At 38.7% G+C, this 72,089-nt stretch overlaps 1 pseudogene; it reads left to right on the top strand.

Annotated features, from left to right (window-relative positions):
• The first annotated feature begins 38,561 nt into the window (after window positions 1–38,561).
• On the top strand, window positions 38,562–67,692 carry LOC117029772 (60S ribosomal protein L36-like; annotated as a pseudogene).
• The last annotated feature ends 4,397 nt before the right edge of the window (window positions 67,693–72,089 follow it).

Below are 72,089 nucleotides of genomic sequence, written 5' to 3'. Positions count from 1 at the left end.
AAAAACTGCCCAAGTATTTTCCAAAGTGGCTGTACCATTTTGCACCACGCCCCTGGCCCCAGCAACATGTAAGAGTGCTCGTGGTCCTGTGTCTTTGCCATCACTTGGTAGTGTCCCTATTTTAATTTTCTCAATCCTAATAAATATGCAGTGTATCTCACTCTGGTTTTAATTTGCATTTTTCTGACAGCAAATGATGTTTTAACACACAATTAGGTTTGAAAATCTGACTCTTAATCCCTGCTCTGCCACTTGCTAGTTGAGTCACCTTCAATAGGATATTCAATCACTCTAAGCTTCAGTTTCCTCAAATAGACAAAAATGCTCTCTATCTCACAAGACTGATATGTAGTTAAACGTGAGAGTGTATATAAAGGACTAGGTATAATGTCAGGCATATAACAGATATTCAATAAATGTGGGTACTCATGAGTCTTCTCAACTAATTCTGTTCTCAAAATTCCATGTTATTTTGTTGTTGTTGTTTGTTTTTTAAAATAACACTTTCAAATATTGTGAAATAACCTGGACCCAGGTAGACCAAACCAGCCATTTGGTCAGGTGCTGGTAAGTTTTCCAGGCTACTAGTCACACAGGTACATGCTGCCCAAAGGACTCCCAAAGTTTCAAGCCTAAGAGGAGGCAATATAAGCCAATATGAGTGAGTTTATGTTTTACCTGAAGTATTAAATGTTCTCTGTTCTGTCTTGCTGGATAATGAAAGATGCATTAATGGTACCAATTACAAAGTATGAATTTGATTTATAGCTCTTTGTTACTTTCTCTGGCAGTCACAATGCAATAAGAAAATCCACACACAGCAATCTAAAGACAATTTAGACTGAAATGGTTCTTTGTAATTTAGACATTTAATTAGGGGTTTTAAAGCTTAATTAAAAAGTTAAATCATTTGTCTTTATTTCTGAAACAATGCTATTGTAGATGGTTCAATTATGTAAAATAAAACATAATAAGATATGTATTTCCTTGTCTGAAGTTATAGCATCGTTCACACATAACAGCACAGGCCCATAAAACGTATTTGAGAAGATAGAACAAAATTGAAATATAGAGCCATTAAGTAGGTATTGAAAGTAACTTCTAGTTTGTGAAGTTGTTTTTCTCTTTGTTTCATGGTCCTTGAAACATATGAATTTTCCTCCAAAAATGCAAATGATGAGAAAAAACACTTTAAGTATATTACCTGCAATTCCATCCAAAAGGTACACAGACAAAAAAAAACTAGAATAAAGCTTCTCATCAATCTTCAGTTATTTAGCACAAGGAAAAAAACTGCACTGCTTGTTTCTGAGTAACTGGAAACATCCTTCAGGTGCAAAAATGTACTTTCTAATTTTTAAGGAACTACATCTAGTTTTCCCACTAACCTACGACCTGGATCTCTCTTTCTGATTCTTGGATCACCCTTCCTTTCCATATGTTCTAAGGATTCAGTTTGTTATTCTCCTCAAAGCTGCCTTGATTTTGTGGTGTCTTTTGCCTCAAGATAGGCTGGGAAGTACGTGAAAAATGAACATGGGATTAAATACCTGGGTTGTAAAAATCTTGCTATTGTATGAAATTGGGATATATTGGAAGATCTGTGGTATCTAAATGTTCCTGAATTTGGTGGGTCATAGGATAAACATGATTATATCCCATTATGTCTGAATAAGACCAAGTTAGCAGACAACAGCTGACAGTCTATACCAGAAAAGGCCTGGATGCAGCTGCAAATAAGGGTAGTGTTCTGAGATGATTTAGATTGTATATATGTAGCCAGCACCTGCGATCCCAAAATATTTACTGTTAACCTTGTCTGTGTATATTGTAGGCTAATGGAGCATGAATATAAAGCAAATGCTGTAGAAACATTTCTTATTGGAGGATGTTGCTATTAGGATTTAAGGAATAGTATGGAAAATCCCTGTGAACTGTGGAAGTTAGATTTTGATGGGAATAAACAGGGATACCAGAGCTGGATGAGACTAGCTTCAGTTCCTGGCCCTAGAAGAGGCTGACTCCTACAGTGGTGTGAACGGCCTCAGGTAAATAAAAGTGATCACAAGCTAAGACTGTTGTCTGGCCTTTAACAGAGATTGCCTGGACTTTGGTGTCTATCACAGAAGAGGAGTGCCAAGGGGAGGGCTAATGGTAAAATATACTTTCTTTACCTTCTCACTTCTAAGGAAATCTGCAAATAGGCCCTTAGTGTTTGCAGTGGATCCTGAGGTGAGCCAGGGAGAGTCCTCCTTCTGGACTGAGCCACTCATTGTCCCAGGTTTGGGATTGTTGGCAGCTGATGGCTCTCAGCTGACTAGTCTGTGGGTCTTGTGCTCAGTGGAACAGAGTTTCCTCACTCAAGGTCACAACTCTCCCTGGGGGCGTTCTGCATCCAAAGACTGGTCAATGTAGTAGTATAAAATCCTGTTCTCTGGTCTCCATTCAGGAAAATCATGAAGAATCATTTTAATTCCAGAGTGGCCTATAGGACTGGCTAAGGTTACAAAATCTGGGGTTTAATCTATCTGCACTAAAGGGTGGAGGCTTAAATAAGAATACCAAACCTACCGTGTTTCCCTGAAAATAAGACCTAACCGGAAAATAAGCCCTGGCATGATTTTTCAGGAGGACATCCCCTGAACATAAGCCCTAATGTGTCTTTTGAAGCAAAAATTAATATAAAACCTGGTCTTATTTTTGGGGAAACACAGTAGCTATGATAAGTCCTTGAGCTTGTGCCTATCTTTTGGATATGAAGAACTATTTCAGAAATAATAATACATAACTTTTTTTGAGTATTTAAAATTGCTTTTCACGTATTAACTCATTTAATCTCATAAGATCACTGTAAGATAGTACTTGTATTTGAGGGAGAGGTGATTTCAGCTCCATTGTGTTCATCTTCTTATTTTCAGTGGTACCTTTTATTTACTATATATATATTTTTTTAAAAATAAAATACTCAGAATGTGAGAGCTGCTTTTTCGATTAATAGAATAAATATTGATCTACATTGGTGGTTTTGTAATCATTCATGCTTATAAAGCTAGAAAGTAATCGAATCGCAATAAAATAATATCTGCGTTGTTTTAGGGAATATTTTCATGACCTGGTTATTCTCTTTTCAGACTCTGAAATGGATGCTGTTTTTCCAAGACTGACCTAACCAAATATCCTTGGTTTATTCTTGCTTACTCCAGTGCTATTATGACAGATGCTCCTGTAGCTTTTCTCTGTTTGGGGCAGACACTAAAAGAAATTTTTGAGATATTTCTTAAAAGGAAAAATTATTGAATTAACTTTTAAGTTTGTTGCTGTGGATGTTTGCTGAACAACCACTTTCTGTTTTGCTTTTATTATTTTGCTCTTGTCTACCCTCCGCTCCCTCTCTCACACATCATTCTCACTTCCTATTCTCATCTCCTTCTTTCCTGCCTTTTAATGATTCTGTCTGCATCTTGATCTCCTTCAGCTTATCTTTTCTGATTTTTCATGTTTTTCTACATATTTCCTTTTTACCCACTTTGATCCTTCAGTTATGCATTCGTTCCATATTTTAATTAACAGTAAGTATCACTGTTTTATCCAAGTCAACCTGGAAAGAAACTTCACACTGTGGCTGATATATTTCTTTCCTTTTTACTAAAAGGCACAGCTTTGGATCGGCTCTAGATTCAAATGCCGGTTCTGATTCTTCTTCTGATCCTTTCAAGTGCTTTATTAAGAGATCAAGTTGGAGAGAGAGATCCACTATCCATAGTCTCAAATGCCCAAAGACTGAAAACATTAGTTTGCAAGTAGGATTAATTTTATGATCATCACAGCACAAATTACTTTACTACTCTCAGCATTTTGAGGACACAGTCTGTGTCTTATTCATTTTGCATGTTTGCATCTCCAGCGCCCTGCACTCTGTCTAGCATAAGGCAGGACCTTAATAAATTCTTGCTGAATAAAAATAGCAAGGATCCATGCAAAAAAAAAAAAAAAAAGAAACTGGAACACCTTATTATGCCATATATAAGAATAAACTCAAAATGGGTTAAAGACTTAAATGTAAGACCTAAAACCATAAAACTCCTAGAAAAAAATATAGGAAATAAACTCTCAGATATCACTCTTAGTAATATTTTTACTGTTATATCCCCTCGGGCAAGGGAAACAAAAGGAAAAATAAACAAATGGGACAACATCAAACTAGAAAGATTTTTCACTGCAAAGGAAACTATCAACAAAACAAAAAGATATCCTACTGAATGGGAGAAGATATTTGCCAATGATACATCTAATAAGGGGTTACTATTCAAAATTTATAAAAAACTCATACAACTCAACACCAAAAAAACAAACACTCCAATTAAAAAATGGCAGAGGACATGAAGAGACTTTTTTCCAAAGGGGACATACAGAAAGTCAATAGACATATGGAAGGATGCTTATCATCACTAATCATCAGAAAAATGAACATAAAAACCACAATGAGATACCACCTCACTCTTGTCAAAATGGCCGTCATCGATAAAGCAACAAACAAGAGTTGATGAGGATGTGGAAAAAAGAACCCTCGGGCTCTATTGGTGGGATTGCAAATGGGTGCAGACACTGTGGAAAACGGTATTGAGGTTCCTCAAAAAATTAAAAATAGAACTACTTTATGACCCAGCAATTCTGCTCCTGGGTATTTATCTAAAGAAATCCAAAACACTAATTCAAAAAAATATATATGCACCCCTATGTTTACTGCAGTGCTATTCATAATAGCCAAGATATGGAAACAACTGAAATGCCCATCAATAGACGATTGGATAAAGATATTGTGGTACATTTATATAATGGAGTATTACTCAATCAAAAAAGAGAATAAAATCTTACCATTTGTAACAACGTGAATGGACATAGAGGATATTATGTTGAGTGAAATAAGTCAGACTGAGACTAAGAAAGACAAATACTATATGATCTCATTTATATGTGTAATCTAAAGAACAGAATAAATGAGCAAACAAAACAGAGACAGACTCGGAGAAACAGAGAAAAAAATGATAGTTGCTAGATGGGAGGGGCTTTGGGGGCTAGGGGAGAAGGTGAAGAGATTAGAAAATACAAATTGGTAGTCACAAAATAGTCATGGGGATGTGAAATACAGTGTGGGAATCATAATCAATAATGTTATAAAGATTATGTAGGGTGGCAGATGGGTCCTGGACTTATTGGGGGTATCGTTTCATAGATCATGTAGACGCCTGACCACTGCACTGTACACCTGAAGCTGATGTAGAAGAATATTAAATGCCAACTATAAGTATATATATATATATAATTAAATATATATATATAAAAAATATATATATATATAAAGTCACTGGATTTAAAGTACAGCATAGAGAGTACAGTCAATGGTATTGTAATAGTTATATACGATGTCAGAAGTAGTAGTACAATTGGGGGGGTATCACTTTGTGAGGGGTGTAAATGTCTAATAAAAATAATAAATAAAAATAAAAATAAATAAAAGTTAGCTGTGCTGAACACACACACACACACACATACACACACACACACACAAACACACAAACTATTAGGGATCCATTGGAAATTTTTAAACGAAGTGACGTGGTCTGATGTATGCTCAGAAAGTTGTATTTAAGTTGGAGTGTCAGTGGGAAGAGACAGGAATTGAGATTAGAGGAGAGACAGAGAGAGAGAGAGAACATGGGCATAAATTATTTTATTAGAGAAGATTGAATGGTAGAAGAAAGTGTAACATTGCTGTCATAGCTGTGTTGGTGGTAGCAGAACTTTTATAGAATAGAAGAGACTTATATATGTTTGAAATCAGTGGGGAAATTGATTAACCATACATAACAGTGAGATGGAAGATAAGAAAAACAATGGAAAGTATCAAGCAAGTTCCTAGAGGAAGTGGGATGGGTCAAGAACACAGGGGAGAGTCTTGAAAATGAATAGGCTTATGTCTTCTGTGAAAAGAAGAAAGGTTAAGATAGAAAAAAATGTTCAGGGGTGTGTGTGTGTGTGTGTGTGTGTGTGTGTGCGCGCGTGCGCGCGCCTAGAGGCTGGAGGGTGGAGTGTTTAAAGTTGAGATAATTAGTGTCAAATGGCCTAGATCAGTGGTTCTTACCACTGGCTGCACATTAGAACTACTTGGGGAGATTTAAAAAAATACTGACATGTAGATTCCATGCCAGGCCAATTAAATCACAGTCTCTAGGGGTGGAGCCCAGACCCCAGTATTTTTAAATACTCCCAATGTGAGTCTAATTTGCAGCCACAGTTGAAAGCTACTGGCCTATATCTTCTTAGTAACATGGCAACAATGTTTCCTGCTGTGAGCAAGGAAAGTGGTGTGAGAATAGCACAAAGTTTAGAAGAGGAATAATTTAAGTGACTGAGAAAACTCAATGGAAGGTAAATAAACTATACTAAAAATGTCCTGAGGAGTCCAGGAGGCCCAAATGATATTAAATATTTTGAAGTGCAGAGAATTCAACCAGTGTGGCATTGTGATGATCTGTAGCAGTGCTCGGCAGCTGAGGAGTGGGGGAAATGAACATTACGGACATTCAACATACAGAATTGGCACTGTTAATAGTTCCCGAATCATGCTGGGCATCAGAATAACCCAAGCATCTTTAGAAAGATACAAGACCCCGCTTTTAGTAGATCAGTGAATCTGGATTGGGGCTGACAATCTGTATTTTTAGGCAGCACCCCTGGTACATGTGGCAGCCAATTCAGACTGGAGTTTGGGGACAACTGGAATAGATGGTCACTGCTTTGTTTAAAAATTTCCAATGGATCCCTAGTAGTGTGTGTGTGTGAGTGTGTGTGTGTGTGTGTGTGTATGTGTGTGTGTGTATTCAGTACAGCTACTTTTTATTTTATTATTTTTATTTATTATTTTTATTAGACATTTACACCTCTTACAAAGTGATACCCCTCCCAAGTCTACTACTCCTGTGACATCGTGCATAGCTGTTACAATACCATTGCCTATACTCCCTATGCTCTACTTTATATCCAGACAGAAAGTCAAGGAAGGCGGGGAGGGGAATTCTGATTATAGCGCTTGCATGGCTGAAATATTAGCCCCTGAGACTTAGCTGGGTAGGGAGGCAGAGAGAGTCAGATGACCACAGAAGAATAAGAAGCTGAGGAAGAGGTAAAGAGGCAAGCTGCAATGGACTGAATGTTTGTGTACCTCCAAATGTGTATGTTGGAATCCTAACCCCAGTGTGATGGTGTTAGGAGGTGGAGCTTTGGGAGGCGATTAGGCCTTGAGGATGGAGCCCTCTTGAGTGGGATTAGTGCCCTTATAAAAGGGGTCCCAGAGAGCTCTCTCATCGTCGTTGTACCACATCAGGGTACAATGAGAAGTCAGCAGTCTGCAACCCGGAAGAGGGCTCGCACCAGAACCTGATAACGTTGGCACCTTGATCTGACTCTCAGCCTCCAGAAGTGTGAGAAATAAATTTCTGTTTTTTAATAAGCCACTCAGTCTAAAGTATTTTGTTATAGCAACCCAGACTTAGACAAGTACAGAACAGAATTGCTGGCAGAAGGGGAAGAAGATTTAGAGACAAGGAGGTATTCTGGCAAAAATACTATGTTGAGGCTGTGGTCAGAGAGGGGAAATTCAGTGTCTAATTTTGGATTTTATCTTCTATGTCCTTATTTCTGCTCAAGACAGAAAAAGGAACCTAGGAACATAGAGGAGGGTACTGTATTAGTTTTCTAGGGTTGTTGTAACAAATACCACAGGCTGGGTGGATTAAACAACAGAAATACATTTCCTCACAGTTTTGGAGGCTAGAAATCTGAGGTCAAGGTGTTGTCAGGCTTGGTTTCTTCTAAGCCCTCTCTCCTTGGCTTGTAGATGGTTTTCTCTCTATATTTTCACCTGATTTCTCTGTGTCCTAATTTCCTCTTCTTATAAGGACACTACTCATTTTGGATTAGGGTACACCATTATGACCTCATTTTCTTCAAAAGGCCATATTTCCAAATACAGTCACATTTTAAGGAACTGGGTGTTAGGACTTTTGTTAAGACAGAGGGATTGTAATGGTGGCACTAAGTCTTCTATTTTGAGATTTGAATCTCTGGTATAATTTGATTTAACAAGTGTAATTGGCTTGGGACTTTTTGAAAGCTTTTTTTCTTTCCTTCGCTTTCTTTCCACCATCTGTTAATGGTTCTGATGGGGAAACTGACCTTAAAATGGTTCCCTGCCACATGGAACTGAGCTAAAAGGGTGGTCCGAGTGGAGAGAGAGGTCCCCAGCCTAAGCCCCAGCCCACTTCTGCATAACCCCCTCCAAGCCACACCTTGAGCCAATCATTAGACGACACCTGCCCCTTCCCCTACTCAAGAAAGTCCGCAACCCATAAAAACCTGCTCAAAACCTTTCTAGGGGCTCAGTCTTTTGGGAAGGATCCTGCTGAGCCCACCGGCAGTTAGGAGCTGACTCTCCTAACTCTGAGTGCCGCTGGGGCTCTTTCCGGTCTTGGATTCTGCAACAGTTCTGCTTCCTATACGTTTACTATGCAGACCAGTTTTAATGTTTCTAAGTACTTCAGTCCAGTGCTAGCCCTGTGACTTGGGAAAGGTTTTGCATCTGTATGGGAACCACTCCTGACTGCAACTTCAATCTACACAACATATGCAACATATGCAAAGGTGGCGATAAACGGCTTAACTGCACCTTCCCCCACCCCAAATGACAAAGCTGAACTCACTAGAAAATTCCACTACGGGCTGAAGAAATTTACATCCTGATTAGAAAATATAAAACTTGAGACCAAACAAAGACTCGGGGCAGTAGTTTCCAGCAGAGTCTGCCCAGCCAACCCTCCTCTTACTTTAATAAATCTTCCTTCTGTATTTCTATCTGACTTATGATAGCTGGATGGGAGATCACAGAGCGTCCTCCTAAATCTCCGAAGGGTTCCTCCCATATGAATTTGGGGGAAGTCTGCTCAGGCTGCTATAACAAAAAAACCCACAGACTGGGTGGCTTAAGCAACAGAAATTTATTTCTCACAGTTCTGGAAACTGGAAAGTTCAAGATAAACGTGTCCACCAATTTGGTTTCTGATGAGAACTCTCCTCCTGGCTTGTGGATGGTCACCTTCTCACTACGTCCTCCCATAGTTGGGTAGAAGGAGGGGAAGTGGGGAAGAGAGAAAGAAAGAGTCCTCTCTAATGTCTCTTCTTATTAGGATACTAATCCTGTCACATTAAGGTCCCTTATGGTCTTATTTAACATTAATTACTTCTTTAGAGACCCCATTTCCAAATATAGCCACACCAAGGATTAGGGCTTCAACATACAAACTTGGGGAGGCTACAAACAGTCCATAATATGGCACGGGGGACACAATTCAGCCTATTTCGGGCATGCCACCTAGGCATGCGGTGCTGAAACTCACTGCTGGAAGAAAAGAAAAACACAAATATGCTTTTTTTGTTGGCTTTTCAGAAATCAAGACAAATCTTCCCATAGTCTCACCGCTGGAGCCTAGGTTAGAGATGGTGTGAGCATGTGCTAAACCAGCCTTCCCAAGCAGCTCTGCCGTCACTGCGAGTTCTTGACCTAAGGTTCTAGGCCCTACAGGGACTGCTCTCTGTGTATGCTGTCTCCTAACTGCACCAGGAATGACAAGCCTGGCTTTATAACGTAAACCAATTTCCTCTTTGAACCTGCGTGGGGAAACGAATGTGTGCCATTAGCATCCTGGTGTTTAGAATCTAAATGAGAAATTTCATAGCGCAATGCTCACTTACGTTATTTATTGATTGGGTATTCATATCAAAACTGCCTAACAATCAGTGTTGAAAAAGAAAAAGAGATTTGGGGAATGTAAGCTATCAGTGGTTATTTTAGTGACGGGGGTTTGATGTTAGTTATTCTCCACTTTGTACGCCGAATACTGAAGGAGAAGCACATTCTCATTATTACCTCTCAGAGTGTATCCCAGAAGCCTCCTGGAACCACAGCTGTGTAGAAATTTGATGTAGGCCCAAAGGTGCCACGGTTTTATCTTAAAAACTCTTGTTTTTAAAACAACTCTATTGAGGTATAATCCGCACGCCATTAAATTCGCTCATTTTTATTGTACAATTCAATGATTTTTAGTAATTTTACAGTTGTGCAGCCGTCATCACAATGTGGTTTGAGAACATTTCCATCACCCCAGTAAGATCCCTCCTGCCTTTTACAGTGAATCCCTGTGCCTCCAGCCCTAGGCGAACACTAATCTGCTTTCTGTTTCCATAGGTAAACACCAAAAGGTATAAATATGCATATAGGTTAAATGCCTAAGGGCTTTTGTTATCATTTATTTCTAGGTCCTCTAGTTGTATACTGTTATGACTAAAGGCTAAATTCTTCTAGAAGTATTTCATTGCTTGCAAAGTTTGTCTCTTAAGCTCCCCACGTGTCTCTTCAGGCAAGGCACTGTAGAGGTCTGCAGCAGTCCTCCTATTTTGAGTCTAAGCTGTGTTTTCTAGGGATTCAGAAAAATCTGGTGAGGGCAGGTCTGCCTGGCATCTTCTGCAAGACATGAGAACTCATCCTAAGAAGAAAGAGATTCCGCGACCTTCACAATATCTGCCTCTCACAAGTGTCTCCTCCCTCAGTTTCCTCACGAACTCATCTAAAACTGAATTACCTCGATTATTTGAATAACATGAGAGGGATATTAAAATATACAATTATGAACATTCTACATTCCATCCAATCCCCCAGTCCTCTTATTTTGTCATGTATTCTGCAATTCAAAAATTCTATTTCCCGAACCTCCGTCAGTAAAATAAAAACTAACATGATGACTTTTTCTTCAAATCTCCTAAGTTTCTAGTTTAATTGTAGTTGTAATGGTTTTTAAAGCCAATTTAGTCATCAGGTCAATTTAATAATGTTGGAAAAAAGTCTAAAATCAACTTTATTCTGATATATTACTCCTTTTGCTAAAGGTTAAGCCACACATTTACTTAACCTACTAGCTTGTCCATTGTTTTTATAGATAATTATTACTTTAGAGACCCTTGATACAGTCAAGACTGTCAGATGATGTAAAGGAAGTGTGGCAAGTCTACTTGTTAAAAGTGAATTATTACTTCTTATTTCTAAGGACTGGCAACCATTTATTATTTCTAACATCTACAAGGGGACAAATGGGTAGTCTAAGAAAATTAATTTTATTACTTTGGAAACGGAAGCCCATTATTTTCATTCCAGTAATTTCGCCAAATGGTTATTACATTTAAATATTTCTTTTTAAGTGAGTTCTTTCTGTCTATCTCTTTATGTTCTTACAGAAAGTGAAGTATGTAGTTTATTGCAAATATGATATGTGAAAAGGCAGAGAGATAATGCTGTGGGCTGAAAGAACATAAGCTTTTCCTTACTGTATAATTGAAACATGAAATAGTAAACATGAACCACACTTTTAATTGTATGCTGTCAAAATGAGACAAAAAAATGTTATTTAAAACATTCCTTTATCTATGCTTAGAAAGCGTTTCTAAGAGACTGAGGCCACACGCAGTTTATAATCTTTTCTCTTCCTTTTTCTACTTTGCACAGGTGTTAATTATTATATTCACGTAACTTTTCTACACTATTTATTAGAATGCTTCTGATCATACCATTCACATCAACATTCATAGTTTGAAAAACCAAGATAAGTACAATACTTACAGGTGAAAATAAAACCTCATGTGAAGATAAATGCAGTGATTGGGGTAATGCATCTAGAAGGCAAGGAATGCCAAAGGTTGCCAGCAAATGACCAGAAGCAAGAAGAAAGGCATGGGACAAATTCTCCCTCATAGCCCTCAGAAGAAACCAACTCTGCTGACACCTTGATCTTGAACTTTTAGCCTCCAGAACCGTGAGACACTAAATTTTTGTCAGGCCACCCGGTTGTGGTACTTTGTTATGGCAGCCCTAGCACATTAATACACAGGGTTTTAACTAAGTTCTCTGTGCTACAGTTTCCTCATACATAAAGTGCTAATAATATTGACCTTCTAAGTCTTTATGAAGATTAAATGAGTTAATGAATATAAAATGCTTAGACTTTACCTGCCACATAGAGGCATAGGGAAGACATTACTGGTTGGTTGAATCAACAACCATTCCTATTATCTTCTCATTTGCTAAATACTAGCATCCTGTTTATAAGATCAGTTATTTTGCTTATGATACAGGAGAGTTAGCATGTCCCTAGGTAAACAGGGAGGTCCCTGGTGGAATAAACAAAGACAACCATATCCTAAAACTTCAGATTTTGAAATCACTCTTTTGCTCCAGGACATAATGTAACAAGGCCTTGAGGTTAATCATAAAATTCATTTTGGCCTGACAAATGGAGCAGATTTGATAGATAAAAAGTGGGTTACTTTGCTAATTCTTTTAGGATGGGCAAACAAAACCAACCTGGTAGACGAATTTCATTAGAAGATGCCAGTTCCCTTCTTCAAACAATTCTCTTCTTCAAACAGCTCCCAAGCAGGCAAGGGAAGGTATAAAAGTAAGAGTTTTTGCCTCAGTCATGGGGCACCCCCATTCGGGAACCCCTCCCGCTTGGAAGCTGCAACCTCTTCTCCTGCCTCAAATAGACTATCCTCTTTTTAAAACTTTTCGCCTCTCCCTGGTCCGTGTTTCCATTCTTTGGCTTCACGAGACAAGATCCCGGCCCACACTCAGACACTGCCGGCAGATACAACATCACCTACATCACTTACTTGAAGATTAATAATTCCCTACTGATAAGAGGAAAGTAGGAAATAGATTTTTTGGCTTAGCATGGTGGAAGTCAGAGGTATTAGAAATAAGATAGAACATATCAAACTGGCTACTTTCAGAAGGTTAAAGTTTTGGGGTTTTTTCCCCCCAGGAGGTTAGAGTTTTAGAAGAAAGAATAATGATTCACAGGGTGTAAGTGACAAAAATATCAATATTTTTAGAAAAAGAAAGGAGAGTTGTTAGAGTTTAGTGGCTTGGTAATCATGGGCCCACCCTTCCTTTGGTGATGGGCACATGTGTAATCCAATGAATACCAGCTGGGTGGGCTATTGGAAGTCCAATTTTGAACACGAGAATAAAAAGGCTAAAAATGGATAGAAGCTGTAATATAGTGGTTAGGGCACAGCTTCTAGACACAGGCCATCTATAGTTGAATCCTGACTCTATCACTTACCAACTGTGTGACTTTGGGATATATTTATCCTCCCTGTACCCAGTTTCCTCATGTATAAAATGAGAATAATAGTACTTATTTTATCCAGTGCCCACTATTGTCCTTGGAGTTTCGTATGTATCAGTGAGTAAAACACACGTGGTTTTTGCCTACATGGAACTTTCAGTCTTTGAGAGAGATCGATACCGAACAGAGAAAAATGAATATTTACTACAAATTGTATGTACGTATGTGTTATGTAAAATGCTTAAAACAGCACCTCGCTCATAGTTAGCAACATGGAAGTGTGAGTATTCACTCATTTATTTAGTAGCAGTGTTCTGACCACACTTTATCCCTGTAGTTTCTGATTCCCAGCTCTCTGGACATGTCTTAGCTCCTGTACATTTCTGAGCTTGGTTTTCTGCCCTTCCCACTGATGCTGAAAACTCCAGTATACCTCCATTAAATTTCCTTTTGTTTAATTTAGCCAACCTTGGTTTCCATTGCTGGCAATTTGAGAACTCTAACTGATACAGTAGTTCACAGGGTTGTTTAAGGATTAAATAAGATTGTGTATATTAAGCATGTTCGTTCTCAATAAATACCAATTCTGGGAGGGGCGACCTGGGTATATTGAAAGTGGAAAGGATTGTGTCAGGTTGAGAGTGAGCTGATAAGTAGAAGTAAACGGAAAAACATCAGCACATGAATTCAGTGTAAGGGAGACCCAGAGGATTGGCATGATGATAAAAGAGGGCCAGCTTTCATTTATAGGGTCAAAAGTTTGAGAGTGGTAAACAGGTCAATTGGAGAAACTCACAGAATGAGGACTTGTAAAGCATTCTTTACAGGTATTGTTTAACTGTTGATAGTATTGACCCAGAAGATTTAATCTAGCATATGCAGTCCTATTCAGAAGCAAACCCTTTCTTCTTTTTTTGTGTCACCTGAGAAAACATTCTACAAAAACAACCTTTGAAGAATATGGTCTTTATTCTTGGCATAAAGTACTACAAAAGAAAAACTAATAAAGAATGGTAGTGCCATTTGTTTGATACCAATCCAAGTAGACTCATTATTGTAAGGTGCAAAGGTATACATTTTAGACCCGGGAGGAAAGGTAATATTCTGCCGATGGATGCAATATCATAAATATGCACATGCATATTCATATATTGCCAATTATTCTTTTGAAGCTGTATAAATTACACATTTGAAAAATAAGAACTGAAAATATGATGCATATGGGAAACTCTTCAGCATTCTGAGATAAAAATTGAATGAAAGAGGATTCCTGCAAAAGCTCTTTTCCTGTCAGGTTTCTTCTAGTCCATTTCTAATCACCAAATCCTACTCAGTTTTTTAACTAGCCCCATAATCCAATTATCCTTAAGGCATCAGGAAATAGGAAGTACTCTACTTCCTACTCTTTGTTTCCAGTGCCAATCTCATACTTGGCTTTTGAAGATAATCTCTTATCCTGAATTAAAGGGCTAAACAATAGTTAGCTCCAACACTTTCGCCAGGCCATCAGCTAATCAACATTCATTTATTCATTCATTCTACTTACCATTTCCACAACTGGAGCTGTTTTCAAGGATGCAGCCTTGAGAGAGCAATGTGTTGTTGAGACCATGTGGTCTGAATATGCGACTGACCCCAGTTAAGGTCTCTATATAAACTTTTTAAGATTCTGGTGGGCAGGTGTGAGGATCTGTCTGTCTTGTGGACACCCAAGACAAGCCTCATATATAAGTTCCCTTGCTTATGAAACCTGTCACCTACCAATCTGGAGTGGCCTGCTTCTTTCTTTCCCTTCTGTGCCCTTGGGCCAGTTACAAATTTCACTCAGAAACTCCCAATGTTTCACACCAACAATTGGCGAGCCAGCCAGGGGACTGAAGAAATGGGATGTGGGAAAGAGGCATTCGCAGGGGAAACCCCGAGTTGACCATCAACCTCTCTGGGGGCAGGGGTGGCCTGTATGTTAGATGCTTATGGATGGACTGCCTCAGGAGTATGGGATGCCCTAAAACACCAGCTAGTTTAATGCACTTGAGGAACTATGCATAGCACACTGTGACAAAGAAGGAAGTTACAGACTGCCGCAGTGGGCTGGCTCCTACTGTGGGCAGCTTCATTGGCCATCGATGCACAGCTAGAGGCAGAAGCTCAAGGTAAAAAGTTAGAAGAGCTGAGGTTAGAGAAGGATGTGTGTGTTGTCCACTAGTTTGCTAGCTTCAGGGCTGGCAGACACGTTGGAAGAGCAGGTTAATAAGTTGGAGACCTTAGTGTGCCATTTTGCAAAGCTAGGAAGGTACAAACTGCCTTGAATTAAGGTCTGAGTGCTTGTTACAAAGCCAGATTGAGATGCTAAGAGATGGAATCTCTGAGAAAGTGAGGAGAACAAAGAGGAAGATGTTATGGTGATTGACAAAGAAAGGGACTAAACTCTCCTTGCTGTCTAGTCTGACCCCTAACACAAAGGAAAACAAAAGCACAGCAACAATAACCCCAGGCAGCGGGGCCACCCCAATTCAGGAAACATTCATGAGAGGATATACCCCTGCTGAGCTTACTGATATAGCTGCCAGCTTCCAGAATAAGACCAGGGAAAGGGCATGGTTGTGTGGATAGAGGATATGGCAGGAGACACAGAAAATGAACATCACAACACACCCTGCCCTCTGGCAACTCCTGCATGGAGTTTGGAGAATTCAAGGTACTCACTCCCTTATAGGTTGAATTATTCTATCCAGCAGGGAGGCTTGGTCCAATGAGGGGGATCTCCCTGAGCACTGCATCCCTGAAAATCGATACAGGAGGTACAACAAATTTTTAGGAAGTTGAGAGTTAGACAGGCAATCTATAATCCTATATTTGAAGGCCCTGACTGGGCCACATTCACTGCAGGAATGAAAGCCAAGATAATCCAGTCCACACCCAGAACCCAGTTTGGGACTTTGATATCCATGCTGAACCCAGATGGAGGACAAAATATTTATGATGTTGGGCAATGCTGCTGATCTTGGGGAAACTGACAAATCCCAGGAAAGACCTGAAACAGAGAGGGAACTCAAAAAGTCAAAAGGCTATTCCGATTGGCTGTAAAGAGTCTGCGAAAAGTAACCAGGAAGCAAATGTGGTTTGACCTCATTGCTGCTGGGACCCCACTCAAAAACATAAATTCTGTGTTGGTCAACTTGTGGAAAACCTTTAAACATGAATGACAATTTAAACCCATCCCATCTGCCACTATCATCCCTGATGTGCTGCCAGCTTTAGCAGAGGTATTAAGAGACATAGTTCTATTCGGGATGGGTGCCTGCCATGTCCCTGGCATAAGATGGAGGCCAAGACTGCCTCCAGATGAGGGAGTGGTCTTCCTCTTTTTTCTGTCTCTCCTTGCCTTCTGTGTCTGAAAGAGGGCAAGTTTCAAATTTTACCCAGGAAGCTCTCAAGTTTTTGAACCAACAAATATCAAGTTTCAGATTTTACCCAGGTAGCTCCCAAGGTTTTGAACCAACAAATATCAAGTGTCCCTCCACTACATTTAAGTTCAATGTCTCATATCTAAAACTGCAAAAAAGAGGAAAGGCCCATGAGAAAGCAGATGGATGGACAGCAATAGAACATAAAAAAAAAAAAAAAGAGAAAAAAAAAGTACTCTCTGGGAGTGTTGCCCTCCACACCAAAATTTTGATTTGTCCTCTTCTGTGGTAGGCAAATCTGTAACGTGAGAGGTTGGCATAAAATCTCTTCTTCGGATTCCACTCATAAGTGTTTGTCTCGCCTAACCAACTCCCTTGGCTCTGATTCCATGCTCCGCAAGCCATTGTGTGGCTACAATTTGGTTTCTCAAATAGATTTGCCTATGGAGAGAGAATGTTTTTGTCATACCAACAGACGCATTTCAGATGAACATAACAGTTATGCTTCTCACTGAAAACGAACAGATTGTGTCCCTGTTTGTACTTCACTCAGTTGTGAGTTTGGTTTTCTGGAGTCATTTTCTCTGCACCTAATCAACCTTGTGACAAGGCTGTAATAAATGTATTAAATTTGCAAAGCTAAGGATTGGAACTGGAGCCATGGTAACCAGCCTCGTTTCTCTGATTTCCTTGTGGTTCACCTCTCTTTAGCTTTAACACATGGATGCTCAGAGGATGATGCAGGAGTCTTTGGATCTTTAGGTATTTGTGGTGAAGATAGTATTTTATGTCCTTCAGTCTCTATGAATTTGTGTGTCCGAGAAGAATGCCAGCCCCATAGAGAAGGAGTAAAGCCTCCACAACTCCACAGGTGCCACCACTTCATAGATGAGGAGACAACAGATGAGAGCATGATAGTTTAAATCTGAAGCTCAGGAAAGGATTATCCTGTTCCCCTGCCTCCAAGTCCCACAGGGAGAAGTGATGAGCCCAGATGGATGCTGTGCGTGCAGTAGGTCGAGTCGCCCTTGAAGTTTGGCACACTCAGCAACAATGTGCATAGACTCCCTGGGCCCATGCAGGACTGTCCTTCCCAACAGTACATACTTCAGAGACACAGGAGACAGGAAGAAATTCCAAGAAGGTGAATAATTGTGCAAGTTCTGTGAAGCAGAGTTAGCATCTGCCTGTTAAGCTGCAGTAGGGGGTCACTTAGAGGAATCCCAGAGACATCACCAGAGAGGAAACTTAGAATCAGATTGTAAAGAATTGTAACCAGCTAAAGGGTTCCACTTTTCCAAAGAGTGCTAGAGTTTCACTCAATGGAGTCTTAAAAGCAGGTTCTAGGGGTCTTTCATTCCAACGTCCTTATTACATATAGAGAAAATAGGCACAGGTGATGCATAGTGCTATGGCCAGCTGATTAGAAGCAGAACAGGAACCAATTCTAATTTCCAAAACATATTAATTGGTTAATTCATACGAGCTATTATTTTAAATAACAGGACTTTTCCAAAATGAGTGTCCAAAATCCACTTAAGATTTAGAATTTGAACATCTGTAGGAGTTCTGAGAAATGGTGGTGTTCATTCCCTTTCTCTTTGACTCTAGTCCTAAGTTCCAAGACTGGCTCCATGCCTCTCCTGAGGCAGACAGCACTCAGGCTTGCCGTGACAGTGTGTGGCGAAAGCTTTGGGCTATGCTGAGGACTTGGCAAAGTGAACTGGATAGGTTTCCTCAAACCATATTTCATGGACTAGTAGGACACAGGGATGGCAGTGATGGAGCTTAGGATGAGGACTGAGAAGGCAGAAGATGTGTATGCTGGGTCTCCTGAACCTGGGAGGCAACTGACAGCCTATCTTTCTACCACTGGCTCACTACACAAGAGACCACTTTGCCAAGTCTTACTGCCTCTGAGATTTCAACGGCAGACATGAATCCTCATGTGAAAAATGCCTACCCATCTAAGTGGAGCCCCAACCAGGGAGTGCAGAATTAGAATCAACAATCAGGACACATGCCACTGAAATAGGACTGTAAGAAAATGAAATGAACAGAGAATAAGGAACTCAGACACAATCTTCTAGTATTCTCTTCATATCCACTGGAATACGAGGTCTGACAATTAACTTTGCAAACTCATCCTAGAAATAGTGCTACACACCTCATTGCTGAATATCACTATGGTCACCTTGGAAGTACTCCCCTTGGGAAGCTGTGCACTGATGCAAGCGCCTAGTCCACCCTTCAAAGCAATTTTAGATCTCTTTTTCTAGAATGGCCATCAGAGCTGTCGTCGTATTACTCTTGTCCTGAATGTCATTAAATGTCTTCCTTTCAATATTTCCTTGGGTAAAGAAAGAAGTCATTGGGGGCCAGATCAGGTGAGCGGGAAGGGTGTTCCAGTACAGTGATTTGTTTACTGGCTAAAAACTCCCTCACAGACAGTGCCGTGTGAGCTGGTGCATTGTCATGACACAAGAGCTCCTTCAGGACCATTTTTGCACACACCTTTCTCATGCCAAGGGTTTCAGTTAAGATTTTCCTAACTGTTTCCCTATCGATGTTTACTTGGTTTGTCATGTTTCTCACAGTCAGCTGATGCACAATTCAACAAATTTTTGCAATGTTTTCGTCAGTTCTGCTTATCACTGGCCGCCCTGACCTCTCTTCATCATTGACACATTCTCTCCCCTAAGAAAAACATTTAATCCACTTGTACACTGCTGTTTTCTTCATGGCTGTTAAGCCATATTCAGGCCAGAAGCACAAACCTCATCTTAAAAGCCATCTTGTCTTGATCCTGCCTTGCTTTGTCTCCTAGGAGCCTGTGATCGGAGGGCCTGGGCAGTCTGGACGGTGATCTGGGGCCAGTTTGTGGAGCTGGAGGCCTTGGTCATGCCCTGAAACCTTTTGTCAATGAAAACCCCCTGAAGCATTGAAGGGAGAACAGCCTCATTTACCTTCCTCCTATAAAACTCCACACCCCTCTTTGCTCGGGGAGGTTATGATCTTTTCCCTCTGCTCTAGCCTGACCTCCTGCAGCTCAAACACGCCAAAGAAATTCTAATAGACCAATCTTGGTCTCCCACAACTCATTCCTCCGGCCAGGCCTCACAATGGCGTTATCCCCATAAACGTGGACTAACATGTCCCTGATTTCACTTCCACTCTTCCAAGCGTAACAAGAAATTTAATGTTTGTTTGTTGCTCTAATTCAAGCTCATGTATTCTCCCAACAGCACACAAAAACATGCAACAACAATAATGAACACCACTCAGGAAGACACCGCCACACGTGGACAGGAACACAGCTGTGAGACACTGATACACCAAGGTTATGAAACCTTATTGAGCTGTTTGTACAGTGCTGCCAATGTAAGCGCATGGTGCCAAGTTTGCGAACTTAATTGTCAGACCTTGTATGATCACAAGAAATGTCCCACGGACAGCAGGACTAATTTCTTACTTATCTGCTCTAATAGAACATAACCTCCATTAGGTCAGGGCTGTGTCTCTCTGTTCACCACTGCACCCCCAGGCATCAAGCATATTGCCTGGCACATAGGAAGCAATCACTAAAAGGTGTTGGGTAAATAAACAAAGGAAAGAGCCACCACTTTCTCTTGGCAATGGTCTACTGCCTTTTGTGCCTTCTTGTATCTCATTTAAAACATCCACACCCTATCTTATGAGAGCTGTTCTCCGTTTACAGTGATTTTTCCTAGAAAAATAATCCTAACGCTTTAGAGATCACTGCTGTAGCTCATGGTTTCTTAAACAAATTCTAACACTGACAAAATCTGTAGAAACTCCTCTTGTCAACCTGAATTTCCCAAGGTTATCTTTCTTGCAGAGAGAATTAGCAAAGCTTGTGAAATCTGTGCAAAATCTCCATTACAAATGAACCAGATCTGGCCAGAGGGACCTAAAAAACCCAGGAGGAACCTATAGGAATTTTTTAAAAGTTTAGCTGTCATGTCTGTTTTCTAAGCAGACAAGATATATAGACATAGAGACATTTTCTCAACATACCTTAGAGAGGGCAGAATATAGTCTAGCCTGACCAGATCAATAATCACAGTTAAACTTACATAGAAGGTAAACATTTGGTTTCAAGGCAAAACTTTAAGAAGAAACTAAATGTTAGCTTTTGAGAAAGAAATGAGAAACAAATAGAGATACAGGTCCTGGCAATCAGAGCTTTAGATGTTTAAGTAACAGCAAGTGTCTGTATCAACTTTAGTACCCTTAAGATATTCTTATCATTTTACTATGATTTCAGCCTTTTGGGGGATGTAGTTCTCCATTACTGTTCTTTTGATTTGTCTTTATAACCTATAATTTAAAGTCAGAACGAGTCAAAATTAAACTAGAGATTAGTTTTTGTTAAGCCATATTTAGGCCAGGAGCAGAAACCTCATCTTAAAAGCCATCTTGTCTTGATCCTGTCTTGCTTTATCTCCTAGGGGCCTGTGATCAACGGGCCTGGGGCCAAACTGTGGAGCTGGAGGGCTTGGTCATGCCCTGAAACCCTTTGGCAATGAAATCCCCCTGAAGCATTGAAGGGGAAACAGTCTCGTGTAGCGCCTTCCTATAAAACTCCATACCCCTCTTTGCTCAGGGAAGTTATGCACTTTTCCCTCTGCTGTAGCCTGACTTCCCGCATCTCAAACATGCTAAATAAATTCTAACAGACCAATATTGGTCTCCCGCGACTCATTCCTCTGGCTGTGCCTAGCAGTTTGTGGAGTAATTTCTGAACGTGAGACTTAGATCCACCTAACATTTATTGACCATCTACTAGGTACCAGCTATCTGCTTAACACTGGAAATAAAAGGGTAGATAAGATAGATATGGTCCTTGCCCTCCCAGAACTGATACATTAGTAAGAATAGATGTACAAACTTACAATGACATACTGTGCTATGGTCTATGATGGGGAAAGTGCAGGACTCTGTGAGAGCATAAAGGGGCATAGGGACAATTGCCTGGAGAAAGTGGATTATGAATCGAAGATGAAGAGAATTTAGGTGAAGGAGGAGGTCATTAAGAGGACATGACCTCTGGTTGACCCGAGACCTGGACCCGGTAATCAGAGGCTCCTCACCCCTACCCCTGTACTTGGAACTGACGTTCTGCCCACTGTTCCCATAGTGGGAGTTGTTTTCAAAGATTCAGCCTTGAACTCAGTTAAGGCCTCTATTTAAACTTTAAGATTCTGGTAGGCCAGTACAGAGGTCGACTCATCTTGTTGTCCACACAAGACAAGCTTCATATGTAAGCTCCACTCGCTTATTAAACCTGACACCTTCCAATCCAAAGTAGTTTTTCTCTTTCTTTGGTTTCTCCTTGCCTTCCATTTACAGGGAGCAATTTGTGACCCAACAGTGGTGGAATGATAGAGAGAGACATTAAGCAGAAAAATGCAGAGGTAAAAGTGACATGTTTGAGGATGGGTCCAGGAGATTGTGTGGCTAGGCCACCACATAAGGTTATGAACACTGGGCTTGGAACAAAAATATGGGGTGGGGTGAACGGCGAAATCGTACTGACATGTCCATCACCAAGTTTTGCACCCTGGCATGAGGTTGCATCTGCTCCAAGACAAAAATATATTTTCTAATTTGCACAGATATGTCAGTTGGGCTGACTGTAATCCTGTGAAGTGACAGGTTGGAGCCAGATTATAAAGGACTTTGTAAGTTTTAGACCTGAGTCCTGGGAGCAGTGGGAGGAGGGATTCAGTACTTTAAACAGGAGAATGAAAGATAGGATGTGCACTTTAGAAAATCACTATTTAGACTGAACGGTAATTTAGATGGGAGACCGGGAGATGGGTGGGGAGACCATAGTATTAACCTGAAAGAGAGAAGCGGGAGATCTAAACTGGAGGCGGCTGTTATGGAAAGAAGTGATTGGTGATTGATTGGGATTTACAGGACCATGGAAGATAGAGGGATAAGTACTGTGCCCAAGATATAGCCTTGAGCAACTGAAGTGACTGTTATTTCTGGAGGTAGGAGAGTGGGTGGAATGAAGAAAAATTGGCTTCCGTTTTGGACATGGTGCCTCCAAGTAGAGAGGCTCATAGATGGGTGGATATGTGAGGGCAGCTCAGCCAAAGATTGGCTGGTGATACACATTAGGGTGTTAGCAAAATACAGATGAAAAATTCATGGGAATAGATGAGATTCCCGAGGGGTAATCTCTACTTAAATGTGTCGAATTAAAAGAGCAAGGGGAACATGATGCAATCCTGAGAGACTCTGAAGCTTAAAAGATGGAGGGAGAAAAAATTGTCAGTAAAGGCGACTGAACAATAGCAGCCAGAGATGCTAGTAGACTTCCAGGAGGAAGAGAAAGTTCAATGAGATAAAGACCAAAATATATTTATGAAAGTTATCAGTTGGTGGAAATTTGGGAACAGTGGAATGGATTGGAACGGGAAGACTTCAAGGACAAGAAAGGAGGGCACTGCAAATGCGGTGTAATGGGAAGAGTATTCAGTCTATTTGAACATGGAAACTTAACTATTGAACTCCCTCCCCCACCTTTTTCTTCTACAGCAGAAGCCAAGATGACTTCCCAACCATTAAGAGAAAAAGGCCAACCACTCCTCCCCAAAGAATGTAATGAAAATATTTTCTCTCTTCCAGGGGACTTTTGAAGACTACGCCCTTTCTGCCTTCAAAGAAAAGGTAGCAAGTTTTGGTTTCTAGTGATGTTAGCTCTGATTTTCACGGACTACTGAGATCTAATCAAATAAAAAGAGGAAACTAAGGTTTTTGGGGGATGAGGATAAAAGGATGTAGGGAAGAAAATGAGGAAGTAGAAAGGTGACAGGTAGATGAACCCTTGAAACCAATTTCAGGGAGGCGTTTTTCCTCTGATGAATCAGTGATGAGAACCTAGAGGACCCCTTCCAGGGCCACTGCTCACTTGCCCAGGAGTCTCAGGTTGCTGACTCACCATCAGAGACATCACTCAAGGGGCAGCACTCAGTCCTGTATCTGCTGCACCTCAGCCTCCTTGCAGAGGACCATCGTAGTCCTTGCAGAGGCACGTAGTCCTTGCAGTCCTCGTAGGTTGCAGAGGCACGGCAGCCTTCCTAGGTGTGGGAAGTTGTGCCCAGACTCATACAACAGTGCCCGCCCTTCACACTCCAAGAGACCCATAAACCCAAAAGGGTCCTTGCAGGGATGGGATGGAGATACTCACAAACCTGTATTAGGCAAGGGTGGGAGGAGGCAGCTGCTGCACACGATAAATTGGAGACATCTGAGCTGGTATATTGGTCAGTGACGCCCCTATCACAACAGCGTGAAGCAAGTATGAGAAGGGAAGGGCTACCTAGAGACCTGGTGGGGGACCTGAAAGGTGAGTATGGATTAGAGATAAATTATGAAGGAAGAACAGGGTGTGATGACTGATAAAACATGTGGACCAACGAAGAGAGGTCTCTAAGAGAACTAGATTTCAATCCTGAGTTGTTAGAAAACTGCGTTAGAAAAACCAAACCTGGAAATTTCTCTTTGTGCATGCTTTTGGGAGGTAGGTTGTCAGGGCCGAAGAGGAAATTTGAACTCCATCTCTACTTTTCACATCTTATGACACTCAGTTTTGCCCAGGTAAGTGCCCTGGCACAACGCCACATGCTTCAGTGAACACAGATGCTGTCCCAGCTCCAGAAGCTGGTGTGCTTGATCTGCTCCCTTTGCTAGTAAATGGTTCAGTAGTTAGGGGGTGTGACCCCATTCAGGAGAGATTTGGCTCTCCGGGACCCAGAAAATAAATAAGAACATAGATACATCATGAAGAAAATAGTGTTTAGAGCGAAACTTAGCAAAAATTGTAAATGGCAGTGTATAAAAATGTTTTTTTTCTTTAAAGGAGGCTTTCTATGGATCATATTTTTATCTAATCTCTTTCAATATAATATCACTGGTATTACTTGCAAATAAAATACAACTGATATGTTGAATATGAAATATTCCAAAAGTAATTCCAAACTTTGCCATTAGTTTGGAGTTTATCCTCTATTTTTCTCCCTTTAATGGGAATTTATTGAAAGGTTATGGTAAATCTTTGCTCCTTTATCTCATCTGGACTGTGTTCTCAGCTTTTAGGTCGTTGCTTAGGCTCACAGTTAGAGATGACAACCCTTTTGTCAGATGTAAACTGTCTTCTGGTCCAGGGAATAATAACTGTGTGGGCTCTGTTAATAAAACTCTCTAGTTTAGCCTGTTATTGCGGAATGATTTTTTCATGGAGTACTTATTCTCAACATTCAAGAAATCAGTAACATTGTCATTTTAATAGCTTCTTTTTATGGCAGATGCCATAAGCATATTTCCTTTCCCTTCTAGAACACTGCCTATTATGCAGATACAACTTTAACCAAGCAAAGTTGTAAGAGGTATAAATAAATAATTTTGCATTTTCCTCATAGGACAAATGACTAAATGCTAATTTGGAACCTGGCAAACTTGGCTTGCTTGTTAGAAAATTTTAGAATAATGTGCCCCCTTACTGCAATTCATGTCATATATTCTATTTTATATGGCAAATCCCCAAATGAATAAATGAATTGTGCTTCTCCTAATGCTATTTTCTGGAAGACAGGAAACTTATGCATGGCAGAGGCAGAAATTTAGTGTTGCTTCCCTTGATTGAATCCTATTTTTCATTTATATATTCCTACCATCCCAGGTTGAAATGATGTTATTTCTACACGTTTGTCTATATGATGACCCAAGATATCACCTCTGATGTTTCATGAACTACTTTACTCCATGAGATTTAAAGTGCCTGTATTTTTAGCAACTACAGATAGACATGGGTATTGGTGGATGCTGAGAATTTTGTGCATATTAGGATGTCTGCATTAAATTCACTCTGTTTGCAAAGTGGAGTGGAATTATGTCATTCTCTGATTCATTTTAAATTATTTCAAATATTGAAGGACTAATTACCATTCAAAAACTAAGTAGCACAAAGTGGAAATCTGATAATTCCATCCATAAAACTTTGGTTCAAAATTATTTTTCAAAAAAAATAATATTTACTGAGCACAAATTATGTGTCCGATCTTGATCTAGGCATTGGGATATCAACAGTGCAAAGAACAAAGCCCATGTTCTCATGTAGCTTCTATTTTAGTTAGAAGAGAAAGACAATACATTAGTAAACTCCTAAATGTATTACACATCATGTGCACTTTGGAAAGGGTAAATAATTAGGTGGCAATTGTGGGAGGGTCTTTTCAATATATACGAACTAGTCAGAGAAGGCCTCTCTTCTCTGATGAAGGACATATAAGCTGAGCAACAGGAAGCAGATTCAGCAACCCAGAGGCCAGATGACTGGAAGAACTACCTACATGCAGGGCTGACAAGCAGCTAGTCTACATAGGTGGGCTGACCGGTCACTTATTGCTGACTGCTCCGTCTTCCATACTCACATATTGTGAGAATCTTCTCTGTCTGTGATGATATTTTTTTAAAAAAGGAGCAAACGTTATTAAAACACCGCTGACAAGATTGTTTCTGAAGAAGGACCCAGTGAGACAGGTGCTAAAATTCTTCAAAGAACAAGGGGAATGAGCTGGAGATGTGGGTATGAATTCAACAAGGAGGGACAGGTGGTGGTACGGTTTAATGGCTTGAGCTTTGAAATAGCTGAAGTGGTTTGGGGAGGAGGCAAAGATAATGGTTCTTGAGTGGTAATGGGGAATCAAATGGAAAGCCTCCCACTTCCAGACCCAGTGAAATAAGTGGTGCGGGAGAGAAAAGATGCCACTGGAGTTGGCTACACGGAAAGCAGCATCCTTAGAGGGCAGTACATTTCAGACAGGAGTGGAGGAAATGTTCAGAGAAGAAGTTAAGGAAGAAGGGTGTTTTGTCAATAATAGCTGGAGAGTTTCAGAGAGTGTAGTGAAAGGTCAGAGAGGTTAGTGAGTGGTGGGATCTTCAGTCAGATTAAGGGGATATACAGACTAATATGTGGATAAGAGCCCCGGTGATGGGAGATGAACTAAGGAGTACTCAGTGACGTAGGGCAGGCTGTAATGTTTCCTAAAGGCTTATCACAGTGACTGTGGAAGAAGGAGAGTGGTATCTTCCTGGGCTGGGCATAGCTCCCTTGGTTCCTGGGTCAATCAAGGGAATAGTGGTGTTGAGGCAGTGGACGCAATACGGCATCTGTGAGATGGGTGACTGTGGGCACTCTGTGAGCTCTGCCTAATGCCATATAGTGGGCACCCCATTAACAACTAATCAGATAAGTACCAGCGCTCTGCTTCAACTCTACATATAATATTAAAACATCTGAATCAAACTGGAAAACTTCAACTAATTATCCAGATGGCTTTGAAATATCAAGATGGTTTCATTATGTTGGACAAAACCTTTGTACAACAAGTCAAAAATTTAACGTCTGATGTACTGATCCGATGTTTTGGCTAAAATTACATATGCCTGATATTCTGTAGATGTTAGATCGCTACTTTACAAAGGAGGGGAGGCAGATCCTATATTAATTTAATTCCTGGATGTGATTGAAACTCTTCAATGTATCTATATTTTTTTTCAAATGGATCATAGGAATTCTGAAAGAGTTCATCATCAGGAACCATGCTTTCTGAACAAGCGAATTTGATTCTTTAGCATCTTTGCTTTATACATTAGGTTCAAGAGCATTTGCAGAAAAGAAGAAAGAGCATCATCTAGTACAAGAGTCACTGGATTTGAACCTCAACGGCACAGGGTGGTGGCTTCTCAGGCTAACTTAACTAATCACAGCACAGATGAGGAAAGAGATTTGTGCCCACGCCACAAATCACGTTCACTAATCACATGTGGGACCAGATTCCGAAGCCTTGGACTCTTGAATTTTATGTTCCCTTGACCTCTAAAGCAACAATCTCTCTGGAGATTTGTCAAATATCTTTCGTTTGCCTGTTGGTTCACAACCTCGGGAGTCCCCCAGGTGAAATTCAAAACCAGCCTCCATGCATGGAGTGCGAGGCGAGACCAAAGAAAGGGGCTGACCATTTCTGATTGGTAGGTGGCAGGCTTTAAGCAAGGCAACTTACATACAAGTCTTATAGTGGGTGACTGCAAGATGAATAGACCTGCCCGCCAGAATCATAAAAGTTATATAGAGGCCTTACCTGGGTTTAGTCATGTGCTCAGTGCACATGGTCTCCACAACACATTGCTCTCTCAAGGCTGCACCCTGGAAAATAGTTTTCACTGTGGGAACAGTGGGCAGTACATTCCAAGGACAGGGGAGGAGGTTTGGAGCCCCTGATTGCCTGGGTCCAGCCTATAGGTCAGCTGGGGGTCACGTCCTCTTGACGACTTCTTCCAACATTACCTTCAAGCTAGTTCTGATCCCACACAAGGGTGAAACCACAGAGGCTGAGAAGGCCAAATCTCAGGGTATTCTATGGAAAGCATGTCAAAGATTTAAGTCCCTCTTCTCCTAACAAACTCTGCTCTGAGCACTGGAATGAGAGTCAGCAAATTGAAGAATAAGTTGGCATTTGCTTAGTAAGTATTCTATTTTGTTCTTTCTTAGTTTCCTCAAGTGTCAAATGAATGGAGAAGAGCAGATAGTCTCCAAGGCTTCTTTTAACCCAAACTGTAGATAATCCTTTGAAAATCTTAAGAGTCAAGAAAAACGTCTTCAGTCTTACAGATGACGGACTAATAAGCATCTCTAAAATATTTTACTGAAAATGGGTCTTTAGTTGTAGACTATGAGGAAAATAATTGTCAAACTGTTACACACATTTGTTGGAATTTTATCGATTTACAGCTATCAACACAACCAGTTCACATGCACCTTAGGAATAAGAAATAACATAGCCCCTGTGGGTTTAACTTTTTCAGTTTTAATCCTTGAAGGAAATAAAGGCAGTTTACTTATTCTGCAATTATCGTAGGTGGAAAGCTATCAATAAAATCCCATGCTTTCCCCAGTGGTTATACAATCCTAATAATTAAATCTACACATCTGCTAAATAACAGCAGATTCAAAGTCTAGCAATTTACATGGAAGAAAACAGATGTCATTCTGGTATAATCTCTTCACGTTCACCGTGAGTGCTGTGAGTGCTGCACACCCCGCAGTGATTAATCTATCAAAATACTCTACTCCATTTACTCCAGTTTATTACATCCTGTGTCACAGGAGATGGAGCAGCTGTTTCTGGATAGAAAGCAAAGAACTGGCACAAAATAAAGCATTCTCTGAATATTTGCAGCAAACTGATGTTTCTGAATTATTAGAAAAGAGAGATCAAGTGCCTACAGTGGGTCTCACACCTCAAATCCAGTCCGTCAGGAAATCCTATGGCTCTTCCATTTCTCATCGCCTCCACTGTTATCATTGTGACGTGAGCCACCATAATCTTTGGCCTGAAATACTTCAAAACCCTACCTGAATTCCCCTGCTTCCATCTTTGCCTCCCTACAGCCTATTCTTTACAAGGCAACCAGAAACATCCTTTTAAAATGTGAGTCCAATCATATTACTCTTCTGCTCAAAATCATTCAATGGCTTCCCATCTCTCTCAGAGTAGAAGCCAAGTTTTCCCTAGGATCTACCAGGTTCTAGGATATGATCTCCATTTCCCCTCCAACCCTGTGTCCTCATCTCTACGTCTCTCCATCTAAACTGGCCTTTTTGTTGTTCCTGAAATGAAACATGATTGTACTGACTATTCCATGTACCTGGAACACTCTTCCTCCAGGTATTTTATGGCTTTCTCTTAACTTCCTTCAAGTCTTTGCTCAATAATCACCTTTATAGTGAGACCTTCCGTGACCATTCTACTTAAAACTTCCTTAAAACAACCTTTTCCCTGACTCTTCCTCTCTCCCTCTCCATTTTATTTTTATATATAGCACGCATCACTTCCTATGCTATTATTTCTATTAGTTATTATTATTTATTATTAGTTATTATTTCTATTGTTGGTTGATTGTAGAAATTGAAATAGTCTTTGTAAAATAAAGACAGTTTGAAAATAATTTCATTTGATGTATAACTGATATACCTCTTTCTTCAAATTCATCATAATAGGTGACACAGCAACAGCTTACAGTGGGCTGAGTGCTATTCTTTACATATACTGCTTTGTTTAATACTTATAAATGACCATGAAGAAGGTATTAGAAATATTATTCACCCTATTTTTCAGCTGAGGGACATGATGAATAGAGAGGTCAAGTGACTTGTCCAAGGTCACAAAGCTATTAAGTTTTGGGGCTGAGACTCAAGAGCAGGGAGCCTTATCCAGACGGCTTTGACAGGGCCTTGGGTGAATAACCACTTGGAATCACACAAGTACTCAGTGAATGGTGGTGTTCAAAATACTGGTTGCTTGATAGCTTAAAATCACTTTTAAAGAGATGTTTGTCAGATGCAGTTGGGCCTTGATTCACTTTTCAGATAGTCTTTACCATTTTCCTAAGATTTAGCTCTTAAATTGCTACCTATTTATCTCTGTTCCTTTCATTTTTGACTGAGCCCTATCTGAGAAAGTGCATGCCCTATCTGAGAAAAAATTTTATAAGTATATGTCATAGGTCTTTTGGGTTCTTCCAGCTTAGTCCATTTTCTTTTCTTCTATAGAAACAGCAACTTGGCCTCAAACAAGCTTTCAAGGAGACCCAGATGGTGAACAGTAATTTTAATAGATCCATTGTTCAGTTTTAAAAAGATATCAGTCTGGTCATTAATGAAAGCCAGGAAATTGCTTTACTATAGTGAAGTACTGTCAAAAGACCATTATAAATGATTAGGATATTACTTTTTCAATTAAATTTAAATATGATAATGAATGACGAGAAAGGTGCACCAGTTCATAATTATAGGGACTTGTATAAACACAAAGATGAGGAGAAAAACATGAAGATTATCAAAGTATTTATAATTTCTATGCGCAGGAGCCTCAAGAGCTCAATCTAAAGGGTCTGTGCTAAATGACTGCCATTATATTTTAAACTCGTTTGCTTGGGTTATTTTTAATCTTTTGACTTATATTGTGGAGGTGTGCTATCTACTAGAGACCAAATCTTTTATTGAGTTCAAATTCTGATTGAGGCCATCAGTGATTATGGGAGGACTCATAAATAATATTCCCCATATTCTGTGTTGAGATTAGGATTTTGAGAGTCCATTAATAATGGTTAGTTTTTATATTCAACTGTAGTTGGATAAAAGCAAGGTTAGACTGCCCTGAGGAAGACAGAAAAAAAAAAATTATATGCACTGACTTTGGGATAACCTGGAGAAAGTTAACTGCAAAACTAAAGTCAAAGTAATGAAAATGCCAAATAATTTACTATAAACACTATAAATTTCTTCTGACTTTTCAGCTTAACATTTATATTTGTGACAATGCTTTAGTTTTTAGAGATTATTTTGGAACTTGAAGTCCCTTATGTGAGCATGTAATTATACTCTGCAGTGTGACAGATGATATCTGATGGCTCTTTTATTGATATATTTAACAGATGTAAACTTTTTCGGCAGTAATTTTCTTTTGACAGAGTATTTAGTATCGTCTGTCAAAAGGGCCTTAGTGCACCCTAGAACATGAACTCGCAGATGACACTGGGCCCTATTAAGGTTACATATGCTATTGTGCAGTGATATTGTTGCTCACCTGGCATTTATTCCCCTTTTCCTCCTTTCAAATAGAACCTTAGTTTGAGTATCCTCCTCAGCCTTCTACTTCAGGGAAAGATGACTGTATTCTACGGAGGGGTAGTCTCATTAGTCTAAGCTATTTAGCATATGGGCTTTGTCTGAAGACTACTAGTGACTCAAGGGTTGATACATGAATTATTTTGACCAATCAGATTGTAAGAAAGAACATATATTTCATAAGTGTAGGAGAGGTCTTTCTTTTGTTCCCCGTTCAATATGAACAGGCAAGCATGAAGACCTAGCGGCCAAAGATGGCCAACTTGGAATCATAAGAGATAACGTTTAGGATGAAGTTGACACTGGGGATGGTTGACTAGAGGGAAAGAAAGAACCTGGATCCTTTGTAACAATTGATCTGCTGATTGAACTGGACAAATAACACCCATACCACTAGCCTTCCATGAATGCTAGATAATCAATATCCTAATTGTTTCAACCAGTTTGAGGTTATAGCTCATGATATATTTGCAGCTTGTCTGCGTCATCTCAGATTGCGATAGCAAGACATCATAGACTGGGTGGCTTAAAACAACAAACATTTATTTCTGACTTCTGGAGGCTGTGAAGTCCAAGATCAAGATGCTAGATGATTCAGTTTCTGGCGAGAGCTCTTTTCCTGGCTTGCATACGGCCATCTTTTTAATTGTATCCTCACATGGTCAAGAGAGAGCGCTTTGGTCTCTCTTCTTCTTATAAGGACATTAATTCCATCATGGGGGCCCACCTTCATGACCTCATCTAAACCTAATTACCTTCTAAAGGCCTAGTGTCCAAATCCCATTACAATAGGGGACTAGGGCTTCAAAATATGAATTTTTAGGGGACACAAATATTCAGTCCATAATAGAGGGCTTATGATCTGAGACTTGTAGCTCCAAAACCACTCAGTATTGTCTGCACGACCTGAGATGTCATGGCTTCCATCAATCTTCCTGGTGGAAGGCCCTCTACCTTAGCACAGATTGCATTAGAAAGACTTAAAAAAGAGCTCCTCATGGTTGGGAAGAAGGGGACAAGGAATGGATTCTGCAGCAAGATCAATCCTTGTTTGTAAGGAATGGAATTTCCTGGAAGGTAGAAGTAGCTCTGCATGGAGGAGTTTAGCTGAAGGAGACACTTGGAAGAGAGGCAAAAAGCTAGGAGCAGAAAATAGTTTGTATCTTTATAGGCTTGCCCAGTGGATTTGTAGAGGATAAAATGGCAGAGATCTGCCCACTGACCTCTCTAGCTACCGCTTACAGAGAGAGACTGGTGTCCAAATAAGAGTCAAGGTCTATGAGTGACAGATGAAGAGCAGTAGCAGAAAGTGGTGGTCCATGGCCAGGCTGGGAGAGACTGCTGCCCCAGGAGAGGCTTTAAGTGGACAATTTAGGAGAGATTAAAGGAAAACTTCACTTTTCACAGTATTTTAGTGGAAGCTGACCCTTGAAAGGCGGGGTGGGGGTGAGGATGGATATCAATGCTGTTACGTTTATATGTAACCTGAGTGTGGCAGGGTTCCCTTCCATTTTTAGTCCTGAAGAAATGAGTGTTCGCTAACTTCCAAAGGGTGATTTTTACTGTGACAAACATTCAGAGTATTCTTTGCACCCTTCAAAGAAAGGAGGGGTTACTTCAAGTCATTGCAACCTGTAGTGCAAGTCCTTCCCTTGGAAAACCGCACATTTCCTCAGAGGTGGTATTGCAAACTTGAGTGTCACCTGAGCTTTGCTGAACAAAGCACACGGAGGATCTCTCTCCTAGACGAGGGTTCAGCAAACCTTTTTTGAAAAAGGCCAAATATTAAATGGTGTAGGCTTTAACCATTAAATGGTTTCTGTTGCAGCTACTCCGCTCTACCCGAAAGTAGCCATAGACAATATACAAATAAATGAGTATGGCTGTGTTCCAATAAAACTTCATTTATGGACATTGACCTCTGAATTTCACATAATTTTCAGGTCACATGACATTGTTCTTAAAAAAATGTTTTTCAAGCATTTAAAAATGTAAAAATGTATTTTTAGTTTGTGGGCCGCACAAAAACAGGCTGCAGGCTGGGCCACAGTTAGCTGACTCCTGAACTAGACATAGCAGGTGACAGAGGGTGACGAGCCTCTATCCAGCGAAGAAGCATGAATGCCAGTCTCTTAATACCATTTCATCCTCTTCACTTTTGAGAACAGTTTCTTTTAAGTAAATCACTTGAAGAGTGCATCCTTCTTACAAAGACAAGCATACATTTTCCCCTGAGAAAATGCAGGCTGGTCTGGTAATATGAAAACAACATTGTTCCCATCAGCTTGTTATTTTGTGTTTTGTCCTTTGTGTATAACAGACCATTCCCTTATTATGCTGAGAAGCATTTTGCTCTTCCTTGCCAGACCTGAAACTTGACTGATTCACAAGAACAACAACATTGCCTGTCAATGGCTGTTCTTTTTGGTGCCAGGAAGAATGATGTCAACTATGATTAAATGATTTTGATTTTTGGCCTCCCACTGATAAAGACAATGAGCGGTGGTTCTTGCCAACTCATCCTATTACATATATTAAATTGTTAACGAAAATAGCATTATATTACACTTGTTGCTTTGTAGTCTATTTTAGAAAAAAACAACAACACTTGACCAATGTAGCCAACACTTTCTCATATCATTAATAACATATTTTAAGTAGTCATGCACTGTTTCACCATAAGTTGCAAATAATTTGACCAAATTTTCCATTGTTGCCTTTTAAGTAGTTGCCAATCTTTTAGTATTAGAAAAATTGTGTAATGAAATTCCTTTCAGATAAATCTTTGTGCAGTTTCATGATTGTTTTTATAGGATGAATTCCCAGAAATGGAATTGCTTGAGTAAGCATATATTGAAGGCTTTTGATGTGTAAAAAAATATACTTTAAAAAGAGTTACCTCAATCAATTTATATTACCATGAGCAATACGTGAAAGTATCAATTTCTCTGTACTTTTTGTCATTAAAAATTTAATTTCTGAGGAACGCACAAAGATTTAAATAAAGCTTTGCATCTATATATACCTTTAGCAATATTATGACTATTTAATGAAATAGGGACACTGTATTCTTGATTGTTTATTCTCAGTTCCCAGCACAATGCCAGGCATATAGTAGATATTCAATAAATATAGGTTGAATTAAAAATTAGAAAGAAAACAGACAATATTGCCAATATCTAGACATGTACTTCATACACTTCCCTAATTTTTTTAGATTGGATACATTATTACAAAATATGATTTGATTAAATTTTTGAGATCTGCTTTTTCAACGCTGTGCTTTCCAGTGCACTCTTTCTAAAAATAGTTTAAAATATAGAAGAAAAATAAACTGACTGTAGTATATGGTTTCAAATTTCTGATTTTGACCTTTAGAGAAAATCTTTTGTTACTATGGCCTTTAATCTATAAATAATCTCTCTCGCTCTCAAATCCAATTATGTAGTACATTGGATCAGGGATCTACACCTTTTATTTGGGATGTATGTATTCAAAGACTTAGAAAACTTTTCTTTTTTTTTTGATATTTACAAAAGTTGGATAACAGCAAAAATAAACGACCTTGGACAAGTCATAAATGGAAATATCCTTCTTGTTGATTGAGTGCAATTAGAATTTCGCTATCCTAATAGTAGTTGCAGCTGTGGATTCAAATGAAGAAATGCCTGCAAGGGCAAGACTGTCTCTTCAGATTGATACCCTACTGCTACTTGATTGTCTCACTTGACTTATAAACCCTGTAGTATTGAGTAAAAGAATTGTCTATTTACACAGGCAAAGCAATTTGTGGTTCCAAGGTCACTTGTAGTTTATAGAAAAGAGAATTTTTGAAGTTTTTCAGAAACAGCACTCAGGTGAGAGCCATGGGAAAGAATAACAGCTTCTCTAGGCAGAGTACTTCTAAGGGATTCCCCCACCTACATTATGAGTTTTATAGGCTTAAAATATTCATCTCACTAAAGGAGACATTATTGTTTTGTTCACTGATGTATTGCAAGCATAAAGAACTGTGTCTGGTCTTTTTTGACCACAATGGTATGAAACTAGAATCAATAACAGAAAGAAAGCTGGAAATTCACAAATATGTGGAAATTAAACAACACACTCTTGAACAACCAATAGGTTAAAGAAGAAATCAAAAGAGAAAAAAATCTTGAAACAAACAAAAATGAAAACACAATATTCCAAACCTATGCGATGTTGCAGAAGCAGTTCTAAGAGAGAAGTTTATAGCTATAAAAACCCACATTAAGTAAAAAGAAAGATCTCAAACAACCTAACTTTAAACCCCAAGGAACCAGAAAATAAGAACTAAGCCTAAAGGTAGCAGAAGAATGGAAATAACAAGGATCAGAGCAAAAACAAATGATATAGAGCCCAGAAAAACAATAGAAAAGGTCAATAAAACTAAGAGCTATAATTTAAAAAAAAGATAAAATTGATGTATATTTAGCTAGACTAAATAAGAAAAGGGAGAATACTCAAATAAATAAAATCCAAAATGAAAGAGGAGACATTACAACTGATACCCCAGGAATACAAAAGATCATAAAAGATTGTGTTCATACACCAACATATCATAAGATAATATTTATATACCGACAAATTGGTTAACCTAGAAAAAATAGATAAATTCCTAGAAACAGCTAACCTACTACTGAATCAGGAAGACATAGAAAATCTAAATACCCAACAACTAATGAATAAGGAGAATGAATCAAAAAACCACTGAATGACACAAAAAGCCCAAGACTAGATGGTTTCACTGCTAAATTCTACCACATATTTTAGAAATATTAAAGTCAATCCTTCTTAAACTCTTTCAAAAATTGAAGAGGAGGGAACAGTACCAAATTCATTTTATGAGGACAACATTATGCTGATACAAAAGCCAAATAAGGATGCTAAGGAAAACTATAGGCTAATAGCCCAGATGAACATAGATGCAAAAATTCTCAACAAAATAATAGCAAACCAAATTCAATAGCACATTAAAAGAATCAGACACCATGATCAAGTGGGATTTATCCCTGAGTTACAAGAACAATTCAATATACACAAATCAATAAATGTAATACACCACATTGACAGAATAAAACAAAATCATATGACCATCTCAATAGATGCAGAAGAAGCTTTTGACAAAATACAAACATCTTTTCATGATAAAAATTCTCAACAAATTGGGTATAAAAGGAATATAATTCAACATAGTAAAGACCATATACAATAAGCCCACAATTAAAGACTCAACAGTAAAAGACTAAAAACTTTTCCTCTAACATGAGGAACAAGACAAGGTTGCCCACTCTCACAAATTCTACTAAAAAAGTACTGAAAATCCTAGCTAGAGCAATCAGGCAAGTAAAAGAAATAAAAAGCATTCTAATTGGGAAAAAAAAATTATCTGTGTTGGTAGATGATATGACCTTAAATATTGAAAACCCTAAAGACTCCACTGAAAACTTTTAGAACTAATCAACATATTTAGTAAAGTTTCAGAATACAGAATCAATATATAGCAATCAGTTGCACTACTCTATACTAACAATAAAATACCTGAAAAAGAAACAATCTATTAGCATCAAAAATAATAAGATGGGAATAAATTTAACCAAGAAGGTAAAAGATCTGTACACTGAAAACTATAAGAGATTCATGAAAATAATTGAAGAAGACACAAATAAATGGAAAGATAGCTTCTCTTTATGGATTGGAAGAATTAACATTATTAAAATGTCCATACTTCCAAAGCCATCTATATATTTAATACATTCAATCGCTGTCAAAAGTCCAGTGGATGTTTCACAGAAATAGAAGACTACAACCCTAAAATTTCTGTGGTACCAAAAAAGACCTTGAATAGCAAAGTAATTTTCAGAAAGAACAACAAAGGCAAAGGTGTCACACTTCCTGACTTGAAATTACAGTAAGTCCTCAATGTCCTTGATAGGTTCTGTGACTTTGAGTGAAACAATATATAACTAAAACAATTTTACCATAGGCTAATTGATTATAAACAAGGATTAATTTCCTATGGCATCTCATCAATGTTATAAACAAACAATACCGGGGGAAAAAAATCATCTGAGGACCTGCAGTATACTACAAATCAATAGTATTCAAAACTGTATGGTACTATTATAAAAATAGACACAGATGAATGGAACCGAATCAAGATCCCAGAAATAAACTCTTGTATATATGGTCAACTAATATTTGACAAGGGAGCCAAGAATACTCAATGGAGAATGGATAGTCTCTTCAATAAATGGTGCTGGGAAAATTGGATAATCACATAGGGAGTTATTGGTCAAAGGGAACAAACTTCCAATTATTAGATGAATAAGTTTTGGGGATCTTATGTACAGCATGGTGATTACAGTTAACGATACTGGATTATATACTTGAAAGTTGCTAAGAGAGTAGATCTTAAATGTTCTCATCACAAAAAAATAGATGGTAATTATGTGAAGTGATAGAGGCTAACAACAGGGTAGCATTCACTTCACAACGTATAAGGATATCAAATCAACATATTATGCACCTTGAACTTATATAATGTTATATCTCAATTGTATCTCAATAATAAAAAAAAAGCAACAGTGCCTGGCACATAGTAAAAGCTCAATAAATATTTATTGACTGAGGAGTCCTATATGACTTGCCTTCTTTAATCTGCCAATCAATAAATACTTCCTGAGCATTTATGAAATGCTTGGTGCTTTGGATTCACACAATTCCTGTCTTCAAAGAGTTTATGGTCTAATTGGAGAGACAAAAACCCAACATACATGAAAATTTACCAATTGAAATTATATCAATATCTTAGCAGCCACAAATAACCATCTTTAAATGAAAACAATGAGGTGGTCTTCAACCCCCTCTGGGAGAAGCCACTAAAAAATAAAAAGTAAAATTTCTGTGATAATGAGTGACTGGGGAGTGACTGGGCTTCCTTTTCCAATTGTCTTCCTGCTTCTTCCCTGTTTCTTCCCTGTTACTGCCAAAGCTGATTCTAATATTGCTTCCCCTAGATTATTATCTTTCAGTCTCTCCCATTTACCTCAGGACAAAAGTCCAATTTCATGAGATGGCCACAAAGGCTTTGGCATTTCTCATTGAGAGTTAAGGACTATGCTTCCTGCCCTTGAATCTGAGTAGGATTCATAACTGCTTTGACCAACTGATATGGCACAAGTGACGCTTTGCCAGTTTCTAGGTCTAGGCCCAGCTTCCACTTCTAGTCTCTTGGAGCACCCAGTCTTGGAACCTGAGCTGCTGTATAAGAAATTTAGCTCTCCTGCTGCAGCCAGTAAGTGGAGAAACTGAAACAACCAGGTGAGGTGAAAGTGGCCAGTTACTTGCTTTTCAGCCTTCTCCACCAATGTACCAGATATATGAGAGAAGATGCCTTGGATTCTGTATTTCAGCTCAGCTACCAGCTGAATGTTACCAAGTGACCTTTTGATACCATGTCAAAGAGGAGAATCAACCAGCTGAGTCTTTCCCATTTGGTAACTCATAGATTGTGAGCATTATAAAACGACTTTGGATTCAAGCCATCAAGTTTGGAGTGCTTGACTATACAGAAATAGATGGCCATAAAATAGTTTAAGTTTCTCATATCTTAACAGCAATCTCTTTCTTCATCACGTTCTTCTACTTTTGAAAAATGAATGGCCTTTATTAATTTTTTGAGCAGTTTTTTTTAAACAGAAAAAAAAATGAGCTAAAAGAACAGAGAGCTCCCGTATAACCCTTATCTCCCATCAATTTCTCTTATTTTAATACCTTGTATTAATGTGGCATATTCGTTACAATTGATGAGCCAATAACGATACAGTATTATTAATTAAATTTCATAGTTTACATTAGGGTTCACTTTATGTATTGTATAGTCCACAGGTTTTGACAAATGTATAATGACATGTATCACCATCACAGAAAAAGTTTTATTCTAAAAATCTCCTGTGATTCTCCTCCCTATGACCTTCCTATAATATTTTGCTGCAAAAATATTAATGTGTTTAATTATAGGGCTCTCCAGACCCTGTGGGGATGTTACATAATTACAGTAAAAGTGTCACATAATGTTACTAATATCTGAAAAAAAATAAGGGCTGAAAAACATCTAGTCCTAAATTTTTGGACACTGCATCGTAGCCCTTTATCGGCTTCCAAGGGATAGCATATCTCAGCTTAAAGTGCAAGACTGAGATCTGGAATCAAAAAAAGATAGGAAGATCCAACTCTCAGGAACAGAAAAGTCTTATTTGATCTCCCCACTCTAATTTATCCCTCTCATCCTCCGAATATAGTCATACTGAACTGCCCATGAAAACAATAGGACTTTTAGAACATACAGTGTTGGTATTGGCTCTTTCAGAACCTAAGCTGAGCTTGACATCAGGTAGAGCTGGGGAGAGTGAGGTCAGGCTTAGGGCATCATCCAGAAATAATTCTGTCACTGGAAAAAAAAACATTGCATCCCTAGGGTGTTTCCAAGACTCTAGTCTTTTTCTTCTCTTCCTACTTCCAGAAGCAAAGACATGCTGCTTGCTAGTCCATCATCCTCAAGGTTAATTCATTATTAGTCAAGAAAAATTCCTTGCTTTTATTTACTCCTATGGCACAGGCACGAGAAATGTAGATTCACTCCTTGTTGGCTGATCTATTAATCCAGCTCTTGAAACATTAAATCTGAAATTAATATCTGGGCAATCTCTAATTAGAGGAATCAGAATTATACATGAGAAGCATTATCACCTGAAAACCCAGTATTTTAAAAGGATCATTACAACATTCTTTAGAAGGTCATTTTAGCTTTTGAACTTCAGTTTTCTCTTCTGTAAACTGGTATGAATACTGCGTTTCCCCGAAAATAAGACTTAACCGGAAAATAAGACCTGGCATGATTTTTTAGGATGACATCCCCTGAACATAAGCCCTAATGAGTCTTTTGGAGCCAAACTTAATATAAGACCTAGTCTTATTTTTGGGGAAACACTAGTAATAATTATCCTTCAAATTGTTGCAAGGATTACATGAATTAATATATGCAAGACACTTGGAATAATTTCTGGCATATAGGAGTGATGATGAATCTCCTTTCTGACACCTTTCAAACTTGCTGGATTTGTCCTTAGCCTAAATTTACTTCTACTTTCTCCGTATCCCATGGGATGGCCCTCCATCGTTGCTATCTTGGTTACGACAAACAAGTCCTTCCTTTTGTCCAGCTGATCTTTCTCTGGCTCTGAGCTAATTTTCTCTTGCCTTATTTCAGTTGTTATTAGTTCAGTGCTTCTTGTATTTAAATACAATTACCTTGTCTTTTCCAGGGTGTCCTGGATTCAACTTTATTACTACAAATATTTCCATCTTGAATCTTATCTCTAATTATAGCACAAAGGTTTTTTTGTTTCTTTTTGTTTTTAAATAAATGACTTTATATCTGCCATGGCCCGGGCGACCAGGAGGGCTTGGCCTGAGGCGGATGGGTGAGGAGATTGAGAAAAGATGCGGAGACTGGAAAGCTGGGATTGGGAGGTCCACCGTCCACGGATGGCGGAGCAGTGGCGCAGTCTTTATTTCACACAGTGTTAGAACAGTTGTCTATACAAACAAGTATTAGCAAAACAAGCGGTATCAGTAGAACATTTTGTTTTGTGTATTGGCCAGTTTGTATGTCTGTGGCTGCATTAGTGGTATCTTGTTCTTCCTGGGAAGATTGCTGAGGCCAGGCTTCCCATGGGAAGGGCCTTGCAGGCTACAAGGCCCTTGTCAGCTCACAGCCTGCTCCCCACAATATCGTTAGTAAGAGGCTATCTTTTAATAATATTTTGGTGGCAAACGGACTTTTGTGAGGTCCCTGAAATCATATCTTACTGTACCAAGGGCTAAGGTTGGCATTGACTAGAAAACTGCACTGGGTTTGACCATTTAACTCAGAAGATTAGTCCCTACATAGATGTGCTGGTATTCTGTTCATAAGGTTTCATATATGTAATCACATGGGATGCTTACAACCTGTTAAGATAGATATTACTTAGCATCATCTCTATTTCTCAGATAAAGGAACTGAGGGCTGGGCAAACTAATCTGTCTAAACTAAGCCACTAAGCCACAGAATCTGGAGCTCCTTATTATGACTGCAAGTCCTGGGTCGTGCATCTCTTTCTCAATTCTTTCCAAAAAAGGATGAATATTGATAAATGTCATTTACCTAAAGCGTAAGGAAATTGTGTACAATGTACCTTGAAGTAAAGTTCCAAATACCTTCCAAATTACCATCCTAACTAATTAAAGTCTTTACAGGAGGAAGTTTTCCTTGTTGTTATTAAAATAATGGCCCCCACCCCAAGACAACAGAAAGCAAGTAGGTAAAACAGAGATCTGAGAGCTCCATTTGTCAATCCCAGTCTTTTGGTGAACGGTTTTCAGGCTGAGGGGAAAAAAGTTTTATTTTTCTTGAAGAACCATTTTTGGAACTTATACTATTGACTTTTCTCCTAGTCATAAACTCAGTCTAAGAAACATCTCATAAAACAGAATTTATGTATGTAGATATACTATGAAATCTTTCCATCTGTGCCTGTGCTCAGAAGCAAAGGTATCTTAAAATTGGTAACAAGAATTTACAGACCTCCTGCTCTGAGTAACTCCATCAGATGGTCTAGACCAACAGTGCATGGGTTGCTGGAATAAGGTAGCTGGCCAACGGAGCATTTCACTGGACACGCAGCTAATGCTTTCCCAAGGATGGCTCAAACAGATGTTTTTTTTCGGTTACTGTTTACAAATCTTTACTGAGGGACACTCAAAATTCCATTTCGGATGTAGCTTTGGAAACAGAGAAAGCAGGTTTTACCAATGTAGAGAGACTTGATGCAAATGTGCTATCTAAGTGAACTAATTGAAATATTTAAAACTCACATGTTATTTGGGATCACTCTGCTGTCGTTTTTGCTTACTAAGCTATTTCCCTACCTCAATTCTTAATTATTCGAGGACAGGTACTGTGTCTTATTCACAGATCTATTCACAGATTCTACCACAGAGCCTGGCATAGAGTGAATACCTAGGAAACACCTGTTGAATGGATATAGTCCAAAAGAACTACAGAATTTGATAAAGCTTCTTATTTTTATTTTATTATCAGAAGTGATTATAATATTACTTTTTTTGTACAGCAAACAATAAAAAGTAAGGGTCAGAGGAGGGTAAGGAAAGAGACAGAGCTGCTAATCCGAGGTATATACAGGATTCTGTTGGATCACAGAGAAGTACTGAACCTAGCTTAGGGGCAAAATGTGTGTGTGTGTGTGTGTGCGCGCACGCACATGTATGTGTTTTGCCTCATGGCAAAAGGAAGTGATACCTGAGATGAGTTTTGAAGTACATAGAATCATTCGCCAGGCAAAGAAGGCAGGAAGGTACTTTTCATGGTAGGGACAGCAAAAACAAAGAGGCACAGCACAGCACAGCGAGCGGGACCGCCCTCTATTACTTCCAGGCTTCCTTATGGTCTCTCTCCCCTCCTTCCCTTTTATATTATTTTCTAATCTATTCGTCTTACCTTAAAACATTTTGTATGTACTCTATCGCAAACATGTTTGCAATCTTCCTTATTTTTATAGGTTTTTTTTTATAGGAATTTTTATCATAATTCATAGTTTTAATCCTTTATTTGCTGTTACATTTTACTTTTTACTTTATGGGGCTTAGCTTTTAACAATAACCTTTTATGTCCTTTACTTTCATAGCTTTTGATCCACTAGTCCTGTTGACCTTTATCTTTAATTTCACCTGTTTTGTCTTATTATTTAAAAACTTGTAATCTCTTATCTTTATTTGCATTCATGTGCTCATTCTTAATTTCTACTTACTATTTTTTTCTTAGATCACTCTGTTTCAATCTTTCCTAACTTTTTAAGCAATCTTTATATTAAAAAAAAATATATATATATATATCGTTTCTCCTTCTTATCTCTATTGTCTTCCTTTTGTTTTGTTTGATTTCATAATAGCACCAGGAAATGTGGTCACAAGGCTTAAAGCAAGGACGTACCCATTTACAGGGGAGGCTGGCAGCTTTCTTGCTAGCTTTGATGACCCCTGTCTCAAACCCCCTTGCACTTTCTCTCACCTTACCTCCAGCCTCTATGCATCTTCTTCTTGGTATATCCAGATGTCTCACCTTTCAGCAAACACCACACTGAAGTCCAAGTCTCACTGATGTTCATCCACTGACTGTTTTGCTTGAAGTGATCATTTTTCCATGAACTAAAATATTCATGAATACTGTTCAGTTTACCATCTCTAAGTGCAAAATTCTCTCTCACTGGGCCAACAATAAAACTCTCATCTACTGTGGGCTGTAGTCTCACACTTGGGCTGGTATTAAAATGGGAAGCCCTACGTTCAATGGATGCTCTAAGGGACATGCTTTTTGGGCTCCAGAGCACAAATGGAGAAGGATACCCAGAGTGGAATACTGTTGTGCCATCCTAAGAGCTGCAGAATGAAGTCTTCCACCCTACTCCTCCTGAGTCCTGCATTTACTCAGTCTAATGTGTTGCCCCATTGTGTGTTGGGAGTTGGAGCAGAGAGAAATATGAAATAAAAGAGGAAATAAATGGACTCCTAGCTACATGAGTCTAATTTCCTATGTCTCTCCTAGATTTGCCATTTTTGCTTTTATAAAAGGCTTCTTTTTTTTGTAAATTCAATTTTCTTTGAATCCCTTGAGTCTTTAGAGGTTCCATATTGAAACTAAACAAAGTTCAAACTGTTATCAGTACTGCACACCAGAAATTCTGTCAATCTGGTCTGAAAACGTGGTCTATGGTTGGTTACTTATACAAATTCATATTAATTATATGATGCTCTTTATACTTGTCTACCAAGTCACATTAATAATACAATGCTGGTTTTATCCCCCTAGATGTATGGTTTTTCACACTTTAGCACTTATCAGAATCACCTGGAGGGCTTGTTAAAATACAAATTGCTGGGAGTTACTGCAAAGTTTCTATTCCAGCTGCTCTTCAGTGGGTCCTAAGAATTTGCATTTCTAACCAAGTCCCAGGTGATACCAACAAGGGCTCTGCTTAGTGTATATGTAATCAAAAGAGATCAAGAAGGATTGAATAGACAGTTGAGGTGAGCCTTTCCAATGGTTAGTCATGACTCCTTGACTAATTTCCAGAGGAGCCAGTTCTCAGAACCAGAGTAAAATGAGGGATCATATCCCATGAAGAAGAACCCTGCAACTCATGGCAAGTAGTATATAGTTGTAATTCTCCCAGCCTTTCCCACACAGACCAGTCATCTACTTAGGTAACTGTATACTGAGGAAAGGGAAATAGTTTGAGAACTGTTTGTTGGTGCTAAGACCTGGGGATTCAAATCATTCTCATGACATTCCTGTTAGAGTAGGGCACCATGTTTTGTTCCTTGTTTTAGCTAGATTTTAAACATATTGTCTCACAATTTTGTCTTTTATTTGTTGAGACCAGTAAATTTATATTTATTATGACTATATATTTGATCCATTTTTACCATTTTATTTTGTACTGTCTGTTTAGTTCTGCTTTTTTTCAGATTTTCTATTTTTTTTCCTTGCCTTTTTCTCGATCAGTCATTGTTTCTTTCTCATCCCATTTTTTTCCTGAACTATTTCAGAAGCAATAAATTCTATATAGTATTCCATCAGTTAGCCTAGGTATTATGCATATATTAAAACACCTATGTAATTTTACCTTCTTCCAAAGGGACCTAGAACATTTTAACTTGTCTTCCCTTCCAAAGTGTACATTTTTCCGTCTAGAATTTTAGTTCTATTTTTTTAAAGCCCATATCAATGTTCATTGAAATGTATCTACATTTTAAAAATTTTCTTTCTTCACCATTACTTTTCTATCTTAGACCTCCTTTCTAGAATTATTTTCTCTCTTTTGGAAGTACATATTTAAAAAGTTTCTTTAGACAGGGTCTGTTGGTAGTAAATTCTCACTTTTGTATTGAAATATTGGATTTTGAAACATATATTTGCTGGGTAGCCAATCCTGTATTTTTACTTAAGATGATAATGCGATATGAATATTATATAAGCTCCCAAGTAATTTCAAATGTGATCTAGTTACTGTTTAGTATTCTATTGTATGGATAAACTATAATTTATTTAAATCATCTCCAAATATTTATTATGTAGGGCATTTCCAACCTTTTACTATTATAATTAATACTGTTGCAAACATTCTTGTACATAAATCTTTGTCCTCATTTCTGAATGTTTCTTTAGGGAGTATAACTAAAAGTAGAATTTCTGGGTCAGAATATCTTAGAGTTATAAATTTAATTTAATTTTATTCCTCCCCCATCACACATCTGCAACTGAGGCTCTGGAATCACTATTTAAACGAAAAGTTTTACTTACATCAAAGTAAACTTGCACATGATTAAAAAAATCAAACAGTTTGGAAGGATTTAAAATGAGAAGAAACAGACTCCTTTTCTACACATGCCCCTTCTATGTCCATGGGAAGAGCTATTAATTTTTTTTTAGTTATAGTTCTGCTAATTACATCAATACTTCAAAATAGTTTGTGTGCTCGATTTCAGCACTATTTCATTTCTTTCCACTTAGTAAATGTAGAGTTTAGCACCTTCACACTTTTTTCCTTTTCTTCTTTTCCCGACCATTTCTCACTTTCTGCTTGTCATAAATCTACTTTTGAGATTAATAAGCTATACATTCTGTTTTGTAACCATAGCCAAAACATTCTGAGACAGGTTAGCTAGCATGTTGTTAGGTAAACAGGGAAGTCCCTGGTAGAATAAACAAAGACAGCCATATCTTGAAACTCCAGGTTCTGAAAGGACTCATTTGCTTCAGGGCAACAATGTAATTGTGCTCTGGGGATAAATGGGTTATTTCGTAAATCCCTTTAGGCTGGACAAACAGAGCAAATCTGATAGACAGAATCCATTAGAAGGCACCAGCTCTCTTCCCCAAACATACAAGAAAAAGTATAACAATAAGAGCCTTTTGCCTTAGCCAGTGTGCATCCCACTTTCGGGTACCTCCTCTCGTAAGAGAGCTGTACTTTCGCTTTAATAAAAACCTTTGCTCCTCTACCTCTCTTTCTGAGTTCACGTTCTCATTCTTCGAGTATGTGAACCCACGATCTCTGGGCACCAGACACCAGACTCCTGTAACAATTCCAGTACCAGATTCAAAATATTGAAAAGATTTACATGGTTTTTGATAAGACAGGTGGATTGTAATGGTGGCACTAAATCTTCTATTTTGAGATTTGGATCTCTGGTTTAATTTGATTTAAGTGTAACTTAGGTTGGGACTTTTTGAAAGCTGTCTTCTCTTCGCTTCCTTTCCAGCAAATGTTAACGATTCAGCTTCCTAGTATACCTTTACTATGCTATGCAGTTTTAATGGTTCTGTTTACTTCAGCCATGCAGGACCCTGTAACATGAGAGAGGTTTTGTATCTGTATTGGATCCACTCCTGGCTCCAACTTAAATCTACACAACATATGCAAAGGTTGCGAAAACCAGTTTAACAGCTTCCCCCATCCCAATGGACAGAGCTGAACTCAATAGAAAATTCCACTACAGGCCGAAGCAATTTACATCCTGGTTAGAAAATATAAAACTTGAAAGAAACAAAGACTCCACTCAGTAGTTTGCAGTAGTTTCCAGCAGACTCTGACCAGCCAACCCTACTCTTACTTTAATAAATCTCCTTCGGTATTTCTATCTGCCTCGTGAATTCTTTCATGACCTGTGAGCAAGCAGCCACAACAATTTCAACTGTGTAAATGTTGCTCTCTACAGAGGTAAGATGTGTGCTATGATTATACTGCTTTCTCTTGGTTTTCTGCCTCTTTCACTGTGCCTTTCTTTTCGGTTTTGTTGCCTTTATCCTATCTCTAAATACTGGGGTAACCCAGAGTTTGTTCCTCCTTAGGCAACTCCATCTGGTACAATAGATTTAATCCTGTTCAAATGCTAACGAATCCCAAGTTTATCACCCATGCTTTAGACTGGACAATTTGACATGTTGGATTTTCACTAGTATTTCCAACTCAATGTATCCTAATGCAGTTTTTTTATTTTATTCTGTAACTATTCCTCACCCTCTTTCCCTCTTCAGTCAATGGTGTCACTCTCCACTTAGTTGATCAAGACAAAATCTAGTAATTATCTTTGATGTCTCCTTTTTCCTCATCTATGTGTACATATCTATCACACCAACAAAATATACACTGTCCATCTCTCTCTCTTTCCACTACTACCACTATCGTATTACCTGGACTACTGCAATAGCCTTTGAACTAGTAGAGGCTTTTAAAATCCAATTTCCATGTAGTAGAGTTTTCTTTTTAAAATATAAATCAGATCAGGTAACATTATTGAATTAAGACCTCTACTGGCTTTTTAGGCTAATACCCAAACTCCTTATGATGGCACAAAATCTTCCCTCCCTGCCTGCCTCTCTGAGCTTATCTCTTGCTACCTTCCCTAAGCTATATTTCCTTTTAGAATATTATTCTAAACAAATGTTAATTGAAAAATCACAAGAAAAGTACTTGAGATATTACTTCTAGAAAGGCAAAGGGAATTGTGATAATTCCTAATTGTGAAAATAAGGAATTGTGAACAGGAAACTAGTTAACTCAACCATTTACTTCAATCTATTTACCCATTATTACTTGCTATATTAAGTTTCTCTAAAGGTGAATTGGGCAGAACTTTAGGGAGTTCGCCATTTGATATGGAAGACAGACATTTAAAAGGTTTATAGAATATTGTAAAAATTGCTAGAACTGGGTGTGAACTTCTAAAAAGATAAATAAAATATTTTTTTCTGTTTATTAGTTTCAAAGAAAACTGGGGAAAAAAGAAAAAGGGGGAAATCAGCATAAATATTTTGAGCAATTTACTCCTAATGCTATCCATGAGATTTCCTGTTAGAAGGAAAATTTGAGGTGGGCTCTGAAGCATAGGTAGGAGTTTATCATCAATACAAGAAAGAGAATAATCCTATTTTATGGAGGAGACAGCAGGTGTCAGTGGTATCAAGGTGAAGAAATGGGAATATTTTTAGAGTACTTAAGCTCTTGGTAATGCTGAACTACCAAGTTCTATTCCTTAAATAACTGGCTAGATAGCAAAGTCATGAATGGAAGAAGGAAGGCAAGAGGAAAAGGAGGTTTGGCAGGAAAAATAGTTTTCAATATATAGAGTTTGAGGTAGCTGAGTGCCAGACATACATGTTTGGAGATGTGCAATAGATGCAAATATGGGTCCAGCGCTTAAGAGAGAGTTCTTAATTGGAGAAACAGATTTGTGAAATTTCAACATATTTTAATGTGATGCTGTTATTCAAAATGGGAATATAATCACCTTACATAAAAATGGTTTTCTAATGTATAAGTACTTTGAAAAAGTTATTCTTTAATTTTTTCGACCTCATTATCTTTTAATTTATGGAGACACACAGAGAGCGCGAGCGTGAGCACGAGCGAACTATTGAGGTAGATCATAGATTTTCCTTTGTTGGACAGTCATGCCTTTGGTTAAGGGGGTTCTGAAATAACTCAAATACCCTTCCAATTTCTTCTCAGAAGTTACCTTTCCCCTTAGAATTTTATTCTAAAACCAGATAATCACAGGAGGAACATTTTTTAGTCTCACTATAAATGCTAAATCACTATAAAAGTGATTAGAAAATGTAGTGGAGCACTTGAACTTCCATTGGACCTGGATTCCTTAAAAAAAAAAAATCACTGAAATTATCGCACTAGGGAACGCAAGGACATCAAGTATCCTTCAAAGGCTTCCAATTACACCTAGAATCAAATTAAAAACTTCTTGCTACCTCTCCACAATCCTACATGATCTAAATCCTACTTATTATTTTTTTTATCCTGTCTCCTGCCATGTTTTTCATAGCTCACAACGCTATTTTTCCTCCTCAAATATACCAAGCTTGGTCCTGCTTCAGAGCCTTTGTATTTTCAGTTCCCCTTGTTGGAATGCTTTCCCTGGACTTTTTACAATGGCCTACATCTTTATCATCTCAGCTCTAACGTCACCTCTTCACAGCCCTCTCCTTCACCTCATATCTAAAGCATTTTGCTCTCACACAGCACTCTAGTTTACTACACTTGCTTTCCAAGTATGAAGACTGTTCCCTGGTTAATACTCAGTAAATATTTGCAGACTTATTGAATGGATAAACAAATAAATGAATCAAAGGGATGCTAGCTTACCTGAAAAAATCCAGGTAGACCTTGAGCGTGTCTTGTGATCAGAGGCCAGCTAGACATGGTTCGAAGGAACTCGTGCAACGACAAAGAATTTAGAACACAACCCTCTCTCTTTATCTACACACGTTGAGATCACAGAGTTGCTTAAGGAAATGAATGAAAGCTAAGGCAATCAAAGAAAACACCAGTACAGCTTATAAGCAGCCTTTGCTGAGTACCCACCCGTACCTGCATCCATGTTGATCACGTCACCTGCAGTGCATTATCTCATTTACCCCCTCACACCACCAGGTGAGACAGGGACTATTAACCCTACTTTGCATATGTAAAAATTAGGTTTAAGGAGATTCAGTAATCTGCCAAATGCTACCCATTTCTAATTGAAGTAGAACTGGGAATTCAACTCAGGTTTACTCTAGAGCTTTAATTCCTATCACTAGTCTGCATTTCATTTATTGAAAACACCTAAGACAGAAATTGTACTAATTAGGCTTATGGAAATCAAATGCTTTCTAGTTCGGCCTTTTAGAAAATCAGTTTTGCATCACTTTTATGGTCTGAGCCTTTGGCTCCTGAGGTCTAACATGGATATGATTTTTTTAAAGAACACAAAACTGCTTCCTGGATAGTTGGCCAGTCAAAAAGTACACCCATCGTCCCATTAGGGTGCCAGCAAACTCATCTTGCTTAAATCTCTTCTGAATATCCCTACAAACCAGGATGCAGGTATTGTAGTGGAAGAGACCTGGGTACTGAACTCTGCTTACCCAGTAATTCTGACTGCCTGCTCTGGGCACTGGTTACAACTGGCCCTTTGCTGCAGGCTTAGAGAACGCTTCACATAGTGTTGTATGGGTTTCCACAGCTTTCTTTCACCTAATAGACTGTGAGCTCTGTGATGAATCTGACATTTTAGACTTAGAAACAACCACAGAAGGTGATAGACAAGGCTTTTAACCAGGATTCCAGGTGTGAGTTTTCTGTGTTGTAAAGTGAGAAAATTAGATAAGACCTTTAGATTCTTCTAAGACCCAGAATCCTTCTAAGTTAATAATTTCACATAATTTTGTTGGGTAAGAAAACATGGATTTGAAAAGTTATGGGAGTTGGATTTTTGTGATATTTAACATAAGGGTCAATAGTTTCTCTCATTTTACTTTTGATGGTGAGCCTGCAGCTGACACATGCAATGTGGAAGGACTGCTGCTATGTATTGTAGGTTAACGAAGAATATCAGTTTTGATGAACCTGGACTAAGACCAGGCTGTACTGGTTACAATTTTAAGTCTTTGGGCAAGATATTTAATGTCTTTAACCCTTAGATTCCTTATCAACAAAGTATGAATAATGATTTACTTAGCACATAAATGTGTTCTTAATATATTTTATTTCCCTTTTCTTCTTCTAAATTGACACCTTCCCCACACTCCCACTGCCCCCCAAATTGCTGTTTAGTTAGTACCGAGCATGATAGAAACCATGAATTATCCTTCAATATCCATTTTTTTTTTTTTTTTTTAACAGGACTTTATTGGGGAACAGCATGTACTTCCAGGACTTTTTTCCAAGTCAAGTTGTTGTCCTTTCAGTCTTAGTTGTGGAGGATGCAGCTCAGCTCCAGGTCCAGTTGCCATTGCTAGTTGCAGGGGGCGCTGCCCTCCATCCCTTGTGGGAAGTCGAACCAGCAACCTTGTGGTTGAGAGGATGCGCTCCAACCAACTGAGCCATCCGGGAGCTCAGCGGCAGCTCAGCTCAAGGTGCTGTGTTCAATCTTAGTTGCAGGGGGCGGAGCCCACCATCCCTTGTGGGACTCCAGGAATTGAACTGGCACCCTTGTGGTTGAGAGCCCGCTGGCCCATGTGGGAATCAAACTGGCAGCCTTCGGAGTTAGGAGCATGGAGTTCTAGCTGCCTGAGCCACTGGGCTGGCCCCCCAGTATCCATTTTTTAATTCTTCTTTTTACAATTAGAACCCCCTGAGTTTTTCCTGACACATATCCACCTAGCTAGAGGTTACTGTTTCCAGCATTGTTTACAACTAGGTGTTGCATGTGACTAAGCTCTGGGTCAGTAGCATAAGAGTGGAACTGATATGAACAACTTCCAGGTCATGTCCTCAAAATAAAGCTGCTAAACCTCCTCTTCTTCTTTCTCCTTACTATGGGCTAGAATGCAGACATGGTGATAGTGAGTCAGCTTTGACCTATGGAGTTGGGGATGCCAGAGAAACAAGATAGAGGCAACCTGAGTTGTTGGACGACCTTAGGAAGACTCTCTGTTCCCTGGACTGCCCATCAGCTTAGATTTTTTTTTGATGTGAGAAAGATACACCCTCTTTCTTATTGTAGTCCTGGTCTGGCCTGGCAATCACCTCTCTGTGACTCTCCCAATGTGGACACCATGTGCTTGATGCCTCCTGCCCACAGCGGCATTTTGACTCCGTCTATTCATGTGTGCCAGCCCACTGGCTGGAGCATCTGTGACTCAGAAGTTACTTCCTATTTCCTCAGTTACTGTGGAACAGATCTGGTTTAGGCAACACAGAAAACTTTCCTGCCTCCCCTGGATTGCAACACCCCTTCTTGAACAACTTCTGAATCTTTTCCTTGGGGAAGGTACATCCTATCCAGGTGTTTTCTTCCTTGGTTATTTTCTATCAATCCTAGGGTATCCTATATTATTACATTTTATAGTATCTCTTTTATCATTGCTAAATGACTCTTTATATAATGAAATTCTCTATGTCATGTTATGGTTTCTATCTCCTGTTTGGGCTCAGATTAAAGCAGTTGGAAACCAAGCTTGAGGGGATACTATAGACAGTATTCAAGCATTAGATTCTTTTGGTAATTAGTTAATTTGAATAATCATTTCAAATTCTTTGTAAACCAAGCCTATGTGGTTTTTTTGTCTTCCTTTTTAAATAATGGAACCACATCTTGCTTTGAGAGAAGCAAGGCTGGCAGTTGATAATAGTTTTATTTACTGTGGCCAAAGCAATCATCTGTACTAATGATAATTAATTTGAGAGAATTAGAGAATTGATTTATTTAAAGAAACTACAAGTAATTGTGAATTTCTTTACTAATGACATAAGGGAAATGAGGCCTGTTAACATTTAAAATAGTTTGTAATGGACATGTGCATCCTTTAAAAGAATGAAATCTTATATTCTCATTAATTCCCTTACGTTTGAAATGAATGTTTAGTGTATCACTTTCTTCTAATTGCTAGAGCCAGGAATACACATGTGATAGGAGTAAATTGCCATAGGATTTATTTGTTTACTTCAGCCTCTTTTAAAACATAGAAGCATGGAAGCTGAATTTAAATTAATTAAGCTGCTAATACTATGTGCCAGGTGACTCTATATTTTATTTGATGCTTGTATCAATTATCTATTGCCATACAAATAATACTGTATAACATGCTTCCCCCAAAACAATGGTTTAAAACAATAATCAAATATTTAGGTTTCAGGCCTATTAGTTGGTGTTTTTGGGTGGACTCAACAGGATGTAATATTGACTGATCTTGGTCATCTATTTAAGACGTGACCAGTTATTGGATGACATAGGATAGATTTAGCTATGACTGCACAGCTCTGTTCCCTTTGTTTTTCTTTCTTTTAGGAGATACTGAGCATTTTCTTAAGATGATGGCAGAGAACAAGAGTGAGAGCAAGTAGAAAGATGCAAGTGCTTTTACAGGCTCTGTCACATGTACTAACATCCCACATGTCAAAAGCAAGCGACATGGTGTATTAGTTTGCTAGGGCCATCATAAAGAAAAATACCACTGATTAGATGCCTTAAAAGCCAGAAAATAATTTTCTCACTGGTCTGGAGGCGTGGAATTCAAGTTGTTAGCAGGTCTGGTTTCTTCTTAGGCGTCTCTCATGGGCTTGCAGATGGCTGCCTTCTTGCGGTGTCCTCACGTGGTCTAGGTTACCTCTGCGCTGTGTCTCTGTGTGTCCAAATTTCCTCTTCTTATTAAGGACAACAGTGAGATTGATAAGGCCCATCTAATGGCTTCATTTAACTTACTCATCTCTTTAAAGTCCTATCTCCAAATACAGTCACGTTCTGAGATACTGGTGGTTAAGTTTTCAACATATGAATATTTGGGGGGAGAGACACAATTCAGCCCAAAACATATGAACAAGCCCAGAGTCAGAGTGGGAAGTGATGGATAGAAGGAGACGCAAAAAATTGGGGCTATTATTTCCCTCAGTCCACCACAATGCTAACAAAACCCCTCAGTGATAGGGTTTTTATTTTTGTCATTTTATAGATGAGGGCAAAGGAGGCTCAGATGTCAGTCCCCACATGTTTATGTTTTTTCATATAGGAAAACACTGATTGACTGAAATGAGAGGTGAAGAGACCTCTCATTTCAATTAGAATTAGAGGCAACTTAGTACATTTGTCTTGCATGCTAGAATAAGACATCTGAATTAGAAGCAACTTAGTACAGTGGCTGGCAGTGTGAGTTCTTAGCAGTAGCCTGCCTGAACTCAAATCTCACCTTTAGCCCTTACTGCCTATTGTACCTTGAGTGAATTATTTAATTCTTATGTAGCTTACCTTCCTGTAACATGAAAATAAGAGTACTACCTACCATATTGCATTTTTAAGGGATTAAATCTCTTAATATATGTAAAGCTTAGAACACTTTTATAGGAAACACTATAAACCATTTGCTCTAACAATAACATTAACAGTAATGATTATTATAACTCTTTCTCTTTAATGTGTGAGACCTATTAAACATAACATAATTCTTTTTTTGATCAGGGTAACATTACCTAATGATTAGGGAGCTGAGCAAGCTAAATAGTTTGGAATAGCATATCACTTATTAACTGGTACTCTTGTAAGATAACAAATACTTCACTAAGAAATTCTCAAGTATTGATTAATTTACATTTTTTGTAAAATTGTAGTGTTTCAAATTTCAGTTTTCTATCACTATAAGTTCATGAGGGGACAGGCCTACCGTGTCAATAAACTATTTAGATTATTTTCATAGTTTCAAACTGATTTATCAACTTTCAGTTTCTCTTCTTTTCAAACCATTTAACATACGGGGATCAGATTCAGATTCTGAGAAACATTGGTTTCATCATGTTACTCCTCAACTCAAACCTTCAGTAGTTCTCTGGGGCCTAAAGGTTGTCACAACTCCTTATTCTTTCATGCAAGAAGTCGGTAGAGTGAGTGCCTCATTTCCCACAATTCCATGTGGTGACTTGCATATGCCTGCCACCTTTATTTTACTCACTTATTTCCCAAAATGTGTTTATCCTTCCAGTTTTCTCTACTTAACCTTTTCTACGCGTTAATTGATTTCAAGTTTTTTCTCCAAAATGTGTCAAAAATAATTACAGTATTTATAAGTAAATACAGGTAAGGTGCTATGTTTTATTAAAATACATGATTACTTTAAAGTATAAAAACTTCCTATTGTTATTCATTTTTGTAAAACACACAAAAAAAATAGAAAAATGTACATCTACTTTCCTAAAGTTCCTTTCTGAAACACTGAGCTCATGGGGTAAAGTCGAATGCCGCAGTCAGCGGCATGGAAATATCATTCGACTATAGACGAATGTCGCAGCAAAAAGGTTAATGAATCTTTCCCTTAAGTTAGCATTAGAATTTGATGTCTGGCAGGATGTGTCTGTCTTTGATTTATCAGTTTTCCACATTGTCTATTGATTTTTTTGTTAGGGAGAATAAAAATGTGTTTTCTAATATAGTTTTTGTACAATTATTGGTTAAATTAAGAATTGTTTATTAAGTCTTTATACTATGCTTATACAAATGTTACTCACAATTGAGTGTTATAGTATACTATGATTATGTTTCTTTTCCCTGAAGGCAATAATAATTTCCTTGCTTATTCATTTACATAGTTTTCTTTGTACCCATCACTAATTTTTCTCATAATAGCTTTGAAGAGCTTCTTGGTATAATTTTCCACAAATTCAATCACTTTGGATCCTTTATCAGTGTTTCAATTTATTTTTCTCTCTGAAACAAGTCCTCAATTCTCTGGCCTGGGTGCATTGTTTCCTATGCCTGTTGCACAGTTTCATCTTAGGGCCTCTCTTTGTTTTCATTCTTGAAATTCCCTTTGCTATTCTTATAGGTAGGACCCTGGTCACTGAGATTCTGAGTAATTTGTTTGTTTCTCTGTGCTTCTTTATGAAAGTTGAGGGTGAACAAAATTTTCTGTAACATTGAGGATCCTTGGTTGCTAAATTATGGTAAAGAAATTTAGCAACCATTTAGCAATTTGATGGTATTACCACATCAAATTTTAATATGTGTTAAAAATTGTGACCACAACCTCCATTTAACAAAGGGACATTCGCTGAAACTGAGTTTTAAACATTTCATCCAAAAAAGGAATTTGGAACTTGTAATTCTTCAGAGATTTTATATGAAAGGAGTAACTTCTGTTTTCTATAACCCTTTGTCCTCATATTACATGACTTTCCTCATCGTAGAAGATGAGATAGATTCTGTATTTACTTTAATGACTAGTGGCTAAAAGAAGCAATCATAAAGTCCAATGAACAAGGGAAAGATTATTGTGAGACAATTTCCCCTCCAGATCATTTAAACAGATTAATAAAAAGAATATTTACTACCTATAGTTGTATCACGTCAGCCACGGATGGGCTGACTTTAACTTTTTGTGATAGTATAAAATTCATTTTTCACCTTTAAGTCTCCTTAAGTTGTCCCCTTTGTACAATGAAATAGCTGAGGGGTGCAAGGTGTTCAGAATCAGTACTTGTGTGTGCATGTATTGTAAGAGGAAAGAGAAAATAAGTGTGGTGCTTCTAAATGGTTTAAGTGCCTAACCAGTATTTCTCATCTTCTGTCAGTTTTCAACAGCATACCTCTGAGAAGAATGTGGGTTTGGGAAAAAAGTATAGAAAACAAATGAGTTTCAGGTTCTGAGTCAGTCAGTGCCATTTTATCTTTTGTGTGATATTGCCAGAGATACTTTTATTCTTTAAAGAGCTCTTTAAAGCAAAACTTTGAAGAAGGAATTCTTATTTTTTCTATTTCACGGTCTGCTGCAAATCAGTAGCATTTTGTATTTTTTTCCTCTCCCTCTATGCCTCCCTCCCTCCTTCCCTACCTTCCTCTTTCCCCCATTCTGCCCTTTCTTTTCACTTAACAGATATTTGTTGAGATTCTCCTATGTGCCAGGTAATATTCTATGTGTTAGGGATATAATGGAGTACCAAACGAGGTCATTGACTCCATGATGTTTTTATTCAATTAGAGGCAAGTGGAGGATTAGGGTGGTTAAGGTTGACAGAGGTCCACCAATTTCCTTTAAAGCAAAAGTACTGATGACCATTATCTGGACACTTCAAAAATTTATTGACCTAAAAGTACTCATCAGACAACTGAGGAATTATTTGAAGTTTCTCCTTCCTTGACTTACATGACATTAAAATATCTCCCCATTCTCCTGTGGACTCCAAGGGATAATGCTGGGCCTTCTGATCTCTTCCTCTATATGCTTCAGATGGATGATCTCACACTCAGCATAATTGTATAGGAGCTTATCATCTTTCCACTAAAGTGGTATTCCTTCCAGAGTTCCCTATTTTTGCCAATTCTCCCCATCACTAAAATTTGAAATTCCTGGTAGTTTCGTTCGAATCATCCTTGATTCTTCATTTGCCTTTCACTGTTCATTTCCATTCATTCACCAAATCCTGATTATCCTTCTTTCATTTCTTTATTCCTTATCTATCTCTTCACATCGACAGTATCTCTACAGTGGTCTTTGAGTTGGTATATCTTTACATCGAGTTTGCCTCCTCCTCCACCAAGGGCTAGCACAAATTCTTCTGCCTAGAGAAATTATTACCAAGTCTACTCATGTTTAATCTCATGATCCCATCACTGGGCTGTATTCCTTCAGTTTAGACTTTAACCAATCCCAGGGATTTTGACTCTTAATATTTGTCATCTCAAACATTGACTTATGTTCACCTATCTTCCCAGTAACGAAACTCTGGCCACACACCCACAATCAGCCTAATTTCCCTGACACTCTCCTGACCTCTGACATGACTCCTGCTTTCTTGATTTAGCGTTAGCTCTTGACTTTAATCTTATTCTATGAAAGTAAAGCTGCATGTCTCATAGCTAATATGCTTTTTGACCCTGTAGAGTATAGAGTATACTCTCAAAGGGTTTGACATTATGTTAGGTTAAGGAGTAATTCTGAATGGCTCAGTCCTTGAACAAATTTCAGAGTTGTAGAAATATGTATGAATGTTGTGGAGGTAGCTACAATTCATACAGTAGACTTCTCCCAGGTATAGTGTACAATGCACTGATGGCTGTGACTTGATCTTTACAGTGTACCTGTTCCACAGAAGAAAACTATTTACTCATGAATTTATTGACTTACCCAACAGGTGCTATGTACCAAGCAGTGCAGTAGAGGTTTGAGTGACAAGATGAGTAAGGTCTGATCACTCTTTTAAGTATCCTTATATTTAGGAAAAGAAAGGAGAGACATATATGTTAAATTACATACATAATTAAAATATGTACTTCATAAGATTATTTTGAGGAGTAAATTAACAGATGTATTTAAAGGGCATAAACCACTGCCTGAAAAATAGAACACACTGTATAAATTTTGTTATTAATTTTACAGTGTTCAAGGGGTAAAGAACTATAGCATTTCCTTTGCATATAAATATTGTTTGTCCATTCACAGACTCTCATGAGGCTTCAACTAGGACTTTACATTGATTCCATGTTCATCCATTAAAAAAACACTTATTTAGCATCTTTTACATGCTAAGACTGTGCTAGGCATAAGGGAAAAAAATAAAAATAAGACGAAGTACTCCATTCCAGATGCTCACATTTCTATTTGTCCAGCATTTGAGTAATGGAAACATTTGAATAATTGGACTCAATACACTCTCTGATTTTTGCTGCCAATGATAAATAAATGTGGGCATTTGGAATTTGTTCAAAATAAAGAAAAATGCAATCAAATTACTAGGGAATATCCTGGGCCTGTATACATTTGGTTAAGTATTCTGCACTATGTATAGCCACAAGATTGCAGCAGGATAAACCATGCTCCAAATGTAACACTAAGCTACAAAAGAGCAAGATCATCAGAGAGGATGCATTTTCAATTATCACAGGCTTTATTACTAAGTATATTTTTCTAAATCCTTGGGAAATTTGTGACCTATAAATGACTAATTTTAATTAAGTGTAGATCCTAACTTAATTATAAGATATAGGGGGAAGAACACAAGATCTGAAATCAGAAGACGAAGGGTGGATTGTAGTTTTATTACTTTCTAGTCATGTAGCTTTGAGTAAATCATTTAACTTCTTCATTTGTGAAGTAAAATGAATAAATACCTTACAGGATTGATTAGAGGATTATAAGAGATCCTCTTAATAAATGCTAATAAATGTTAACATATTTATAAAATAATAAATGTTAGCCATATTTTAAATTGGGCATATATATATATATACACACACACACACACATACACACACACATACACACACATACACACACACACACACACACACACACACACACACACACACACACACTGGGGGAGCCAAAAAATGTATACACATTTTAAGAGATGTTATCTATGTATTATTACTTTTCGAAGTTGAATTGAATTACGGTAGCAATGGGTATAGTACGATGTTTGCTCAAAAGATGGCGTTCACCTAATGAATGCTAGTGTCACCATGCGACAAGCAGGACAGTCAAAGAAAATGGTGGAAGCATGGTTGTCATTTAAGGAGCTCAAGACAATTTTGAAGTGGTATTTGAAATTCGAGAACATTGTGGAAGTACAACGACAATGGAGGCGTGAGTATATAACAGAACCTCCAACTTCACACCACTTGACTTCTACCTGTGGGGGACCTTAAAGGACGTGGTGCACCATAGAAAACCTGCTACATAGGGTGGCTGGTTAGCTCAGTTGGTTAGAGCATGGTGCTAATAACACTAAGTTGCCAGTTCAATCCCCACATGGGCGACTGTGAGCTGCACTCTCCTTAAAAAAAAAAGGGGGGGAAAAACCCTGCTACACTGGTGGTACTTTGGGAAGAAATTGAAACGGCATGTGCAGTGATACAAGTGGATACTTTGGTCAATGTTGCTCAAGCAGTAGTTCCCCGTAATCAGAAGTGTCTGGATGCTGATGGTAACCACTTTGAACACCTCTTGTAATTGCAGAAGTAAAATGTGACTTGTATTCGTCTTTTGTTATTGGTTTATACTGAGTATTACAATTTTAATACAGTTTTTACCTTTCTTAAAATGTGTATACTTTTTTTGGCACCCTCTGTATATAGAGCTGTGTGTATCTGAGAGTATGTATATATGAGCCTTTGTTATCCATATTACTTCCCTTGACTCCACAGAGGATTTGAAAGTACTATTTTCTTTGATATGTCACAAAGTTTTCTACACATTTTTCTTGATGTTCACTATGAGTGGGAATTCTGTTTACTTTGTCTTTATGACTTAAGTTACAGAGAGAGCCATGTTTATATGTATTCAGTGAATACACAATAAATTCATAAAGAGCATGAATTCTTGTATATAGTGAGGTGTCCAGCATACTGGGAAATTCTAGTGGTTTCTAAATAACTCACCTGGGCTAGATATTAATATGCTTCAGTTTCTTGGAGCTCAGTCATCTATTACAACAATGACCATAGGGTATTCCCTTATCTCCATTTTATGCAAGCTTACTTAATACCCTTGCAACAGCAAATTGTCATGTGACATGCTCTAGGAGAGATTTGATATCAATTTGTCAAGCATGATTTAGGAATAATGAAATCCATTTGCCAAGATGTGGTGGTGGGGATGATGAAGTGTTATGCTAGAGATTCCTTCCAACTCCACCTATTCCTTGACTTACTAAACAAGGACATATCCTCTGTGACTTATATTGCAGGTTGGCTCTTCCCTTAGTGGCTGTAAGACTCCCATCAAAATAATTTGGTGATGAAAATGACGCTGGTCTAATTGAATTCTGTATGAACCAAGAGTCACCACCTTAGGTTGGGTTTAGCCCTGAGCACTTAACATTCAGCTCAGAAGTTCAGCCGTGTGGCACAGCCAGAGCTGTTGTCATTGTGGCCTTTAAGCCTAGGAAGATATTTTTTCTCTTTAATACAGAGAATAGGAAGCCAGGCATGTGCCTGGAATTGAGATAAATGTAGGCACTAACCTCGATCACTTAGGCGCTTTGAAAACCTGACACCTCATCAGCAAGTAAAAAATCAGCTCAGCCGGTCTCAATAAAGCTGATTTCAAAAGCTAAAACTCAATTTTTGGCATTCCCTTCAAAGGTTCATATACTTTATTTAAAGAAATAAACCAAACTCTCACCCTATTCTCCTTAAGAAGTAGTTTTAATGAGTATCAGTAGGTTTCCCAAGTCTCTGACATAGAATTCACTTCAAATTGATTTTTAAAAATTGGGTTGGAAGCTCTAAAGACAGAATTCCCTAACTCACCCTGCTGTGAGAAACTGTGTTCACCTCTCCATTGTCTGATGCTGCTTCATTTAACCAATGATGTTTTAAGGGCTAAGATTCAGCCTTCCATTTCATTTCACTGGGTCTCTGAAAGACAATCTAATGTTAAAATTGGCCCGTTATCTAGACTGGTTTAATTTGTGCCTTAAAATGCTTTGGAAGTAAGTTTTGATTAAAAAGTTACACCAGTGATGCATTTTCAGTATCACAAAGCAAAATCTATTTGAAAAAGTTATTCCTGCATGCCAGATTGAGCAGAAGCCTTAATTCCCTTCAGTAGCTATGCAGGCAAAAAGAAATTAGGAGCCTGATGAATAAACAGGAAGCCATAAAAATCACAGACATCTTTGCTATCTGTCTTGTTTTTCCATCGAATGGATTGTGCAGTCAAAAATTACAACCACAATCGAATGTAAGTATTTTAAGAATGAATATACACATCTTTTTTTCCCCTGAAATAACTATTAACAACTAAAAAACATATGTTTCAGTGAATACATTTAGTTGAATCATAAACTACATTTCCAACAACTGTCTTTTTAAAGCCAGTAGAGACAGCTACACAAGAGGATGTTAAAGCAAATCAAGCTCTCACAGAGCCCATCTGTGCTCTCTCAGTGAGTCTCCAGTTACTTTTCTCCAAAGTGACTGTTAGCTGTACAGGTGCTGCCTTGTTAAGGGATGCCCTGTTCTCTTCTTCCAAATGAGCCAAGCTGGCCCGGTGGCTCAGGTGGTTGGAGCTCTGTGCTCCTAACTCTGAAGGCTGACGGTTCGATTCCCACATGGGCCAGTGGGCTCTCAACCACAAGTTTGCCAGTTCAACTCCTTGAGTCCCACAAGGGATGGTGGGCTCCGCCCCCTGCAACTAAGATTGAAACATAGCATCTTGAGCTAAGCTGCGGCTGAACTCCCAGATGGCTCAGTTGGTTGGAGCATGTCCTCTCACCCTCAAGGTTGCCAGTTCGACTCCCGCAAGGGATGGTGGGCTGCGCCCCCTGCAACTAGCAACGGCAACTGGACATGGAGCTGAGCTGCACACAATTAAGACTGAAAGGACAACAACTTGACTTGGAAAAAAGGCCTGGTAGTACACACTGTTCCCCAATAAAGTCCTGTTTAAAAAATAAAATAAACGAGAAAATTAAGACTCTTCTTGACTCTTGAAACTAGGTGTAGAGAATCTTGTTCATCATGGAGAAGTAGCTGAAGATATTGAATTTTGCAAAAACTTAACATAGTATTGGATGTTTGCTATTTGCAGTGTTTGATCTGTCCTATGTCAGGAGGCTGAGGGAGGTGAGGCAATGACAATGGGGAAATAATAAAACTGGAGAAAGGGGGTGGAGTTGGTGTTGGATGCTGGGGTGAATGGAGAGGAAATGAAAGAAGCCTCTGCAGCCACCAAATCCTAGTGTCCAAAGTTAAAGCAGAGTCTAGAGGCAGCTGTCACAAGATATGAATTCAACATAGCAGACTGAAGGTCAAGGGTTTGAGTCCTAAAACAACCTCAAGATTAAAATCTGTCAGGGAGTAGAAAACTACTTGTTCACTCTAAGGTAATTCACTTGTGCTCTTATGATGAGGTGTCTTCTAAAGACCCGAGTCTCTGCTTTTGCAAGATGAATGGACTTCTTGCCACATTAGAGGTCTAGGGTTCTTGAAATGTTTTAAAGGGCAGAAGAATCACTTTCTTGAAAGTGCAGAGGAGGTCATTAATTTAATTCAGCATGGAAACCAGTAAAATATGAGATTTTTAATTTTACTGCAAATATCAATGCTAATTCATATGAGGACTGACAAGTCGGTGAACTTGTTGCAACGATGTTGCTAACCGTTTTTGATATCAGAGGGGTTATTCATTATGAATTTGTACCAGCTGGACAAACAGTTAACCAAGTTTACTATTTGGAAAGGCTGAAAAGGCTGCATGAAAAAGTTAGACAACCTGAGTTTTTTGCCAACAATTCATGGCTCTTGCATCACGACAATGCACCAGCTCACAGGGCACTGTCTGTGAGGGAGTTTTTAGCCAGTAAACGAATAACTGTATTGGAACCCCCTCCCTACTCACCTGATCTGGCCCTCAATGACTTCTTTCTTTACCTGAAGATAAAGGAAATATTGAAAGAAAGAGATTTTGAGGACATTCAGGACACCAAGGGTAATATGACAACAGCTCTAATGGCCATTCCAGAAAAAGAGTTCCAAACTTGCTTTGAAGGGTGTGCTAGGTTCTAGCATCAGTGCATAGCTTCCCAAGGGGAGTACTCTGAAGGGGACTGCAGTGATATTCAGCAATGAGGTATGTAGCACTTTTCCTAGGATGACTTTGCGACCCTAATTGTCCAACCTCATATATAGGAGTCAAGTAATTCTTACACTTAAGAAAATTACGAGAAATGGTTAAAAATTGAGACCTCCCTATAAGTCTGCCCCTAACATTTACATGCATAAGGGTACAAGTAGAGGCCATGCCTTTGACCTGTGACTCCCTTACTTTCTTTCTGCTTCTCTTCAAACCTCCACTCTGCTCCACACTTGGATGTCTAAGTTTGATCCACAAACCTACCCTTGGTCATCAGCAGCCTTTGGGCATTCTCCCTTTGCCTAGAGGTGCACACACTAGAACTGCAGTCTGTGTTTGGGAGAATGGAGCTGGGGAAGGAACTGTGCAGGCCCTGGAAGTGGATTTGAAGGCATTCAGGTAAGGAAGTCCAGGGTTAGGAGTACCTGGGTATAGTTTAAAATGGAAGGGTTGAAGGGGATTGGGAGGGTTTGAAGGGTGAGGAGGTGGTGGAAATGATGGAGGTAGGGCTCCAGGTAGGCATGTTCACTTGGCTTTACAGACTTTTTGTCCCATGGGGAGGACGACAGCCTGACAATGACCAGAATCGGACTTTCTGAAGCCTGGAGCCTAGGGTGGGGCTGTTATGCCTGAGTCTATGGATGGAATTGCTTTCTTATGACTTTGTCATTGTTAACAGATAACTTGGCAAAGGAAATCTTTCCACATCTGGCCTCCTCCCAGTGTCATCTTCCTAATCTCCATCTCATCTCAATCTCCAGTGACCTTACAATTCTTCTTTTTCCACCAAAACATTTGGCCATTCATTATAATAATAATGAATAATAATTAAAATATTATTTTCTGTGTTGTTCCCTTTCTGGGAAAAATCTTTGTACGACTACAAAGCTCCTAACAACTCTTGAAAACCCAGCTCACATGTCACAAACTCTGTGAAAGTTTTCCTGGCCTCCTCAGAAGGAGTTAATTGCATCCTCCTTTTGGTGCCAGTCCTTTGTTTGTATCATTATAACACATATGTTGTTTTTTAAATTATTTGTCTGCTTTCCCCCCTTCTATTCTGACTCCTTGAGTCCTCAGTATCCAGCAAATTACCTGGTATACAATAAGTACTCAGCAATATTTATTGAGTTGGTTAGATCATTGGATTGACCCTTCTCCTATACCAGGAGGAATTATACTTAAGATTTTCTGCCTGAACCATGTCTTGCTCAATCTCCTCACCCCCCCACATTGACATCTTGTTTCCTAACTTCCATACCTGTCCTAGACTCACTCTAATATCTATTTTCTGTCTTGTTCCTGAATTCATTTTTAGGTTCCCAGGCAAGTTTTTGACTCTTGTTTTATATGACTTTTCTACTTGTGTTCTCATGAGAAATGAGAGACAGAATTTAATTGATAAAGTCAACCTGGCTAATGAAATAAATTTGAAAGGCCTAGCTAATTGTTACACGATAATAGGGACATAATATGGTGAAGAGGTGTTTTAGAAAGAATGATTTGACTGGTTGTTTTGAGATTAGTTGAGGCACAAAAGGATAACTTTCAGAGTGGCTTTTGGTGGCTGAGAAGATTAGTACCGTCTCGGAACCAAAGAATTTCAGAGATGATGGGGCTTTAATGATCATCAGTTTCTATCCCCTTATTAATAGCTGAGAATATTAAAGAACCACAATGACAATAGTAGATAGTGACTGAGCCACAATCAGGGCCCAGGCCCGTTGACTTTCACTTAGTTATCTTTCAATTCTTCATGGCTGTCTAGGTTCAATTGGATATGTACTCTATCTCATTTAATACATCGATTCAAGTATTTTTGACCAAGCTTGAAATTACACGTATAGTTCACTCATTTATTTATCATTTTATTAATATTAATGATGAGGCCAATGACAGGAATTGTGCCCAATGACATGGGATAAAAGACAAATAAAACCTTTTTGCCCTAATGAAGTTCATAGTCTAGTGGGGGAGATAATTACATGGTGGTGGGAGGGAAGATGGACAATGACACAGATTCTGTGAGAATATGACATCAGATCTGGGTCTTAAAGGATGCTTACACTTTTGGCACTAAAAGGATTGGATGAGGCGAGGTAGCCGATAGGGCAGAGGTTTAAATCCCTGCTCTGAGCAATTGACTTAGGTTATCTGAGTCTCAGTTTTATCACCTGTTAAATGACAATAATAACACTTACTGGACAGGGTTCTTGAAGGATTAAATGTGATAAAGTGTATGAAATCCTCTTTGTGTGGATGAGTTTCCTTTCCAGAGAAAGTCATTCTCTGATCAGAAGGCACATGAATAAGACTGTCAGGTAGATTTGGGGCCTCAGGCTATCCTTAGTCACTGCTCTCTTTCAAGTTCTGGTTCATATAAGAGACCGGAAATAGACATGGAAGTTAGGAACAAATTAAAGCATTAGCTTTATTACTGGTAAAACTGGATTGGAAAGCTCTCTTGCAGAACATCTGGAAAACTGCAATTTCTTTTTAGGTTCAGAACCTAAAACGTGGCATATTTAAATTTTAATGAAAATCAGCTAAAGATAATATAATGAAATGGAAACAATCAGGCAAGGCAGCAAGGATGTACATATATATTTTGGAATAAATTGGCTACTTGGTAGTTGGGGCAGCTTGTAGCATTATATTTTGTTTTCTTTCCCTGTTGTGCCCCTCCTTGAGGGGTTTTCATACATTTCTGTCCTACTAAACTTAGGAGTGGGGACAGGACTGGTGTTGACAATGAATCGTGGTGGAAGTGGCAGGCGTTACTTGCTGGGGAAAACTTTAAAAGCCTACATGTGGTTTTCCATGTCTTTCTTCCCTCTACCACCAGATAAAGGCTGTTCCATAAGCTTGGATCTTGGAGTGAAGATGATGTAGAGCAGAGACGTGACTGACCCCTGATAGGTAGGCTTCTTGATCAGAAAAAAAACTGTGTGTTATAAACCACTAAGATTATTGGATTATTTGTTATTGCAGCAAAACCTAGCCTGGCCTGACTGATCAGTAGTCATTAAGTCATACCATGTAAACAATTATTATTTAACACAACAGGTCAAGTTTCTTTGTTAAATCCATACTTGTCTAGATTTTGTGGTTTTGGAGGGAGTTCCATATAAAGTTGTTGAAATTTTGCATATCAGTGATTTTGCATGGCTACTCCCCATCCACCAAAATAAGACATGCTGAGAATGAATATCTATTTTTTTCTATTTCATTTAATTTTTTGCAACATATTTTTCATACTTTTATGTATTTGAATTTTCTACTCTAATATATACATATACATTTGTGATATTTATCTTATAGATTTATCTTATGTTACATCTAAATAACTGCTAGCAAATGAAAACTATATATATATATATATATATATATATATATATATATATATATAGTCAAATGGCAAATTTAGCATCCAGTGATTAAAAAAAGGTCTGATTTTATAGTTTTGATTTGTACTGTAAAGCTGTTTAATATAAACTTATACAATTTATATATAATGATTACACAGAACAGGTCTTATAACCAGAGTGGATTAGAGAAAAGATTAGAGACAGGATCAGACTTACCATCTTCAAACATAAAAGATGCAAGATTTTTTATTACTTCTGTAGTTTAAATTTTGCCAACCACAGAACCTGTCTGTTGGTAAATAAGTCTATTCTCCAACCAATAAATAACAATTGAGCATCAAGTGTTCAAGATGCTGTGAATAAATGCAAAAGAAACAGGAAGGGCAGATTTTATTCTTGATAAAATTAAATCTGGCTTTAGCCACAGCAGCCACTGAGGAGCAGCAGATGTGGCTCTCTGGTACCTCATGGCCGTGGGCCTCAACAAGGGCCACAAGGTCAGCTAGCTGAGCACAGCCGCCTCCATGGGCACCTCACCAAACACACCAAGTTTATGCGGGATGTGATCCGAAAGGTGTGTGGCTTTGTCCCCATGAGTGGCGGCGCCATGTTGCTGCTCAAGGTGTCTAAGGACAAGAGGGTGCTAACGTTCATCAAGAAAAGGGTGCGGACACGCATCTGTGCCAAGTGGAAGAGAGAGGAGCTGAGCAATATCCCTGCAGCCATGAGGAAGGCAGCAGCCAAGAAGGATTGAGCCCCATCCCCTCTGTGTGTAGTGTAAAAAAACCTTTTCAGGGGAAGAAAAAATCTGAGATAAGCTCTCTTCTATGAAAGGAATGTGACCATTTGCAAATGGCATAAGTATTGCTAACCATATATCGGAAGTTGCTGACAGGATTTAGAATTAAAGGTAGGAAGTATTAAATGGGAAAGGATTAATATGATATTACAAAATGAATTTAAAAATGACCTAAGCTGGCTTCTGCATTGTCACTATATTCAAATTATAGCTGAAGGACAGCATTACTATAATTAGGGAAAATCCCAATGGAAATTAGCAGACTCAGTATAATGTAAATGTTTGCTAATGACTATAGAAATCCCGTAAGTGGTATTCTCATTAATGATGCTCACTGTGTAGACTAACACTTCTTGTCACATTCAACAAGATCAAAGCTCTGCAAGGATTGTTTCATTTAAATTTCAATCTCTGAGGAATAAGAAGGCAATACAATTAAGGACCATCCACTCCGATGTAGGCATAAGTGCCATTAACCACTATACTTATAAATCACTCTCAAGGAACAACATTCTTTTCCTTTGCAAAGTTGACATAATTTGGAGCAATGCTATTTGACAGAACTTTCTGTCATGATGGAAATGCTGTCTATCTGCGCTATCACAGTAGCCACCAGCCCCATGTGGCTACTGAGCAACTGAAATGTAGGTAATACAACTGAGAAACTGATTTGTAAATTTTATTTAATTCATTAAAATTTAATTTTAAATAGCCACACGTAGCTCCAATCTACTGTATTAGTGTCGTCTAAAAATATCTCGTATAAATAGTTTTAGATTAAGATAATTGCCCACCCATCCTGCGTCATCTTTCCAAATCTGTTTTGTCCAAAACAGACAGATTAAAAAAACACGCACAAAAACAAACAAAAAACAGACCTTGTTTATCTGTGAAAAATACGACCACCCAGGTTTTCAAGTATACTCCATGTCCCAAACATGGTTAAGTAATTTCCTTGAATTCTTAAAATAACCCTATTCTGTTACTATTAGTTGGGTAGCACAATTTTCATTTATCCAGGCATCCCTATCTCAGGCCGCAGGATCCTATTGCTTCCCTATCAAGGATCCTATTCCTTCCCTATGCTTTGGCAGAGGAGGCCTGCCTGGGCTAAGAACCCAGCCATTTCTGAAGCTCTGCTTCTCTTTCAGTTAAGCCGTGTGACACATTTTTTTATGTCTGTCTTCTGGCTGCAGGAGATGAGTATCTCTTTAAATGCTGCCCTCTGACTCTCCCTCTTTGCTTTAAATTGTTGTTGACTAATAGATTCAAGCCTGTCGTGTTCTCTCTTCAATGAATCGGTGGCACTTAAGAAAAGCCATCACATTTTATAGTCCTTATAGATGCTGTTTATCTCTGACCTCTCAAACCCAAGACATTGTACCAGCTAGTGCTTCTCTTTTGCCTGTATCCATTTCCAGTCCACAGCGGATGAAGGTCTTAGCAGTTGCACCTTTAGAGCACGCCATGAACTGTGAAATTTATCACTTCCCACCACTGATAGGCTGTCATTGCCATCCAGCCAGTGACTGAGCCACTCCACAATCCCAGCCATAGAGTCTGCTTCTTAGAACCACTTTCAGGACCAGCTATGTTGGGTCCAATTACCTTGACGGAGAACCTGAGATGAAGATTCTTGTTCAAGTGATTCATTGGAAGAGGAGGGAAGTGAGCAAAACAGGATAAGGCAAGGGGAGAACTATGCAAAAATGCAGACTGGCTCCGCTCAGAAAAGCTCTGGCATATATACTACCTGCACAGCACAATTTTTCACACCTCATCAAATGGCTATGTTCATTCAGTCATTCATTCCAGAGATGATTAGAGAGTCCCATTATGTTGTAGGACTAACTGGTGGTCTGGGAATAGAGTAATGATTAAGTTTACAGATTGTGAGCAATAGACTTGTAAGTGGATGATTACAGGAAAATGTGAATAAGTGCTATCAAAGCGATGTGAATCTGTGCAAAGGCAGAAGGGAGAGATTAGGAGTGGGGAATTAAAAAAAAAACTTCATGGAAAAGTAATGTGTACTAGGCATTGAGAGATGATGAGGAGTTTGTCATGAGAATTTCTCTAGTTATATAGCAATCAGATACCTCAGTAATAACTATTGGTGTTGATTCTAGTAAGATTTAGGGGAATGCTTGGATTAAGATCTTGCAAAGGCTATATAATATGATCCAATGTCCCATTTCAGTGATCTGTGTTTGACTGGCTGATTCTATAATGCAGTATGTTCCTTTATTGACTTGAATGTAGAGAAGATTGTTCAGCTTCTATTCACTCAGCATTAGTATTCAAAGGCACCTCAAATGAACCAAAAGCCATTTCATACAAGAAATTCATGCTTAAACTTATGTAGGTGGCTGATACCTCAGCTTCTCATTAAACGGAGGTAATTTGACATTTATTTTCTCATGAATCTGATTGTATGGACTTAGCTGAGAGGTAACAAGATTCCAGTGTGATGGATTTTCTCCTGAGCTCAAGTTGAAAGTTGGTTATCAAAGAAAAACTGTTATCAATCCATTAAAAAAAAAAAAACAACCCCGTTGTGATATTGAATATAAAACAGTTTCTATAGTGGTATGCTTTTTGAATTCCCTCTGCAATTAATTATTTAGCATTCTTAAAGATGTCGAGATCAGGTAAGGATAGCAGAATAAGTATATACTGTGCTTGCCTCCTCTCACGACCACATCAAAATTACAACTAAACTACAGAACAATCATCATTGAAAATTGCCTGAGGCCTAGCTGAACCAAAGCCCTACAAATACAGACACACAGAAGAATCCACCTTGAGGCAGGTAGGAGGAGCAGAGATGTGGGACTGGCTGGTCCCACAGCCACGTTTGGTAGATAAAAATTGGGAGGGATATCTTGGCTTGGGTGGTACCCCCAAGAGGAGCGAGGAGTCCCAGCCACACACCAGGCTCCCAGCTCTGGGTTTCAGTGCTGGGAAGAGAAGACTCCATAACTTCTGGCTGTGAAAACCAGCGGAGATTGTGGCTAAGTGAGACAGAAGGTGGCTACAGTCCCAGCTGCTCTTCTTAAAGAGCCCGTGTACAGACTTACTTGCTGATGGACTCACCCATTCTGAGCTCCAGCACTGGGGCAGTAGCTCAAAAGTCACCAGGGACATATGGGGAGGAACTGAGTTGTCTGACTCCAGAGAGAGGGCTGGAGGAGCAGCTTACTCCCAGATAGAGGAGCTGGCAGAAGCTATTGTTTCTTTGTTGAGCCCTCACCTCTCCTGGCATGCAGACACAGGCAGATGTCATATCTGAGTTGCCATCCACCTGGCTAACACTGTTTGTTCACTACTCCCTGGTGATTCTCTGAGACCAGGCCCCACCCAACTTTTGGGCCACCCAAGCCACTTCCAATGGCTTTTCCATATAAACAGTTTGTCTTGGCTCATGCTGCAGAGTTTCCTAACATCTCTTAAAGGTTCACAAATCTCAAACAAACAGCATGTGGCTTAGGTGTGTCCTGTACCTTTTGCTGAGTAGCCCTACGCCTGGCACTAGTGTCAGCCAGTCTGGGTTGGCAGGTTGGCCTCTCGAGGCACCTCCAAACTCAGCACAAGTGGTGGCCATCTGTAGATTGCTTTGTGGCTCATGTGAGGTGGCTCTTGGGTGGGCACATCTGGTGGCCAGCTTCAAACCCAGCTGGAGCATCACTGTTTCCACCAGGCGTGATCCAGCTAAAGGGCACACTAGGCAGGCACCAGTGTGAATCCTGTTCCCTATGGTCAGCCCCTGCACAACAGCTCCTCCACTGTAGTAATAACCAGTCCTTATAACCAATCAGCCTCAGGGTCAATCCCTCTCATTAATGTGCCAATAGAACCGAAGCTCAACTACAACAGGAGGGCACATACAACTTACACAGGGGACACAACTGCAGCACCTGGCTCAGCTGACCAGGAAGACTGCACTACTGGGTCCTACAGGACACCTATTACATAACGCAACTCTACTTTCACCAGGAGACATCGCAGTCCTACCTAATACATAGAAAAAAACACAGGAAGGCAGCCAAAATGAGGAGACAGAAATATATCCCAAATGAAGGAACAAAACAAAGCTCCAGAAAAAGAACTAAACAAAACGGAGACAAGCAATCTACCAGTCACTGAGTTCAAGGCACTGATTATAAGGATGCTTAATCATCTCAGGGAGAACTTCAACAAAGAGATAGGAAACATAAAAATGGAGATAGAAAACATAAAAAAGAACCTGTCAGAAATGAAGAGTACAATAACTGAAATAAAGAATACATTAGAGAAAATCAACAGTAGATTAGATAAAGCAGAGGTTTGAATCAGTGATTTAGAAGGTAAGG

Source organism: Rhinolophus ferrumequinum, chromosome 11, assembly GCF_004115265.2.
Source record: "Rhinolophus ferrumequinum isolate MPI-CBG mRhiFer1 chromosome 11, mRhiFer1_v1.p, whole genome shotgun sequence".
Classification (NCBI taxonomy): Eukaryota; Metazoa; Chordata; class Mammalia; order Chiroptera; family Rhinolophidae; genus Rhinolophus; species Rhinolophus ferrumequinum.
The sequence above is the reverse complement of the archived record's forward strand: the minus strand, read 5'-3'. Positions and strand labels throughout refer to the sequence as shown.